The following is a 72,089-nucleotide window of genomic DNA, read 5'->3' as shown; positions in this document are numbered from 1 at the left end:
TACCAATTCATGTTTATTTTTTTCTTTGTGTGTTAATTCACATTTTGTATATTAATTTGTACTATAGTTTGTACGCTTTTGTTGTACTTGGTTGTACTGTATCAGTGATTTTGTCTTCCAAATATTAACATCTAGACAACAGTAGAGGACCTTGTACATTGCCTTGAGGAACACCGTATTTGACCCTTTGTTGTCAAATGTTCCAAACAATCAATACTTGGTCAAACTAGTAATGATCATGGGCGCACGGTGGCTTAGTGGTTGGCACGTTCGCCTCACACCTCCAGCGTTGGGGATTCGATTCCTGCCGCTGCCCTGTGTGCGCGGAGTTTGCATGTTCTCCTTGTGCTGCAGGGGTTTCCTCCGGGTACTTCCGTTTCCTCCCGGTTTCCTTGGACTGGTTTCCTGCTTTTCTCCTGTGGAAATGATGTATGAATTCTGATCAGATTGTGCTCAGTGAAGACTCCTTCATAATGACAGGTGTGAATGGTCATGCCCACTTGTGATTCGTTCACCCGGGACGCATGTTAATGCCAGGTGTGAACGGGGCCAGGGACAGCACTTGGGTCTAGGAGGCCAGAGACCGAGAGAGAGAGGAATACAGACTAATGCAGTCTGAATGCTGTGATGAGTCCTGAAACTAGACTGCATTTATTGCCTGCACTTATTGTCAAAGACATGTCATGAATATAACTGATTGACTAGCTTTTTCTTTGGTCCTTGCAGTAAAACTCCGACTTTATCCTGACAGTGACCTCACAGCACACAAACACACACAAACTTCATCACGTTCTGTCCTGCAGTCCCTCACTCATTATGCTCTGCTCTCCTTTCCCACATTCCCAAGTGCCTTTCCTTCTCTCCCAGACAGATGCATGTCCTCGACTTGACCTCCAAAAGTCCACTACTTTCTTGCTCTTTCAGAAAAAACCAACATAGAGCAGCCCACTGAGCCTTTTTATGTTTATTAGGAAGTGCTGTAGCAGCCTGAAGAAAGAATTTAAAAGTAAGTAGCAATGCTGTGATTCAGGTGTGTGTGTGTGTGTGTGTGTGTGTGTGTAAAACTATTACACATACACACTGGAACACACCAATTGAATGACCACTGAGCACTGTTTTTGATAGCTTTTTTTATTTATTTTCAAGTCAGCAGCAACAGCAAGCATGATGAACAGAAAGGTGCTCTAGTTAACCAGCTCTTTTGTCCGTACTTTAATTTGCATCTTGATCAGACGGTATTTGCTTAACATTTTATTTCTAGTTTCTTCAGACGTTTTTGGGGAAAAAAAAAAAATCTATGAGCAGTGAGAAAGTAATTCATCTTGTTCATGTTTTTTCACTCGCTATAGTATTTCACGTTTGCCTTCTCAGTCACTGCTGATGATATGTTATGGATGAGTCAGTGAAGAGGGCTTAAATAAATTACCCTAAAATACACACGAAATCACAGTGGCATTACACCAGTGTAATCCACTGACATGACTTTTACTTGCTGTTCGAAAGAAATCAGCCCCAGACCCTACTTCATATCATTCTATACATTTTTATTTATAACCGTTGGTGGTGCTGTTCTTGCTTCCACAAAAGTAAAAAAAAAAAAAAAAATCCACTTCAAGACAGCCTTATTTTTTATATATCCAGCCTTATTTTTATGTATTTTTCTGAAATCTGTCCATGGACTAACAGCGATCATCTCTAATGTCAACCCACCAGAACAAGAATCCTAATAAGGGCTGGGCGATATGAACGATATACAGTTCCCTCCACTAATATTGGCACCCTTGTTAAATATGAGCGAAGAAGGCTGTGAAAAATTGTCTTTATTGTTTAACCTTTTCATCTTTTGTTAAAAAAAATCACAAAAATACTCTGCTCTCATGGATATCAAACAATTACAAACAAAACACAGGTTTATCTTTTATTAAATATAGGTGTGCAACAATTATTGACCCCCTTTAAGTCAATACTTTGTGCCATAGACATATAAATACATTGGCCACTGGATCGTACGTCAGCATCGCCGCCATATTGGTCCGGGCAACAGTAATAAGTCTAAGTATAAGTCTCAGCTTATATTATATTTTATATTCTATTATATTATACATTGCCCATAATCGAAATTATTATCTATATTGACGGTTATTCTCTAAACTGACTTTTATGACAAGCTCCTTGTTTTGGCTGAACGACTGACATATTGTGAATCTTACCGTAGTTAGTTGGCTGTTTACCTTTTCTCACACGGAAGGTTTCCCAAAGAGAAACAGTTGAGGAGACAGCTGTAAGAAGGGAAGGTTTTTTGACAGGACAGGTCAGACTGTCAGGATTAGAGATGGAGCTAAACCATCTGTCTAAAGTTTCCCCACTCGTCTCCAAACAGTAGGTGTATCAATAGGCTATAATGATTTGATAGCATGTCATTTATTATTATTATTATTATTATTATTATCATCACAGAAATGTTTTACTGGATCCATAAATGATTATCTTATTATTATCTTTGTAATTGTCTGTTTTCGAGTATATCTGTATCCTTTTATTACTAATAAAAATATAGAAAGCAGGCTGACGGCCATTCTCTTATTATTATCGACATTTCTGTATTATAAGTTCTTTATTGTAATATTTTGAGATACTGGATTTTTTTTTTTTTATTTCCATGAGCTGTAAGCCATAATCATCAAGATTAAAACAAAAAAAGACCTGAAATATTTCACTTTATGTGTAATGAATCTAGAATATATGAAAGTTCCACTTTTTTAATTAAATCACAGGGGGAAATGATCTTTTCCACGATATTCAAATTTTTTAGATGCACGTGTATGTTTTGGATCATTGTCCTGCTGGAAGATCCAACCACGGCCCATTTTAATCTTTCTGGCAGAGGCAGTCAGGTTTTTATTTAATATCTGCTGATATTTGATAATCCATGATGCTGTGTATCCTAACAAAATGTCCAGGTCCTCTGGCAGAAAAACAGCCCCAAAACATTAAAGAGCCACCACCATATTTAACCGTGGGCATGAGGTACTTTTCCATATGGCTACCTCTCTGTGTGCGCCAAAAACCACCTCTGGTGTTTATTACCAAAAAGCTCTATTTTGGTTTCATCTGACCATAGAACCCGATCCCATTTGAAGTTCCAGTAGTGTCTGGCAACCTGAAGACGCTCGAGTTTGTTTTTGGATGAGACTATAGCTGTGATGTGCAGAAAAAGGTTGTTGAGCTTCACAAAATGGGAAGTGGCTGTAAGAAAATAGCACAAGCATTGAAAATGCCCATTTCCACCATCAGGGCTATAATTAAAAAGTTCCAGTCAACTGGAAATGTTATGAATCAACCTGGAATTGAACTTGTGTCTATATTGTCTCAGCACACTGTGAAGAGGATGGTTCGAGTGGCCAAAAAATCTCCAAGGATCACAGCTGGAGAATTACAGAAGTTAGTTGTGTCTTGGGGTCAGAAAGTCTCCAAAACTACAATCTGAAGTCACCTACATCACCACAAGTTGTTTGGAAGGGTTTCAAGAAAAAAAGCCTCTATTCCTTCGTCTTACCCATTGTTATGAAAGACTAGGGGAATTTGGCATATGTGTTACTTCATATTTATACCCCTGTGAAACAGGAAGTCATGGTTGAACAATTTCCCATTCCTAGTCACCCGGGTGTACTAAAAAAAAAATGTCAGTGGTAATATACTTCAAATATATTTTTCTCATATGAATTCATGGGGTGCCAATAATTGTTGCACACCTATATGTAACTTTTTTTTTTTTTTTTTATAAATAAAACTGTGTTGTGTTGCAATTGTTTGAAGTCCATGAGAGCAGAGTATTTTTGTGAATTTTTTTAACAAAAGATCACAAGGTTAAACAAAGACCATTGTTCACAGCCTTCTTTGCTCATATTTATCAAGGGTGCCAATATTAGTGGAGGGCACTATATATAACGTGATAAGTGTGATAAGGGTGTATAGTAGAAATCTCTTCAAGAATCATGATTTGATATTTTCGTCAAAGCACCCAACCCAAGTCCTAACATTGCTTCATCAGGCTTTGACCTTGCACTGACCTTCCAAATATATATACATGTTTAGTTTTTTGTTTTTTTTAGGTTTGAGTCAGGGGCTACATCAGTCTCAGTATGCTTTGTGAAAGTTGGTGTCCTCTATGCATGGCCGAAATTTGTATTTGTGGGTGTTTCGTGTGTGTGTGTGTGTGTGTGTGTGTGTGTGTGTGTGTGTGTGTGTGTGTGTGTGTGTGTGTGTGTGTGTGTGTGTGTGTGTGTGTGTGTGTGTAGGTGGCTTCCATCCCACACGCAGCTCTATAGCCTGCAGGCATTCTCTACTGAATCCCATTAGCCTGTCTTTTCCAGTGGAAATGGCAAGGCTTAGTGTTCGAACAGGCCACTGCTAGCACATCATTAAACTGTAATGAATGCCACGGTCGACCGCTGGAATGAGCCGATGTGTGTATAGAGCCTCAGGTCCTAACAGCAGCCTCCGCTCTTACACACAAGTCAGACCGACGTAGAGCACGCAGTACCTAAATCAGGACTGTGTGTCTGAAAGAGAAAGGGACTGTTGCCTGTGCTGTGGAGAAGGATTTGTCATTTTGTCAGAAACTCTGCGTAAGCATTTCACTGCATTTTTTACCCTCACGCGCATCTATACAGCTCACCTCCGTCGATGGAAAGACGTCTTTATGTCCGTTTAACCGAGCTCCATCAATGGACAGAAGGTCTGCCTCTCTCTTTTTAAACTGTTTTCATGAATCTTCTCCTTATCTCTGCATGTTATTAGGGGTGCTGAAATATGGCAGGGATTCTCAAACTTTTTTAGCATGACACCCCTGTACACTCTTTAAAAAAAAGTTTACACCACAGATTTATTTCATGAGCACAGGCTAAATATGCAATATTCTGTCACCCAAATTATGCAGTTATGGACCATCATGTTTATGTATTAGAGCCATTAGTATTTTTTCCTGAACTATTTACAACCCATAAACCCTAAAGCTGTTACAGTGTGTTACAGTGTAGATTCAGAACATTGTGCATGAGACCGCGCTTCAGCACTTCTTCTGCTTTGAAATGTAAAGGGTTAGGCTTGTATTAAATCATTGAGTTTTGGAATAAACCAAGCTCAGTTCAGGTGATCAGTCAGTCAAGCTGAGAAGTGTATCAGTCCGTACAGGATTTGTGGAGGGGTTTTTTTTTGTGATTGTTGCGGCCAAAGTGCTTGATTTTGCTCTGGCTTTTTTCAAACATTGCGATGCAATGCATTGCGTGCTTTATTATGGAAGTTTGTGAGTTGGTGGAATTGCAATTTTTTTACTGTGGTGTTTGCTGGTAAATAAGACATTTTAGCTGTACTTGTGTTTGATGCACATGAATCAAAGAGGGCTTTGGCTGAATGTGAGTTGTGATAATGTCACATGATGCGTCTTAGCCCAAATCTGCGGAATATCCGTAGTTTTGAAAAATATAATAACACACACACACACACACACACACATATATATATATATATATATATATATATATATATATATATATATATATATATTCACAACATTAAAGTCCATAATTAAAGTTATGTGTAATAAAGTGGAATGACCCGGGGGAAAAAAGTATTGAACACGCTAACTGAAATTTATTTAATACTTAGTGGAGAAGCCTTTGTTTGTAATGACAGCTTCAAGACACTTCCTGTATGAAGAAATTAACGGACCACAGTATTCAGCTGTGATTTTGGCCCGTTCTTCTAAACATATTGTCTTTAAATCTTGTTCAATTGGATTTAAGGCCATTCTAACACCTTGATTTATTTTTTCTCGGAAACCAATTGAGAGTATCGTTTGCTGAATGCTTTGGATCGTTGTCCTGCTGGAAGGTCCACCCACGTCTCATCTTCATCATCCTGGTGGATGGCAGCAGATTCTTCTCAAGAATCTCCCGGTAAAGGGCTCCATTCATCGTTCCTTCAATTATATGAAGTCTGCCAGTACCATGTGATTAAAAACAGCCCCACACCATGGTGCTTCCACCTCCACACTTCACTGTTGGTATAGTGATTTTAGGGTGATTTGCAGCGCCATTTCTTCTCCAAACATGGTGTGTAGTATGACAGACAAAAAGTTACATTTTGCTCTCATCTGACGAGACTACACTCTCCCAGTATTTCATAGGTTTGTCCAAATGAGTTGTAGCAAACTTTAAACGCGCTTCGACATGCCTTTTCTTTAATAATGGAGTCTTGTGGGGTGAGCATGGGCAGTGGAGTGCATTGCCTATTGTTTTCTCTGTGACGATGGTACCTGCTGCCTCCGAGTGTTTCTGGAGCTCTTTCCGAGTGGTCCTTGGCTCTTGGGCTACTCTTCTGACTATTCTTATGACTCCCTGGTCATAAATCTTGTGAGGAGCTCCTGTGCGTGTCCGGGTGATGACGGAGTGATGTTGCTTCCACATGTGGATAATGGCCCCAATGGTGCTTACTGGAGGATTCAGAAGTTTTTTAATACGTCTGTATCCGATTCCATCAATATGTTTTGCAGCAATAAGGTTGTGAAGGTCTTGGAAGAGCTCTTTGCTTTTACCCATCATGAGATGTTTCTTGTGTGACACCTTGGTAACAAACGCCTTTTTATAGACTATCAATTTACTAACCCGGCTGATATTACTTTGCACAGATAGGGGGTATAATTACTTACGGATTTCAGCTGGTTCCTTGCCATAGCTTGCAGAACTGCTTTTTCTTAGCGTGTTCAATACTTTTTACTGTCGTTCCAATTTATTACACAACTTTATTTATGGACTTTTATGTTGTGAATTCTTTATATTTCCGGATTTCTTGAGTTAATACCAAAGTCTGGTGAACATTTCATGTGAATAGTCTCATTGGAAATATATTTACTGGAAAAAATGTTGACGCGTTCAATACCTATTTCCCCCACTGTGTATATATAGTATAAATAAATATATTAATTTAATGAATGAATTGGATGGATGGAAGAAAGGAAGGAAAGAAGCAAAGAAAAAGTAAGACCCCTAGTAAGCAAGCAAACAAACAAACAAACATAAATCAATAGAAAGGAAGGAAATAAATCAATTAATAAACTGGACGGATGGACAGGAGGGAGGAAGGAAAGTAAGAAAGAAATCAGTATAAGTAACTAAGAAAAGTAAGCATAAATAAATAAATAAAGTAATTAACCATGAATGAATGAATAAATTGGATGGATGGTGTATTGGTGTATGGATGGATGGATAAATAGAAGGAAGTAAGAAACAAAAGAAGGAAGTAAGCAAGTAAGTAAGATATAAATTTAAATAAATAAATAAATATCATGAACCCCTGGGATTTAACGGCCTCTCCTTTTATCTGTCACCGTGCAGCGTGTAACAGACGTCTGAACGTGACCAGGACCTGAGTGTAGTAGAATCTGCACACCTCCATGTTCTAGTGATACCCCAGACTGATGATAATGAATGTGAACGACTAAAATCATGCCTCAAGTACACTTCTGTTACCTTAAAAATTCCTTGCAGTGACATTTTTGGCATTATGGAGCTTAACTGTGAACCAAACTTGTAGGTACGGACGGGGTCCATGAGCTGCATGAGGTCCATGAGTCTAATTATTAGCCATGTAATCAGGTGGTGTATGATGATCCTCCCTCGTTGTCCTCTGCCTCTCTCTCTGTTTCAAGGGCACAGCCTCCTCTGGTGCAGTGCTTGTGTAAAAGAAGAGCCGAGTGGTAATCAGAGCAGATTGAGGAGCCCCAGAGCAACGCTAATCGGCTCTCCCGTGTCAGGGTGGGATATCCTGCCATTCCCCGATACGCTCAGAAAGACACTCTCAGGCCAGTCGGGAGTACGAGGAGGGTCACCTTACTGCACCATTTACTGTAGGCAGGGTTTGGGTTCCTGTGTGGTTTAAAATGGATCTAGTAGGAGACAGATGTGGGTTTGAAAGAGAAATTGGCAACGAATGGACACGCCATTACCTCATTTTAAAAAAATGCATAGCATCCCAATGCTTATGGGTTTAATATACATACGTAATGTCTAACATACTGTATAACAGTCAGTAACATCAAGAGAGAGACAACGAGAGGGCTGGTGAGTGAAGACTATAACATGTGACGCTATAACATAAGTGATAACAGGAATTCGCTTGTTTCTCAGATGATCTACAATGTTAGATGTAACTATAAATGATTAAAAAGCATCATGTGTTCTTCATGAATAAATAAAGCATTGTAATTGTCAGCAAATAGCTGTAGAGTAAAAGGAGTAAAGCACATCCAGATGTGCTGTTAGAGTAACATCACACCACCCTGTCGTTGATTATTTTCTCATAACAGCACAGCCCCACAAAGCCCTATTTAAACACCGTTTCCCTAGTAACCCGTAACCTGCGAAGCGTCGGAGCTGGAGAACTGCTTATCTTGCCTGGTGGTAAAATGTTAAGTATCAGATTAAAAATAGCTGCTCCTAGGAGGGTTGAAAAAGCCAGGCCTGCTGTGAATTATGCGTGACTGGGTCCGCCCGTGAACTGCGAGAAGATCTGCGCTCTGTGCTCTCCAGCGACCTGGCTGTGTGGGTCGTGCACATAATTAGAAAAACCCAAATACCCACAAGGCCCAGAGCTATACACGTTTGCATGCACAAGTGCTTTTCAATCTGCTGTGATTATTTAGCATTTGGATGCATTTAATCCTCACTCTCCCGCTTCATTATTACAGCAAGCAGACTGCCGGGCGTTAAAACAGCCATAAAAAGCCTTTTCTTCCCGAAGAACACATTGCACGAATCAGGAATTGTATTTTTATCATGATTTCTCTAATTTCTGCAGCTCTGATCTTCTGTGAGAGTAGGAGGATCTCGATCAGCTTCTGTGCCACTGTGCAAGCTCAAAGAGCACCCCGAGAATTTCTTAGGGTTGCAAGCAAACGCTTGGAATATGAAATCTTTCGGGGGTGGGAGACACGAGGGCCGATCACGACGTGTGCGCCTGCTTTTTGTCGAGAGCTGCTTGTAACCTTTTGCATGTCGGCACTCCTCTGCTAAGTGTAGACACATTATATTCTAGTCACATTCACCCCCACATGTCTGGGTATTCTTTGCTCTGTGTGTGTGTGTGTGTGTGTGTGTGTAAAAAGACATGTAATACTTCTGTGATTTCGTTCTCTCCAAGTGTGTGCACTAGGGGGATCTGCAGTGTGACATGGGGTGCCTACTGCAGCCGCAACAATTAACATGAATGTGCTTACTGCATACTGATTGGCTGAGAGCAGTGCCACCTCCTTCCTTGACTCCGCCCCCCCACTAGTGGACAAGTGGAATGAGTGGGCACAGAGACATGCCCACCTGCACATATGTATGTGTGTGTGTGTGTGTGTGTGTGTGCGCGCGCGTGTGTGTGTGTGTGTGTGTGTGTGTGTGTGTGTGTGTGTGTGTGTGTGTGTGTGTGTGTGTGTGTTAGTACAAGACGCTGCTGCCCTCTAGTGGAGCTTTACGGAGAACCCACACACACTCACACACTTGGATGTAGTTCATTCACATCTTCAGCTGTATTTTTTTTGTTGTTTTTTTTAAGTAGCAGGTCATCATGCACATCTTGTTTACAAATCGGTTTGGACCATTCAGGTGCTTGTGCAGAGTGGCACAACATTTAACAGAAAACAAAGCAACATGAGAGAGAGACAGGTGGGGAGAGAGAGAGAGAGAGACAGGTGGTGAGAGAGAGAGAGACAGGTGGGGAGAGAGAGAGAGACAGGTGGGAAGAGAAGAGATTGAGATGGTGTGAACGGGAAAGGGTGAGGACTGCAGGTGAGAAGAGAAGAGACAGATTTAAAGAGACAGAGTGAAATCCACTCTGTGCCATCTTCCAGAAATTTCAGTTCTCGCTCATCACACACTTAGGTTCTCCCTGTTTCAGGCGTTAGGTCATCTCGACGTACAAATATGTGGGAGCTGGAAGAGTGTGTAGAGTCCTGGCTCTCTTAGGAGTCACACCCAGGCGTATGAAGACACACACATTCGGCACACGGCTTTTAAAAACGTGGGTTACAGCGTCAAATATGCCGAACATGAAGGCTAGTGAGGATTGGAGTTCATTGTTATAATGCGACCTGACCTCTGTGAAAGTGTGTGTGTGTGTGTGTGTGTGTGTGTGTGTTTTTGTTTGTTTGTTTGTTTGTTTGGGGGGGTGAGGAAGGAAGGGGGTGCTTCTGTGTGTGTGTGTGTGTGTGTGTCTGGGAGTATGTGTGTGTGTGTGAGTGTGTGAGTCTGTGTATTTGTATGTGTGTGTCTCTGTGTGTACTTATCTGTGAGTGTGTGTGTGTGTGTGTGTGTGTGTGTGTGTGTGGGTGCCTGTCTATGCTGTATCTTTCTGGTTTTATCTGTTCGTGTGTGTGTGTGTGTGTGAGAGAGAGAGAGAGAGAGAGAGAGAGTGAGTATCAGCACAGAGGGACAAGTCTTTTTCTGCAGTCTGCAGATATCTGGGTGGAAAAGAACTGTAGCGTGCGTGCCTGCTGCAGTTACAACAGTAAAGATGGATAGCTTTTAAAGCTGCCATTTTGTTTTCATCATCACTGTAGCTTGTGTGCTGCTTTACGCCAAACACAGACCTTAAAGTGACGTCTTCCCCCACTCACCCAGCCTCTTTGAGTAACTTTGATCGAAACTGCGTCTAGCTAGAACCTTTTGCAATGTATATACTATTTTATCTGTTTAATCGTATCTTATATTAATACGATTATGAAATTATCTGTATTATGCAGTAAACTGCTGCAAGCTATAGCGCGCACAGTGAATTCTTGCCCTTAGAAATATTGGCACCCTTGGTAAATATGAGCAAAGAAGGCACCCCTATGATTTCATATGAGAAAAAAATATCTTTGAAGTATATTCCCATTGATATTTTACATTTATTTAGTACACCTGAGTGACTAGGAACAGGAAATTGTTCAACCATGACTTCCTGTTTCACAGGGGTATAAATATGAGGTAACACACAGGCCAAATTCCCTTAGTCATTCATAACAATGCGTAAGACCAAGGAATATAGCTGTGATGTGCGGCAAAAGCTTCACAAAATGGGAAGTGGCTGTAAGAAAATAGCACAAGCATTGAAAATGCCCATTTCCACCATCAGGGCTATAATTAAAAAGTTCCAGTCAACTGGAAATGTTATGAATCAACCTGGAATTGGACGTGTGTCTTTATCGTCTCAACGCACTGTGAAGAGGACGGTTCGAGGGGCCAAAAAATCTCCAAGGATCACAGCTGGAGAATTACAGAAATTAGTTGTGTCTTGGGGTCAGAAAGTCTCCAAAACTACAATCTGAAGTCACCTACATCACCACAAGTTGTTTGGAAGGATTTCAAGAAAAAAGCCTCTACTCTCATCCAAAAACAAACTCAAGCGTCTTCAGTTTGCCAGACACTACTGGAACTTCAAACGGGATCGGGTTCTATGGTCAGATGAAACCAAAATAGAGCTTTTTGGTAATAAACACCAGAGGTGGTTTTGGTGCACACAGAGAGGTAGCCACATGGAAAAGTACCTCATGTCCACGGTTAAATATGGCGGTGGCTCTTTAATGTTTTGGGGCTGTTTTTCTGCCAGAGGACCTGGACATTTTGTTAGGATACATGGCAGTGATATTAAATAAAGGTGGTAGCTCAGTTAAGACATTGGACTTGTGATGTATATGTGACGACTAATGGCTTCTTCTTCCTCTTCATTTTCTTCTTCCATTACCTTACTATTCTGGCTGAGTAATTTAACATGTGGGTTTGGTTTTATAGCAGAGTGTTTGACACAGGCTCAGGTAAGATTGCTTGTAAAATTGGGGTTTGGCATTTCCAGCGTACTTTAAAGACTTGTTGGAAAACCATTTACGCTAAATAGACCTTTATTTTCCCGGTGCACTAATTTAAGAGTATTTATTTAAATGTAGGTGTGTATTTTCAGGCCCTCCTCGGAAACATACTTGAACTAAGAGTCCACGCCTATTATTTCAACCAGTGAATCCCTATTTGTATTCAAGAGAAAGTTGTGGAAGTTCTCCACTTACTCATTTTCACTCCTCTTTTCAACCACAGTCGCCAGGTTGTTTACGTTCCAGAGAGACGCCAGCGATTCGATGTGGCCACGCAAGTAAAGGATGCTGTGTATGCTTATCATGCTTAACATTTCAATCTAGTGGCCATCATTTGAAGTACTGTATTTGTAAGCTGCTTAAGAACCTACATACTGATGTACTGACCATACAGTATTTATTGTCTCTCTGTTGTAGTCGCTTGTTAAAGAATCACTCCTAATCTGTCGGATTGTTTAACACAGCTCACTAGTGTTTCCTGCACAGTTGCTTTCAGGCAGAGGTGATCCGCAGGATTTAAAGTGCAGTGTCAAATGTTTAGGTTTTTTTTTTTCGTGAGAGAGCTGTTCTGTTTTGTAGCAGGTTTCTCCCTGGGGTCCTGTGTATCCTGCATGCCCGCTGATACCAGGTTATAAAAAGGGCTACGGTGGCACTATGTGCGCTGAGTACACAGAGATGCTCTGAGCTTGGCCATGGGCTGTTGACACTGTACTTTTTCTCACCGTTATGACATTGGGGTTGTCCCGAGAGTTTTATCGTAGAATGTAGCCTGAGTGTATGCAGTGAACGCAGCCATGGCTTCGATAAAAGTCCTGCAAAGTTGGATTCTGTGGTAAATTTCATTCGGAGCACTCTTGTTTACCGAACTGCTTGTTCTGAATTCTCATCATTCTTGCTTTTTTTATCTTATCTACCAACGTACGGGTAAAAAACAAACCCACCAGGGGCACTGCAGCGTGTGTTTGGTGAGCGGCAAGGTTAGAGGAGTGCTGAGGCAAGTTGTGTACGTGATCGTGCTTATCACTGGGCTGTCACGCACGTGGAGCTGGCACAGCTGTGTTTTGGATGTGTGTGTGTGTGTGTGTGTGTGTGTGTGTGTGTGTCTCTAGCTATGTGTGTCTCTGTATGTGTGGTTGTTAGTGACATTTAAATAAAGAGCATCAGGTGACTGTCCACATACACTGCCAGTCATAAGTTTTTAGACACCAATTGGGAACAAGGTTTTCTGCAAACAAACTGGATCTAAACTGGATTTGTGTTTGTTTGTTTTTTCGCCTTGTTTATTAGTCTCTTACCTCCAGGCTTCAGAATAACACTTTATTCACCAGTCAGTCATACAAACACACAGGAATATAATTAGGCAGTCTTTACATACAGACAATGGAGACCATACATTCAGTGAGTCCACGTTCAGTGCTATCTGACATATATATATAAACTGCTCAAGTGCCGTGTACTGGTTCTGATGGATCGGTACCGTTTACCTGAGTTGTTGTGTGGGGTCCATGATGATTTGTTTCAGCTCACTTCTTGGCACTGGTGTCGTGAAGCTCCTGAAGTGAGAGCTCTTTAAGCAGGAGGAGGCTAAGCTGAACCGCTTGGTTATTGATGAGGTTAACATGCTCTGGATGGTGGATGCGTACAACTGCTTTTGACAGGACTGGTTTTGAGAGATGTTGAGCTTGCACTTACCCTCCAAATTCACCTGCCTTTAATGAAGCATCAGTTGAAGTCCTACCATCTCCGAGCCGACGTTAATAAGCGCTTATTAAGATTTAGAGTTCGATTTAGGAGTTTGGTGGAACACCTGTTTAATATTTTTCCTGATTTAATTGCCACACACTTGGCATTATCATTTTCTTTTGTCTTGTCTGTGACACTAATAGCAAGCAAACGACCATAAAACATACAGAAATTGGATGAAATGCGCTACAGTATATAGCTCTTTGTTAACGCTGAATAAAGCGTGATAGGTATGGGAGAACGCAGCACCAGCTTTCTTTATAACCGTGCTTCATCCTTTAGAAGAGTTGCAGCGTAAATCCAGCTGTACCGATCTCACCCTCTCCAGCATCCAGTTTAAGCCCCATCAGTCTGTGCTCTTTTCCCACGGGCCTCTGCGGCTCCTCTAAGCAGGAGGTTATGGGCAGGCGTCAAAGCGAGCTGCTCAAACTGACAGATGGTCCGTGTCACGCATACGGCGAGCGTTTTTACAAAAATGGACCTCAGCACTCTTCTTCACTGGGGTTTGAAAAATGAAACCTTACCTCACCTTAGATAACCGTGCATCTTTTTCAGCACCGGTGCTCTTTTTCTCACCGCGGGCCAGCAATTCACTGCACGTTCCAGACCGTCTCCATAACGGATGGGCTTCCTGACTCATTCCGAGGCATTTTTTTTAAATAGAGTGGCCGCATGTCGCGTTTAGTCGGAGCATCCGTCACAGAGTTTCTGGAGCACTGTGAAGTGTTTGTGTTGTGTTTCTCAGCAGAACTGGGCTGAATCAGAGAGGCTCCACTACTAAGCTCTAACCCCACTCTCTGTTCTCCTTTATTATACATCAGTAGTATTCTACTGGTTGAAATAAATCGTGTGTGTGTGTGTGCTTGCGTGCCAGCAGTCAATTAAGAGGAATAAACTTTTGCAATAAAACATTTGCATCAGGTGCTGCAAGATGAAACCTGCACCGTTTTTTACAATCAAATGCAGGACTTTTTATAGCAGCATTTAAACCCACGTTCGAGACCGTAGGCACCGCAGAAGCAGCATATTTTTATTGAAACGCCGGAGGAAAGGAAAGCTATTAGGGACCATATCCTGAAGATGCACTGAGAAAAAGAGCAGGCTAGAGCTTTGGTTTATGAGAATGATAAGAGCCTGAGCTCCAGTAGTGTAATCTGGTGGAAATGGAAATTCTCACATTGCATAATGGTTCTCAAGTTTTACAATAATTTAAAGAGAAATACTTTTATTTCTAAATCCATTTATTCATTCTTTTGTCTTCAGTAACCTCTTTATCCTAGTCAGAGTTACATTGGATCCATACATAGCACCATACACAAACACCTGATTGATCACTTTTATACTGTGATGAATCATTTCTATCCTGATGGGAGTGGTCTCCCCCAGGATGACTCTGCCCCCATTCACAGGGTACAAGAGCTCATTGAATGGTTTGATGAGGATGAAACTGATGTAAATCATACGCTATGGCCTTCCAAGTCAGCAGATCTCGCACCAGTCGGACACGTACGGGAGATTTCGGAGTGAACGTGTCACACAGCGCTCTTCATCACCATCATCAAAACACCTACTGAGGGAATTTATTTTGGAAGAACAGGGTTCATCGCTCCAGTACTGGTCCAGAGACTTGCAGAATTGATGGCAAGTTGCATTAAAGGCTGTTCTGGTAGCTTGTGGTGGGCCAGCATCTTTACCAAGACAGTTTATTTTAATTTCTCCTTTAATTTATCTATCTGTTTTTTGTTTTGTTTTTTTTATTGTTGGTTTAAAATAATTTAAAATTAACTTAAGAGGGGTGCTTTTGTTAAAAAAGGATTAAAAAACGAATTATTTTGGCTTATTGTGGTATTGCATAGCTGTAGAGTATATTGTATAACCATTGTGTGTGTGTGTACGTGTGTACATACAGCTTGTATTGATGTGTTGCTGTTCTGCCCTGGTCCCCAGTGTGTTCCTGCCACATGGTCCCTAGAACACACACTTCTGTTTACGCTGAGTTTATTGGTCAGTGTTTGTTCCTTTCCAGAGGTGTGTGGCACACAGTGTGTCCTATGCACACGCCAGTGTTTTCACACACACACACACACACACACACACACACACACACACAAAAAAAAAAAAAAAAACACAACACCAAGGCCTGTTGACACTTGATTTAGCCCACCATGTGATTCTAAAGCTTCAGCGGTAAAGCCTTGGCATCAAGCTAAGATTACAACACGCCTCTGGACTATGCCATGTTCCAGAACACACACGCACACGTACACACGCGTATCGCTCACCATGTTATTCACAGCAATTTACAGTTAGAAATTGCTTTGTCTGCTCTGGTTGTAATGCATATATTTGGATTCTGTAGTGTAAAAGAGCTTGGATAAGAAATATAACTCTTGGGACAGAATCTGAATAACTGAATAGTTTTCGTGAGGACGTGGACCGAAATCTGGATGCATCAGATGCTCGAATAAAAAAACATTACTTTCAGGTTTAGTGAATAGCAGATTTGTTGGCTGCAAACTGATGGTTCGGAATTTTAACATCCGCAAATACTCCATAAGGGTTTACAAACTGAATTATTAAAGCTGTATTTTGCAGCCTTCGATTTATTAAATTGCATATTTGGGATGCATTGATCCCACTCACTTCAAGCAGTTTTCTAAAGCAGTTTGTGTCCTGAGTCATGTCAATCAACATCACACATGTTCATGGTGTTAAAGTGCCCTTTATTATGCTTTTTCAGATATTACCTTTCCTGTAGTGTGTTATAGAGCTGGTTGTGAATGTAGAAGTCTGCAAAGTTTCAAATATCAAAGTGCACGACTAATGGAGTAATTGTCTCCCAAAAGAATGAACCCGCTCCCGAACAGCCTGAAACGAGGCGTCAGTAATTCCAGACTTGCTTCCTGCACAAAGCTACTAGTGATCATGAACGATGCGTTCATTTTGAACGGATCTTTAATGTGACTCAGGAACAACGAGTTGTCTCAGAGAGCGATTTGTTCATTTTTGACCGCGCATGTGCTGCAACATCCCCATAGGTTCTGTACAGGAAACAGAAATGATTAGTTCACCTCTCGAGTCTTCGGGTTCGAGTCGTTCGTTCGTCACGTCACAGCCCCACGACTCAGATCGGGAGGTGAGGTGAACTAACAGATTGCATAGCCTGAAGACCTAATGCTAAGCTATTAATTAATCATTTCCGTTTCTCAAAATTCAGCCTTGGCTACATTAACCTATAGTTTATTTTTTATTCCAAATGTGATCAACGTTTGCGTAAGTACTAGGCGTGTTGGGGAATTTAACATGTAACATTTTAATTATATTCTTCTGAAGTGAACGAAATGACTCGAAAAAAAAGATTCGTTCCTTTTGCTGAACGAGATTCAAATATCCGAGTCAGAAAATGATCCCGACTTCCCATCACTAAAACCTATGTAGGTTTGTAAGAAAAAAAACCCCGCCTCTGGTCTCCGCGAACAACGTGTACTTTGACCCGGCTTTCTTGTTGCCATAGTATCGGAAGCACGAGCTGTAAAGGCACGGCCCTCTACCGGAAAGGGGTCGGAGAGCAGCAGCTCATTTACATATAAAGAGACACAAACGAAAACGGCATGTTTTTGCTTTCACCCAAAAAGGGGTATTTACAGCATGGTATAATAAATGACCCATGGGGTATTTTGAGCTGAAACTTCACAGACACATTTTGGGGACATCTGAGACTTATATTACATCTTGTAAAAAGGGGCATAATAGGTCCTCTTTAAATAATGTCAGTGGTTTGGATTGGAAAATGTCAAATCCAAACTCATACCAGGCGTTTCAGGCTAACATCGACCCTGATATAGACACAGTCAGTATCAGACTGGTGTTTATTTACAGTGTTGCATTGTGGGCATTATTGATTTGGTTTCCATGTGGAAACCAAACCATCATTCCTGATTTTGTCACACTGCATCTTCACATCAGACGCCTCTGTCCTAAAACCATTTTTCTATGTTTTGTTTTATATCAAAGTGCTCACATAGTGTAATGTACAAAAGTTTTGTGTACTGTAAGATTTAAATTTGTTGAAAAAATTGTTGCTTTTTTCTTATGTATTAGTGTCAGTGGACAAGAGCAGATTTGTTTGGTTTACATTCTTTCTCCCATTTCCCAAATTTCTTGTTGTTCCATTCTTTTTAGAGAAATGTTTGTATGCCATTAAAAGCAAAGGGTAACATATTAAGTAATAATACTAAATACTCTACAAATTAAAAAAAAAACAAAAAAACAAAAAAAAAGATCTACCATGATGCTTTTCTAAGATCTCTTTTAATATGTATATTCATCAATCTAATAGAATTTTGCTTGGATTTCATGTACCACGCTTTTTCTTTTTGTTTCTTTTTGTCATTATGTCTTTGGGGTTGTCCGTCCATCCGTCCCTCTGCGCATCTATCCGAGATCCTCGTTAGCAAGATATCTGAAGAAAACTAATGGTTGAATGATTTATTTGGAAATTGATAATATGGACATTTTAATTGTAACTGATTCGATTTTGGAATCGATTCATAGCAAGGTCTGAAATAGTGTTCCTTCAGTAGCTTCCTTGCTGTTTGAAAAATATCCAACTATAGCGTTTATCCTACACAGGGTCGTGGGGGAGCCCGGAGCCTGTCCCAGGGAACTCGGGGCACAAGGTGGGGGACACCCTGGACAGGGTGGCCACCCCATCGCAGGGCACACACTACTGACAATTTGGAAATTGTCAGCCTTTAACACTTCTTTGGACTGGGGGAGTACCCTGAAGGACGGGGAGAACATGCAAACTTTGTGCACATAAGGTGGTTTGAAACTGAAGCTAGTCAACTGTCAAGAGTCATTTTAGTTGTCATTTTTGCAGTCTGGGTTAATGGTTGTTAAAATGGCTGCTAAAATTTCAAGGAAATGGTACAAGTGCTCGAAAATGCCATAGTGGTGAGCAGAGAGAGGTGGTGGACCTGTACTCTAAGTGGAAATCACCATTTTGAATGTTTTTAACTTCATTTTTTTCTTAATGCACAGGTAGTCATAGGAAGGATGTACGAGGTTCAACGGACCGTAGTGGAATCCCAGTCGAGGAAATTCTTCTGACTGGACACAAGTGGACTACGCCGCTGTCTGTAGAGGGGGACCAAGGCTTTTCAGGAAACCGCTGACTGTCTAACACGCCTACATCGGGGCCTAGGTTGAGGGAGGAGGAGGAGGATGATGCCTTTCAGACAATGTATACATTCACTGTTCCCAAATCACTTACACCCATTCTGCCTCTTTATAAAGTCAACTGTGCTGAAGTGCACACTTCACTGAGTACAAATACAACACAGCGAACACACCACACAGCCTGCTGTTACAGCCCACTATTAGGAGTCTGTCTTTTTTAAGTTTGCCGATACATGTGATGTGTGTATTATTTGTCCTGTTTCATTAAAGTTATGTTGCTTTAAGACACCACGAGCTGGACAATTCCTGAGCATTTTCATGTGAAGTTGAACACATACGAAGGGTCACAGTGATGTTGTGTATTGGGGTTAATGTTTTCCCACAAGGCCGAGAGATTTAAAATAGATTAGTTTGTTAGTTTTTAGGTAGGGATGACCCAGTGAGCTCGAGTATAAGGTATAAAGATCATGTTGCACAATGCTTCCTGGGCTAAATACAGGGTTGGAATGGGGACATTGAACTGAGTTACACTTGACACTGAGGTGTGTTCTTCTGTCCTTTTCATTTAAAGGCATCAAAAAGGTTATGCAAAAAGTGATCCAAGCTTCAGAAGCATTGAAACGGCAATGAAAGTTTATATTTGACGTTTTTAATTTTGATATGCGTAAATGTAAAATTGAAGGAAAAAAATATTAAAAGACAATAATGAAAGAATAAAAGAAAAAGGAACACGCTGACCTCTATTTTACTGTTTATCTGCCAAAAAAAAAAAATAGAGTCCCCCAATAGTTTAAAAATTAATTGACCCACTTGCTGTATGCTGTAATAAGGCAGCGATCTAAAATATAACGCAAAATAAAATTTAAAAAATAGCACTAAACATAACGTTCAAAAAAGCAACTGGATAACATTTTGATATTTCCCATCTATTAAGATCTTAAAATACACGTTCGTACAGGATTTTGAGTTTTTTGTGGTTGTTGCAGCCAAAAATGCTTGATTTTTCTGCAGCTTTTTTTTTTTTTCTTCAAAATGTGAGTTTTTTGTGCTTTTTTTTTTTTTTTTGCAGGAAAACTACTTGAAATTGGCAAAACTGCAATCGCACGAAATAGTTCTGCACGGTCGTTCACAGTGATGTTTGTTGGTCAGTGAGACCAACAAATGACGTGCCAAGTCAAATGACATGTCTTGGTCTAAATCTGTGGTAATTTTGAACAATCGCAAGCTCCCCAGAGTATTGTGGAGCTTGCTTGATTTTGCGTTCATTTCTGTGATCGCAAAACCACGTAATCATGGAGGGACTGATTGCTTTTAATAACCGAAGGTCATCTGTAAAACCTAGCACATCTGATATTGTTTGTATAAAGTACATTTCGTCTTAAATGTAACAAACGTTAGCTTTACTCAGCTATATATTCACTCTGTGCATGCAACAAGTAACACTTCTAATGTACAAATCACTTTACTTTTATTTTTATCTACAGACACCTATATGCAAAGTGACAGCTGAGTATTAATCCAAATACTATGTGGCTCTACAACACTGTAACATTACAACACAAGGAGGTTAAGTAGGTAATCTGGTTAGGTTACTCGATTATAGGTAGCCATTTGACTACAAATGAAAAACAACAACAATAACAGTACTGTAAAGTAAGGAAAAGAAAAGCGTAAAGCACAATGTTGTCAGTACATTAACATTAATATTATCTGAGAAGTCAGAGTCCGGGGTCTTTCTCAGGGGCCCATCTGTGACACTTTGACCATCCTTCATAAACCCTGAATAATAAAACCTACATCAGCTGCTCATCCTTCAACTCGCTTGAGTAAACTACGTTATCCTGGGCCGTAATCCACATTGGAAATGACGCCTCGGATATCTCGGACTGTGTGATGGGTAATGAAGCTGTCAGTTGTAATACTGTATGTGAGAAACAAGCTCCAGTTCCACATCATCTACAATTCAGGCAGAAGAAACAATGTCCTAATAGAGCTTCATGTCCCATACAGATTAGCAAATGCAGCTTGAAGGCTGTGAACATCAAAGTGGTCGGAAGAAATCAGCGTGGCGTGATGGACGGTTCAGGAAAATCCATTCTCGTTAGCTACGAGAGGAGATTTCATTGCTTAGAGCTGAAACAGCGACGGAAACAACAACAAGGGAGAAATAAACTGATAAAAAAAAAATGGATGGTTTCAAAACTGCAAGCATCGCCGAAACACTTCCTTTTCATCTTGTTTGCACTCGCAAGCAATAGAGGTCTACGTTTTCTCACCTGAAGCATTGTTCAGAAATAGATAAAGGTCTAATAGCTAATTCCTTACATTATGTCCAGTCTAACCACCTAAACCTTTTGAAACTTGTTCTCTTCCACATCTAGAAGCAACATCTATCAACCAAACCATCGGGTTCTGCTTATGTTCGAATGAACTTTTCCCCCAAATCAGCGATACAGATATTGCATCATAGTTTGTTTCTTGCCCCAGAGTGTTTCATGGTTATCTCGGAGTCACACTGTTCAGCTTTTGTACCTTTGGATAGTAACGATTTAAAACAGTATACAGTACAGTGCAATAGTCTTAAGCACACTATTTTTGTAGTTTTTTTTTTAGTACAAACTTTGTTATAGATTTTTAGGTCATGGCTTCTACATTATCGAGTCAGTACAAAAAACATGGTAGATTCCGAAACATTGGTTTTCCAGCTCAAAATTAAATGTTACAGAAAAATGTTTGTATGTCAGTAAAGAAAGCAGGATATTATATAATAGACCAGTTTTCAGACAAAAAACACAATGAAGGCTGCTGGGTTTTGCTGCAAAAATAAGAAGCGAGAGCGACAGTCAAAGTCTCCAGAAGAACCGTGACTGGTTCTGCAAGATGCTCGATAAAACTAACAGCTCATTTCCTTATAACACTGCACTCATTCTACCTGAGACTACTATTTTTTTTAAGCAAAGTGTTGTCAAGCCAAATATTGCCTTTGTTTCATTTATTACTGTTTACTGCTCTTTGTGGTATTTATTTATTTTTTTAATGGAGAAAGATTTAATGTCATTATTTTTGAAGGCATCTTTGCATGTACAGACTTTTGCACGGTCTTGTATGTCAATCTCAAGGGACAGGACATTCAATCAAACTCTTATTATTTGTAGATTAAAAAAAAAAATTAAAAAAAAGTGAAGCTGCTTTTTTTTCCCCCACCATGGCCATTTTATTCAGAGTTTAGCTTCGCCTGTATTCACTCGCTCGATCTGCAAAGACTCAACATTTTCTGCTTTCATGTGTGGTACTGAGATTCACTGACATGAGGTAATGTTCGTACTCTTTACTAGCACTTTGCTGTGGATTGTATAATGAAGCAGAATTTGTGGTTTGTCTTTGGCAAGTTCCTAAATATTCCATGAAATTGCAATAAATGCACAAAAAAAAAAAACAAGAATTTTAATAACACATTTGTGCTATTTTAGTTTTTCTCCATTCATTACCATTAGTTATAGTTACTTAGATGCATGCATAGTATTACAAGCTTAAAACATATCCGATCGTATGAAATGGCTATGATATGCATACAACTTAACACGAGTCGCTGTTTGAAGCCTACATTTCACAATGAAAAAAGCCTTTAATCAAACCAACCCTTTCATCAAAGCATGTAAAAAAAAAAAAAAAAACAAACTAAAAAACAACATATGTAAGGTAATATGCGCTTTTCAGAGTTTAAAGGTCCAGCTTTACGGCCTCAACATAGAAAATTGAGTACTTCGCTGGACGTTATAAGGTCCATGAACACATCTGCATTGAAGAACCGGCGTTAAAGTGTGTGCTGACGCAGTCAACAGACCGGAGGATGTTCTGGCACTGATTTAATGTGTGCAAGACAACGGTTCTGCACCAGGAACACTGCTACACACTCGATGGCAAGTGTAAATACATACCCATAATTCTAACTGCAATGTTAGCTACATAAAAGCTCCAAGTTAGTCTTCTATAACACAATATTTGTAGAGACATTCATGGAAAATGTTACTGATCAATAACAGAAAATCTTATGGTGCAGGTTACTTGTCGGATCTAAAAAAAAAACAAACAAAAAAACTCTGTAGTGGGAAGTCAGAAATTGGAATCACATCATTTCTCGATCTCCATACGTTCGAGCTGCAAATTGAGAAAAGAATACGGGCATCTCAATGTTTTTTGGTTGCAATCAAACCGACTAGCGGTGAAGAGTGATGTATATTTTCATCCTCAAAACAGCTAGCTGTGTAGTCAGTGTTATAGATTTAACAAGAAAATATGCCTGTGCGTTGTTGGATCTAAAGTACATACCGTTATATACAGTATAACTCATTTAAAGGGAAAGAGTTGCACATTTGTTTACAGCTGATGTTGTGAGCAGCCATGTTGATTTGACGTCACTTGCTGAACTTGGGGTTCAGGAGATCTTCCTGACTTTCCGAGTAGGAATTCCGAGTTGTGGAGGTGTTTTCTTTGGGTTTCATCTAGTCAGAGGTCAGAATTTCAGAGTTTGGGTGAAATGCAGCGTTAGATTTGACAGGTGGGCAAATTCTCGTGACTAAAATAATGCTGGACAGACAGCTACGGTGGCCAGCATGTTTAGGTCATGTGACCACATGGGACAAATGCTTCACTACACCCAAGCTGATGAAGAGTTACTGTCATTTTGGTGTAACTGTAACACAAAGAAACCACCTTCTGTGAAAATAGCTTACTGGACCTGTAGGATCAGGTCAGGCAGTGATATCAGTGTGCCAAAAGTAGCTCATGCCTATCAAAAATATTCTATGTTGTAAATTATTAGTTAAAAATAGGAGGCTATTGTAAATAATTATCGCTGATGTCTTTGCATGAACCAGCTCTGTCCAACTAGTACATAACCCTAAGTGAAGATATGTGATTTATTTATTTATTTATCTTTCAATCACTCAGCTCAGATTCTAGTTGACAGTGGAGTAAGATGCACTCGGGGGGGGTTCACAGCAGGAGGCCACACTGCACACTGTAGTTCTGCTCGTCGTTATTGTCCCAGAATTCCCCGCGGTCAGTCCTCATGTACACGGCGAAGTGCACACTCGCGTTCGGCTCGAGGTAAGGAGGCGTGAGCACAGTGAAGGAGAATCTCTGGATGTCGTGCACGCGCTCTCCAGACACGGGCACCGCGGGCGCGTCCGCGTAGGACGCCCAGTGGTTGAACGTGTACCTCACCCCGACTTCTGTCTCGCCGTTATGCGCGACGCTGGCGCGTATGACCCCGCGCACGGCCCACCCGGACATGGAGACCGTCTCCAGGGCGACCCTGCAGCGATTCGCGCGCGCCTCTGTGACCTCCGCTGCTGTGTCCCGAGCGAATGTGAAGTTGGAAGGCTTGCGCTCGCGCTCGCGCTCGTGCTGCGCGGGGAGAGCGCGCAGCGCGGCGAACACCTCGGAGGGCACCTGGGGATCCTCGGCGATGCTGAAGTGCCTCACGCTGGCCAGATTCAAGCCGAGCGCGTCGGCGAACTTGACCTGCTTCCTGCAGCGCTGAGAGAGACGGCTGAACAGATTGGCCTGCTCGGGGTAGGCCGGTAAGGACTTGGCCCTTCGCCTGTCCCGCAGGTAAATATCCTCAGGTTCGGAGTCGTGATCGTCGTCGACTCCATGGCCGTTATGTATCTCCGGCGGGAGGACCGAGTGCGACATGTCAACCGGTCTGATCATCCAGAGTCCGAGTCAGAGAAGAGCACAGAGTGTCTGAAGTGAGGAAAGTCGATCAGTGGGTCATACAGGGGAGGTGAGACCATTTTAACAGCGCGCGCGCACGTGCGTGTGTGTGTGTGTGTGTGTGTGTGCGCGCGCTTGCGCTTAAATTGGGACCGACAGGTTAATGCAGTGGTTTTCAAAAGTGGGGGCCGCCAGGGGGCGCCCGGGGGGCCTCAACACTTTTGTGTGAAAAATAAATAAATGCATGGTTTTTTTTCCAGACAACCACACACACACACACACACACACACACACACACACACACACACACACACAATCAATTCCTAATGTAATGTAAAGATGTAAGATGTAATTATTAATAACAACAAAAAAAATGGGGATATATTCAGAAGTCTGTATTTTTAATGTGTTTTAAAGACATCTTGCAAAAGGAGGGCCTCGGTCAAATGTTAATGCCATTTGGGGGGCCTTGCCCTGGAAAAGTTTGGGAACCCCTGGTTTAATGTACTAGCTCCCCCGCCCTAGACAACACTCCTTCCCCATAGGAACTGTCTTGTACCCTGTGTCAGCGGGCTGTGTCTCATTACACACCTTTTCCTTCAGCCGTTCACCTAACTGATGCTTTATTAACTCAGATCATATCTTTCATAACTACCGGTCAAAAGTTTGTGGACACTCGACTGAAATGTTTCTCATGATGTTAAAAAGCTTTTGATCTGAAGGTGTGTGATTAAATGTTTGTAATCGGTGTTGTAGACAAAAATATAATCGTGCCAAGATATTCATTTCTTTCATTAGAAAACTAACATTTTATTTACAAAATGATCTTTTTTTAAAAAAAAAAAACGGGTGACTTGGAGCGAAATATTCTGAAAAGCAGCCGATAAGTGTCCAGCGTAGGTGTGAACTCCTTTAATACTGTTTAAAAAGCATCTCAGGGAAATTCCTCAAGAAATCTGTTGAGAAAATGCCAAGAATACATTTCTGGAAATTCTAGCCAAAAACGGTGTCTACTGTGAAGATGCTAAAATACTCAATTATTTTTATTTATTTAGGATTTTTGATCACAACATAATTCCCATAGTTCCATTTGTGTTACTCCAGAGTCTTGATTACTTTACTATTATTATTCTAAAATGTGGAAAATAATATAAAAATAAAGAATGAATGTGTCTAAACTTTTGACTGGTAGTATATATGATCTCACTGGCACCCTGTCCAGGGTGTACCCTGCCTTGTGCCTGATGCTACCTGGGATTGGCTCCAGGTTCCCCCGCGACCCTGAAGAAGGAGTAAGCGGTAGAAGATGGATGGATGGATGGATATATGATCTCTCTCTCTCTCTCTCTCCCTCTCTGTCTCTCCCCCCCCCCCCCTCGCTATTACTCTTGCACTACAATTTAATCAACATGTTTCCATGGGAACCTGTTTTCAGATTTGAGCTGTTAGTTAGTATAAACAGTGAGATGTGAGGTGTGTGTGTGTGTGTGTGTGTGTGTGTGTGTGTGTGACTCTCAGCTGTGCGGATGAGGCAGAGTGACATTAGTGGAGACAATCAGTTATCAGGACAACCAGAGATTAAATAGTTTTAATGCAGCACAGACACAGCAAGACACAACAATATACTCCACTTGTCGATTCACACTGTAGTGCCTTACTGATTTAACAATGATTTAACAGTAACAGGTTTTATAAAATGCAATGCAACCTAAGAAGATAAAATAACATCAGCCATAGAACAATCATCAATCGTAAAGTTGAAAACTTGGTCATGTTTTGCAAAGACGAGACATTTAAACGTTTAAAAAAAATAAGCCAAGTATTTCATATTTTATATTTCATGATCGATTTTATTTGAAAGTGTAATAATAGTCAAATCTGATGTGGTTGTCCCACATATTCATAACTGTGTTCATTTTACACCAACAAAACAACAAATCACCTACTGAATTAGCATCAGCCACTGTAGCTGTAGCTGAGGTCAGAAGTAGGTCTTTAAGCCCACACGTTTATTTTACAAATAAGCCAAGAATTTAACGTTCTATGGTGGATTAGTTATAGTGACGATAGTAAAATGCGATAATACTATTATCCCTCTTTTACTTACGCTTTTTAAAATCACTCTAACCTTTAAGAAAACAAAGAAGTTAAAAAGGATGAATTTTATAATGAAAATGATCAACTAAATTAACATCAGATAATGTTTCTGAGTTTAGAAGTCCATTTTTAGGGCCACACACTACCATATTCACATTTAAACCCATAAATACACACAAACATATGTAATGATGACAGTATAATGATCTTCAGTTATATATACTGTATTCCAATGTCGGTTTGCTTCATCACTTCCTGGGTGGAAAAACAGCTGGACCAAACTGCTAATACAGCTTGTTAAATTATTGTCAATTATCTGATCTCTTATATAAAAAAAAATGAATGCGGCCCATATACAAACTACAAAGCCCAAGATTTATTACCAAAACTGCAACTATTCATTGACATGCACTTGCCATTTGAATTGAACTCTAAACTGTATATTTAGATTAACTTGGACTTATTCTACTGAAATGTATTGCGTTTCAATCACACTGACTTTTCTACAAGTTTTATTTTATGTTTGACCTTGCCATACCTATAACAAACTTTTTTTTTTTTTTTTTTTTTTTTACAAACTACTGTTTGTGAGACATCAGGAGTCTTGGGAACATAGTGTTCAACAGGTGGTGCCTTCAGTAATAAGCCATTAAAATGCCATTTGCGTTCTTTTTTTTCCAGCACATCGGTAGGAAATGATCCTACAAACAGCTGCCATGAGCGTCCTCCGTTCTAAATCACAGACACTGCCTTCAGTGTTATGCGCCGGCCAATATCCTCCTGCTCGAAATGATGTCATGGTACCAATTACCTAGGAGAGTTGTTTTAAATATACACTATAATGTGAAAAGTTTGTGGACACCTGACCATCACACTCATACGTGCTTGGTGAACATGTCATTCCAGATGTATTCCCCTGTTTGCTGTTATAATAAGTATCTCTACTCTTCTGGGAAGGCGTCCCACTAGATTTTGGGGATCATTGTGTGTTCATTCAGTAACAAGAGCATTAGTGAGGTCTGGTATTGATGTTGGGTGAGGAGGTCTGGGGTGCAGTCGGTGTTCCAGTTCATTTCAAAGGTGTTCAGTGGGGTTGAGGTCAGGACACTGTGCAGGACACTCGAGTTCTTCCATATCAACCTTGATAAACCATGTCTTCATGGAGCTCGCTTTGTATACAGGGGCATCGTCATGCTGGAACAGGTTCAGGCCTCTTAGTTCCAGTGAAGGGAAATTATAACGCTACAGCATTCTATACAGTTGTGTGCTTCAGACTTTGTGGCAGCAGTTTGGGGAAGAACCACATATGGGTGTGATGGTCAGGTGTCCACAAACTTTTGGCCATGTAGCGTATAGCGCCGTTTTATTAATCCGTCCTTCTCCATTTGGTCATTTGTGAAATGCAAATGCATTTAGTCAGAGATTCGAGTATATTGTTGTATATTTGCATCATCAAACATTGTAACATTTTCTCATAAAAACACTGCAGTGGAAACAAAACTTTTAATGAAAAGACTGCTCACATTGTGCTGCTTAAAGCAAAGCTGTAGGACTTGAGCGATTCGTTATAATGAAGCAGAGATTTTTTATTTTTATTCCAATTTTTTTTTAGTCATAGGCTACAGACGCAAACTTAGCACTGGTTATGCATAACTAAATTTAGCAACAGATTGGATAGGATGATTAATTCATGCTTAAGTAGAATAGACATACTAAACAAGTGTATTAGGATGTAGATAGATGCTCATTCATTGGTAAAAAAAAAAACACAAAAGGTTATTATGCTTTTTTATTTATACAGATTTTATAGAATAAAACACGTCTAAATTCCTCCTAAATAACAAATTCTCCAAAACTGTTCTTCATCATTTCTTAATGATTAATCAGAACTTATTATTCAACCACATTAACTGAATTACCTCACTTATTGATTCAGACCGATGTAAAAGTGTGTCTGACATCATTGCGTAATACCGTCATTGCGTGACGGTCAGTACAATAATAACTTCTCGGATGGGATTCTGATGATGTCATTAACGGCCTTGAGCTTTACAACAGTCTCTTTATCTAACTTATGTAAATCAGGTTGGGCAAAAACATAAGAGGCACGGTAGTATCAAAGTGTCAGTCTGGATAGGCCGGATGTTATTCCTGCTATGAACTCCTCTTGCTTGAGCACATAAAATCATGCCATGTGACAATATTTAGCACTGGTCAATATTAGTGGCGTGACCGCCGACGAGTCGTGAAATACGTGTTGTGTCCCATGGGACCGGGTTTGCATCACAGCCTTGTCACGGGAAGTCGAATGAGGATAACAAAAGAGTAACTGTTGTTACATACTTACTTATATTAACAACAACAATAATAAGAGCACCTCCAGGGTTGGTTGGGGGTTCGAATCCCACCTCTGTCCTGTGCACGGAGTTTGCATGTTCTCCCTGTGCTTCAGGGTTTTCCTCCACGTACTCAGGTTTCCTCCTCCGGTTCCAAATTGGACGTAGTGTGTGAATGTGTGTACGATCATGCCCTGCAACAGGTTGGCACTCCTTCCAGAGATTCCACTACCTCGTGCCCCGAGTTTAGGCTCCAGCCTCTCCCCCGGCCCTTAAACGTGTTTTTATTTTAGTATAATCTAACTAGTATTATTACAGCTGGGTGAGATAGAACAGGAAATGTTGACAAGTTCTTATCTGCTTTGTAATTATGATGTCATGGTTTGTTTGGCTCCACTTGACCCATTAGAAAGAAGCAACACCAAACCAGTACGAAGTTCTTCTAACTGATCACCTGCTGATGAAACATGTCTATCCTGATGGCCGTGGTGTCTTCCAGGACGACTGCGCCCCGTCCACAGGGTTCACTGAATGATTTAATGCGGATGAAAATGATATAAATAATATGCTAGGATCGGATCTCAACTCAATTGAAGACCTATGAGAGATTTTGGAGTGATGTGTTAGATGTACGTCATGTTTATTTCTCCTCGTCTGTATAGTACGATGTGCACGGAAATACACGTAGTAACAGTATAAAAGAGTGTATTGATCTGAGAAAACCATACAAATCCAAATTGTTACGATTGTATGCAGTGTGTACCGATGGCCACCAGATAGCAGCAATGTAACACTTTAGTGCAATCGGCCTTGTACGTGTCAGGCGACGTGTCTTGAAATCTTGATGAAGTTTTGTATAATCTTACCACACACATCACACAGGAAATCTCTAGTATACGGTCTAACACTTGCAATTTTAGGATGAAACAGAACGTGTGGGTGTGACAGAGACACAATATGTCTGGCATGACCTCCAGTGGCTCACTGTTGCTGCTGGCATTGAGTTCAGCTCGTTCCCAGTTCCCATCCTGGATATGTGTCCCTGCTGAGCTTGTTAATTAACTGCTGACTTCAGTCAGATGTCTTTGACTCACCCAAGTGTGACAGCTCCGGTCTTACTAAACTCTATTATAGATTAGTTCCTCAGGGTCTACGGTCCATCTCAGTGTCTACGGTCTGCGAGTCAGAGCAGCTTGGTTTTCCACTACTGCAAGTCTAAAACCATACTCTTAAGGGTGTTCTCACATCTAGTTCTCTTTTAAACGAACCATACTTTCTCGTGTTACTAGAACTACTGTAGCTGCAAATGACTTTCTGGATATTTAACAATTGATGACCATTTCTTGTTTACACCATGACTTCTTTAGAACTATGATCCTAGCTGTGTAGCACTGAATTATAGATAATGTCATTCAACATGGTTCAAAAACAGAACTGTTGCGAAATACCAGAAGCGTCTGGGGGAGGAACGAAAGCAATAAGGAGAGGGATTTTGTTGCAGAACCATCAAAACTAACTTCTGCTTCATGCCATAGGCCTACTTGTGACTTTCACGTCATTGGTTGGCAAAGACACAATGCACATGTACACTACATACATTCACCGGCCATTAACATTATTTTTCAGATCTTCATCTGTCCAGTTTCAGTGAGTCTGTGCCCACTCTAGACTCAGATTCCTGTTCTTGGCTGACAGGAGTGGAACCTGATGTGGTCTTCTGCTGCCCATCCGCCCATACTTTTCTGCTGACCACGACTGTAAAGCATAGTTATTTGAGTTACACTAGCCTTCCTGTCAGCTTGAGCCAGTCTGGCCGTTCTCTTCTGGCCTCTCTCATCAACAAGCTATTTCTGCCTGCAGAACTGGATGGTTTTTGTTTTTTGCACCATCCTAGAGACTGTTGTGTGTGAAAATCCAAGGAGATCAGCACTTTTCTGAAATACTCAAACCAGCCCATCTGGCACCAGCAACTACGCCAAATCACTGAGATCACATTTTTGCCATTCTGATGTTTGATATGAACATCAGCTGAAGTTCTTGACCTGTATTTGCATGACATTATGTGTTTCTGGACTGCTGCCACATGATTGAGCTGAATAAAGTACCCTATGACTGTATATTACAATAGTAATATACGGTAAATGTTTCGCTCTTACCATTATTATTACTGCTGCCTAACATTTTAAGCTTAATAGTATAATTGCTATTGCTACAATGCCTTTATTAGCAGTCTTGTTGCTACCTAACATTAGCAACACAACTTATTTTGCTGTGGGATCACACTAAACAATTGGCAGCCATTAGAGTATTTTTTGTAACTTGGTTTTTAACTGTAAAGTGGGAGAAAAAAAACTGCAGCTACATATGGACAGCAAGCATTAAGTTCTTTTGCCATAAACCAAAACAGGAAGCAGACTGGGAACATTTTGTTTTCGCAAGACACATATCAAGTGGACCACAAAATGAACCAGAACCAAACCACACTGAGAATGTCTAGAGGTGGTCTGAGTACGGTTCACTCGCGGGCCATTTTAGAGGGGTTGTGTTCACATACTGTATGCACACAAAATACCGAGTCATCAATCACAGACCACTTGAAATGCTAAAATGGATTTAGTGTGAAAACACCCTCATGCTTCTGCACAGATGGAGCCGTTTCGCCTCCTGCGTATGTGTATACTGTACATGTCTTTCTCTATTTGACGCACCACATTTGTCCATTACTCAATATTATCGACATTACTGTGTAGCATTATGTATGTATACAAGTATAATATCTCCATTAATTGGCACTTTGTATCACAGTCAGCTGCTTTCACAGCTTTGTACTTGGATTGGCTTCTGCTGCACTTCTAAGTCACTTTGGATAAAAGCATCCACCAATAGGGATGGGCGATATGGACTTAAAATTATATCACAATATTATCCGGTATTTATTGTGATAACGAGATCAGTGACGACATAAATATAGTACCATTCACCACTGTTTTCGACTACAAGTGATAGCTGTGATCTTGACAGCCTCAGAAACATAAACCTTGATCTAAAAATAGAACTGATTTTCTGTAACCAAACCAGTTACAGATTGTAGAGGTAGCTCCTTGTTTAGCGATAAACTCCTCCTCAGCTTCACGTCCACCTTCCGCAGTACTTGTTTTCGCTCTACATGTAAGCTGTAAATGATGCGCAGACTGTCGCACAGAAATACGTCATCAACTAGACTTTATCGTTATTATCGCAGGAATTCTTATTGGGGAGAATTTCTACCGGTATATCGCCCATCCCACGTGAATAAATGTAAATGCATTTTATACTGGAAGAAAGCAAAAAAATACATGAGTCTAAAAGTGACTCAGTGACATGTACTTGGCAATATATAAACCTTTTGCTACTGTCCTGTGATGATGTTTGAACATAGAAGGTATGCAACATCCATCCATCCATCCATCCATCCATCCATTTTCTGTACCGCTTATCCTATACATAGGGTCGTGGGGAGCCTGGAGCCTCTCCCAGGGAACTCCAGGGACACCCTGGACAGGGTGCAAACACGTTGCAGGGCACACTCACACACACATATTCTATTTCGTGCACATTCAAATTCACACAGTACGGACAATTTGGAAATGCCAATCAGCCTACAACGCATGTCTTTGGACTGGGGAAAGAAACCCCTGAAGCACAGGGAGAACATGCAAACTCTGCTCACACAGAGTGGAGGTGGGATTTGAACCCCCAACCCAGGAAGTGCGAGGCAAACGTGCTAACCATTAAACCACCACGTGCCCAAAAAAAGTTACACATGCACACACACAAAAACAATAACATAAAATTCCACATAATTAGTTCTTTAATGCAATCAAAGCATGAACAATGGGGGGGGAAAAACCCTCAAATTGACTCTTCTGCACATAAGCTCAATTTTTAATCACCTGCTGCAACAGGAAAGGATTCAAACTATGCTTTGTTGACCATTATGCTATTCCTGAGTGGATCAGTCACACGGAAGCTTACATACAGCTCTTCTCCTGTAACGTGTCATCAACCTTCATTTTCCTTGAGCCTGTGTGTGTCAGAACTGGCCCAGAACAGTATATCCTGCCTGACTGTGTGTGAAAGTACATAGCAGACAAAATGAAATTTGGAAACACTTCTGATTTTGTACATTTTGGGTCACTTTAGAGAAAGACAAGAAAACAAGTGTTTGATATGAATACACTCACATTCACTCTCTCGCTATCTATATATCTATCTATATATATATATATATATGAATACTTGGGTTGCTACAAAATATGTGAGCAGTGATATATTTAACATGATGCATAATGATCCTGACAATACATTGCTTACCTTCAGTGATATAAAATGGAATGCTTTAGCACCGTATCTATTCATCAGTACCCCAGTGGTCCTTAGTACGAGACCTCAATATTGATAAAGCCCTTTGTGAGCTGGGACGGATATGTTAGGAGTAGTAAAATATGCAGGATACGTGCCAAATCAATGGACAATGGCTATGTTTAAAGACTGTTCCCTTCTTTTCCCATCCCTGGTGATGGAGTATCACTTATCCTGTACATTTGAGTGTTTTTCCCCTCTCTAATGCACCTACTTCACCTCAGGAAGGGCTATTAATTAGCTGAGTAGATAAATCAGGTGGATTGGGAGCAGGGAAAACACTCAAATGTGTAGGCCTAAGAGTGGGAACCTAGTCCTAAACCAGTGGTGATCCCCGTACAACAGGATAAGACAGCAGCAGCGTTAAAAAAAAAAACAAAAAAAACGTCGGTGTTGTAATCCAGTGTCAAATCACACAATGGTGATATAAAGTTAGTACAAGCGAAAAGAAAAAGAATCGCCTTCACAGACCAAAATGGATCTATTTGTGTTTTTAAATCATTAAAAATCACTGAATAAAATGCCTCAGGTGGCTATATGTCTGTTAATTGCATGCGTTGAAATATCCAAAGGTTTCTACATGTAATTAGAAGTCATTATGCAGCTACTGCCACCCTGTTGAGTTTTATTACACATAAGCTTGCAACACTAATTCCATAATTATATTTACACAATGATAACACAATCAGACACTTACGAGCTTTACACATTTATATTGTTTAGGATATGCGTCTCGAATATGGTCAAATATTTCCCGCTTGTGAATACTTCTACAGCTTATTATCTGAATGTTACAATAGCAGAATTTTCATCCTAACATACAAACTGGAGCCTTCATTAATTATAGCTGTGACGGCTGGTGGAAGAAAAAAATACCCTGAAATGTGTTATGTTATGGGTGTTGTAGTTCGGAGTTCAGAACGTGTGCTGAGGAAATTAGGTACAGCAGTGACAGCGAACAACAACAGTCCACTAAAAGTGTGTGTTTGTGTAAGAATCAGTCATGCGTCTTCGGCTGTATATATACGGTACATCAGTGTGACGATCACAGCGGCAAGGAGAGGTATCAACCAGTTCGACCACCAGCTTCAGCCAAAGGACAGAAGAAGAAGAAGAAGAACAACAACAACAACAACGGTCATCAAATGTGTTGTAAATATTGTTCAATATAAACAGAAATCATGTCTACTTAGTATTCTTAATATTTAAGTAATGCCACAAATGTTAGTATGCGTTAACTTTGTTCTACCAAGGCTCTGGGATTTATATTTATTTTTAAATACTCATAAGCTAATAAGCATCCTTTTGTTAGTTTAGTGCTGAAAACCATCACTGTGAGATGCTTTACTGCGCAACATTCAAGTAACCGCCCATTTTAATGTCCATTTTAAACCATTAAATAATCTATCAGCTATAAAACATTTGTAATGTCACAGCCCTGTGACATCTTTAGACATTCTCCCTCATTACAAACGTCTAATGATAAAAAATATAGCTAGCCGACGAGTTAACGGCTAGCAAACTAGCTTGGGTTTGTCACAAGTAGGCACAAGTGGGACGATGACGTTTTAATTTGCATCGTCATAGCCTCAGCAATTTATTTTATTATTTTATTTTATTTTATTAACAGTGTTTAAAACCTGTCAAAATATACCATACAACTCAGAGTCGCAAATTTACGACCAGCATTAGCCAAGGTAGCTACCGGGCTAGCTTAGCTGAAAAGTTTCAACATAATCATTTAAGTCATTTAGGAGTTGGCTACAATATCTTTAACCTATAGCTAGATTTCATAACTAGCTAGCATTCATGTGCTCTCTATTAGGTTTTCTCAAGTGACTCTTGTACGTTTACTTCCCATCAAATGTTAGCATTTGAGATACAAACAGCGTTACAGTATTAAATGGAAGGAATTTTCTTAAAGCACAAACCACCAGATGTGCTATTTTTCATGAAACTCTAGAGAAAAGTGCTGCAAAATCTACATACATGGCTTTCTCTCTAGTGTAGTATGACTGCTAGTGTAGTGATGGGTCGTCCTTCCACGAATCTTTTATATGACGTTTCGTTCGTTTTGTGCAACATCCTTTCATTTTATTTGCGACGTGAAATCCGCACAGGCTCTTTACAGGAAATAGAAACAATGGGTGCTTCTCGATACTCAAATTGATGCTTCCTTGTTTCCTCGCTCCTCCGTCCTGCACCACGAGGAGGCGAGGAACGAGGAGTGAGGAAGCTTCCGGAGGAGCTAGGAGCGAGGATACATGGGGTCTATCCTACGCTGAAATGTTTCTTGTCGAAAAACCTGATGCATGTAGCAATTCCCCTCCTCCTTTACATCTGCCACAATCTCAAACAAAAAGTCCTTTGATGATGTGATGGCATTTTATGTGGAATATACTTAAATAATAATAATAATAATAATAATAATAATAATAATAATAATATGCCAACAGTGAGTATTGTCATTTATTGATCCTTGCATGTTTGGATATGCAAAGCTGAGCAAAAGATTATTATATATGTATTGTTCTTTAATTCACTGTTGAATAACCCAGACATTTCACAAACTATCAGTGCATTTTGCTTTATTACGAATGTTATTAACAACATAATAGCAGATCCCTGAAGCGCAGTCAGGTCATCCAGCTGAGCACAGTCACTGTTAACTGACGTCGGTTTGAGTGACGTTTGAGAGAGCGAGGATATTCCATTCAACATGCTTCGATACTTCTCTCCTCGCAGCTCATCCTTGCATCCTTCCCTCGCATCCTAAAGGGGTGGAGCTAAGACGCAAGGAAAGGAAGCGAGGAAAGGAAACGAGGATGCGCAAACAAGAGATGAGAAGCACCCAATTAGTTGACCTCTCAAGTCTTCTGGTCCGAGTCGTTCCTTCTTTTGTCACGTGACAGCCGCATATGCTATCGGTGCGTTCAAGTCAACTCAGAAATATTGTATTTACGGTACGAGTTGAACACACGAACGCCAAAGCAAAGAGTGGGAACTTGGGCATGTCCTAGTTGGGGGCGTGTCAATAAGAATACATGGTGGAATCAATGGATGTAACGTCTGTAGCTGACGGTAAATTTGTTTAAATTGAATGTTCACTCGTCTCAGAAGGTGATTTCAGTTTTTATGTTAATTTTATTTTCATTTTTTGCCTGCACCAGCGTTGGTGCCACGAGGGGGCCTCAGGGGGCCCAGCCTGACCCGGCCACCTATGTCACTGTACCCCCTCACCTCTGGTAAGCACCCCAACCCACCCGCTGAACGCGATTTCAGCCGCTGAGACTCAGCACCACACCATTGTGCCCTTTTACTTCTTGAAATATTAATAATTAACTAAATATTTTTTAAACACTTTTCCAAATGCATTTAGTTTTACCATGAATACTGATTATGACTGAAAATTAGACGGTGACTAAAAAAAAAATCGTAACGTCATGACGTACAGTCGTAATCGGCCAATTACATCCACATACATGCTGCTATTACGACAGTGATGTAAATGAAGGATGAGCGTGGTCGTGAGAGCAAACTTTGCAAAGCAAAGCAAAGACTTTTGTTAGCAAAGTCTAAAATATTTAACATTTAGCTTGATAATTCAACAATAATGGATTTAAGGAAATGGTTCACCACCTAGTGCTAGCACTAGCACAGCTAATGGTAATGTCAGCACGCCAGTGACAGAGCCCGGCGACGGAGGAAAGCACGCAGACGATGGCTACTACAAGACTTCTTTCGGAACAACATGAAGTACTTTGTAAAGCTATGCCCGGTGTTTTGTCCGCACTCAAACTCGCAGTCACACTCTGGGCCTCTACCACCATGTGTGAGAACTCCTTTTCTGTGCTCAAGAACATTTTTATGGACAACAGGCGAGCAATGAACTACACTCGTAAAGCTCAGCTCGTGCATCTTGCATTTGAATGGCACCTTAGAAAGAAACTTCGCAACGAATGGAAAGACCTTGTTCTGAGAAAGATTAACACCTCCACTCGTCGCCTGCAGCTTTTCTAAAAATAAGATGTCTAGTATGTGGTTATGAGAACAGTGCTGGTCGTTATTATTTACGTGAGTGCTTTTTGGGTAGCCTTGATCTTTAGCGTTGACGGTGATGACATGATGGTTTTTATAGTGTGCCACGCTTAATCTTTGCTTAAAAATAGGTTTAGTAAAGTGGTTTTATTATTATTATTATTATTATTATTATTGTAATAATTCTTGGCTAAGGTAATATGAAATGTGAGCCTGTTTTTACACTACTCACAACCCAAAATTAACCAGCTGCCACCACCTTTAATTACCCAGGGAAGGCCGGTGAAAGGAGTCTGATCAAACACAATTAAAAGGAAAACATACGGTATTTTATTAACACTTCATTCTTTAAAATTATTATTATTATTTTAGAGAGATGGGTGAGGTAGAATGAACGACTCGGACCAGAAGACCCAGTTGAGTGGTGAATTAATCATTTCTGTTTCTCATCATTTGTCCTTCGCTGCATTATCATTTTTTTTCGTTATTCAGAATATGATCAAGGTTTGTGTAAAGTGGGCTCTTGAAAATGTAACGTTATAATCGAATTCTGATCAAACGAACGAAATGACTTGAATAAAGATTTGTTCATTTTGCCGAACGAGATTCAAAGATCCAAATCAGTAAAATGATCTGAACTTCCCATCAGTGTGTTAGTTAGTGCAGTGCATTTTGGGCTTACCTTGTGGTTTCATGAACTGTGGTTACGAGTGATTCCTGAAAAGATTTACAAAGAAACAACACCACTTTTATCTCATATATATATATATATATATATATATATATATATATATATATATATATATATATATATATATATAAAATCATATCATATGGATATGCAAGTTTAGGGGGCAAAAATACAACAATGTCAGTGGTAGTGACTTTTCTAATAGTGGGTGTTACTCACGGGTGGTTTGGCAATCTTATGCCGGTCATCCTAGAAAGAGAAAGAGAGAGAGAGAGAGACAGAGAGAGCGCGTGAGAGAGAGAGAGAGAGAGACAGTGAGAAAGAGAGAGAGAGCGTGAGAGAGAGAGAGAGGGAGAGAGAAGAACCGTCATTCATCATCAACTGTCTTCCACTTTACAAATAATGCACTAAATACTTATTTAAAAAAAAAAAAAAAAAAAACTACCATGATGCTGTGTATATTTTCTGGATTTGAAATAGTATAACGTACTCTGCAAGACACAGCTGAAAGCTACATAATGCTATTAAAGAATAAATTGTTAGAAAGCATGCGAGCTCCGTAATGAATTGAACGCTGTGAATGCAGTCCTGTGCAGCCTAATAAAATGGATTCCAGGCAGCGCCTCCAGCGCCACAGGTCATGTAAAACATCTGGTGTTGCATAAGCTATAGTTACACATCACCCAAAAAACCAAAACATTTATCTAGCCCGGCAGCACAAAGCAGCGTGTTCAGAAGGGAAATGGCCCAGGCTCATTCCTAGATTACACAAGAGAACCACAATGTTCTGGTTGACTGCAGCTCAGTTATGCACTCGTACTGCACATTCAGATCTCACGTGCCACAAATGGTACACTAGTACTTCAGGATGGAACTGAAGTTATCATGGTATGAATGAATATATATATATATATATATATATATATATATATATATATATATATATATATATATATATATATATATATATATATATATATATTCTACATACAAATGTAAGTATTGTTATTTAGTCAGGAAAAAGATGATCAATGGTTCATCAAAACAATGCCGGTATTATATATTATATTATATTATGTGATTTTAAACTGCAGTGTAAGATCATTGAACTCTTTTATGCGTAGTGTCAACACTTGGGGCTGGGTATTGAGAACAATTTGGCGATTCGATTCTTATTTATATGGTTTCGATTCAATTCAATATCGATTAGTAATCAATATTTCATTTAAAATGTTAGTTGTGCAGACATGGAATCCATGTTTTAATATAAATGCTGGTAACTGAAACGCTCCCACCAAGCTATATTACTGAAATACACATTTACATTAACAACAGGGCCCACACGCTTATGTTTAATTACTTTTTACTTTTACTTTGAGAAACAAACATTGTAACAAGAAATCATAAATATGTGCATACAGTGCACACAAGGTAAGCACAAGCTGTACATTACTGTAATAATAAAAATAAAAACGTTGTAAATGTGAGACAGTGAAATAATTCATTAACAACTTAAAACATGTTTAAGAAATAAAACCGTTTTAAAAATTCATGTAAGACATGAAAGATGGCGACGTGCTCAGGACGAGAGAATGTTCACATCCGCTCAAGTAAAGCACGCGTGTTAAGAATCGATTCGGGGATTTCACAAATCCAGATCGTTTCGTTAAATTGAAGATCGATTAACATCAGAGAATCGCTTTTTGTTTTTTTTTTTTTTTTTTTTTTTTTTTTTTTTAAACCCAGCCCTAGTCAATACTTACAGACACTTCATCATATATATTTTTGGAAATATATTTTTGGATAAAATCACCTTCGAATTACATACATTATTTCATTTTAATTGAACGCAAGTCATTATCCTGATTTCTAAAATAAAAAAATTAAAAATAAACTTTTTTTTTTGTGCCTGAATCAACATATTAGATTTTTAGGTTAGTTTTAAAAAGATAAAAAGATATGTGTTTATTGATTAGTTTCCTTTTTTTGGCCAAAGACCAAAAAGGATATCGCGTGAAGGATATTCCTTTATTTATGATATTTTATTTATGATATTTTGTACGAATGGTAACAATGTTTTTGTTTTTTTTAACATGCATAAGAAAGTCAAAATTCATATATTGTGCAATTGTAAGTAAATAAAAAACATCTAAAGAAGCTGGATATGTTTATAAACAATGTATGCATGAATAAAAAGCATCCTATCTGGTTTAAAAAATAAAACCGGGACATAATCTCATGGAAAGTCTCTCACCTGATAATACACACCATTATCGATACCATAAAGGATAACATTAACGATTGTAACTATTTCAGCTACTGGTGTATGTATCTGTGTCTTAAACTTTGAATCAGTGTTCTCTTCACGCCACACACACACACACACACACTAAGAAACTGAACTGTACTCGAACTGCACTCACCGGATGCAGTTCTCCGATCATCATGCTCTTAGACATTTCTCTGGCGTCTGTGGAGTGACCCACGTCCTCGAAGCTCTCCGTGGCGTCTCCTCCGGCCTGCTCTCGTAACACCTCCTCTCCTCCTGGGTGCTGGGCAGGACAGACACAATGGTGGATCAGAGAGTCAGTCAGTCACACGCTACCTGCCAGTCTACGAAAGCTTTCGCACACCCAGTGTATTAAACGTTAAGTAGTAGTAAGTGAAAGAAGCCGATCTTGTGCTGTAGCTCGAAGACAATTCATCGAGCTGTGAAGTAAAATGACACAATTATGACTTTCTACAACTAGACAACTCCTTCCACCAGACACTGGTGCTGATATGGCATAAATATATCACAATACTATTGACAGGTGAAAAAATAAGTACACCCCATGGAAATTGTTGGCTTTGTTGACATGGCTTTGTTGTGGACAAGCAAACATTAGACCCTCTTTAAAAACTATCAATGAAGTTGATGTACTTGAAGAAACCCAGAAGGAAAATGAGCTTTTTCAATCATTTATTCAGCAGAAATATCAATAGATGTGATATTCTTCTGTGGAAAAAGTAAGTACACCCTTGGCCTGGGAATCTAGTACTGCCCATTTAGCAGAAATAACTTCTTATAGGTGTTTTTGCATAACTGTCCACCAGGCTTGCTGGAATATTTGACCACTCTTCCTGCTCATTGTAGTCTCGCAAAAGCTTTTTCCTGGCACACCACCCACGCAGGTCAGATTTTGCAATCTCTTTCTGATGGTAGAAGTGTGCACTTTGACCCCAACAGTTGTAAGACTTACTAGCAGATCCTGTGATGAAATTTTTAGGTTCTTGGAGATGACTTTTCGCATCAGACGGTCTGCTCTTGGGCTGAATTTGCTGGGACGGCCAGTCCAGGACAAATTGGCAGTCGTTTGAAATCTGCGCCATTTGTAGATTATTTTAATTATTTTATTTAGTATTTCAAATAATTTAGAGATCTTTTTAAATCCTTTACCAGACTCCTAGGCATCCACAACCTTTCATCTGAAGGCCTTACAGAACTCTTTAGATCTTGGCATGATGACACCACACACCTCAATAACAAAGGGAACACCAGGCACTAGATGTGAGAGGGGTTTAAATAAGACAGGTTCTAATCACTGGCACCAAATCAAACACCTGAGTCTAATTTTATGGATTTGAAGGTGTGTACTTATTTTTTCCATGTGACTGATCTGTTTTTTGTTCATTTAAATTGTGAAAATGACTACAAAATGTCTATTTTATGTGTCATTTGAAAGAGCTTTATTAACAGGCACTGCTTCAAAGAGGATCAAATGTTTGCTTGTCCAAATATTTTTAAAAAGTCAACAATTTCCATGGGATGTACTTATTTTTTCACATGACTGTGTGTGCACACACACACACACACACACACACACATATACATATATATATATATATATATATATATATATATATATATACATACACACACACACACACACACACACACACACATACACACACACACATACATTATATATATATATATATATATATATATATATATATATATACACATATATACACACACACACACATACATACATATATACATACATACATATATATATATAGAGAGAGAGAGAGAGAGAGAGAGATGGAGATATTGAGATATAGACAGATAGATAGATAGATAGATAAAATGCCCTAGTAATTTTTGTACATTAAGTTTATGCAAGAGGGCTTGATGGAGTGTGTGTGGGGTCATGTGTACCTTATGCAGGTTTCTCATCTTATATCTTAGGTGGGTTTAAGAATAATGAGTTAGGACTGAACTGGACAAGAGTGGGGTTTTACCTTACTAGAGAAAAAGAAAGACAAGCAGACTGATGCAGACAAAAAAAGAAAGAACGAATCAGACAATGAAACACAGGGGAAAAAGGAAAGAAAAAGACAGATAGATAGATACTGAAACATGAAAGAAAGAAAGAAAGAAAGAAAGAAGGACACACAGGCAGAGATAGATGAAAGACAGAATTTTTTAAAAACTTTTTATTGTGTGTAAATGTGTGTGTCTGTACTTTAATGTTACCAGTGTAAAGTCTTTCACCATGCCAATAACCCTATCTGAATGTGAATCTGGGAGAAGAAGAGAAATCTTCCTGCAGCTGGACATGGTATACAGCTGTGAAATCATCAGTGAGATGAGCTTTAACAGCACACTGCAGTAATGCTCCAGCTCTCTCGCTCTCTCTCTCTCTCTCTCTCTCTCTCTCTCTCTCTCTCTGTGTGTGTGTGTGTGTAATATAAATCATCACCATGTTGTTATGTGAGCAGATTTATCATGAAATGTCCAGCCATCTTCGAGCCTCAATCTGCTGACTAATCCTATCTGGAAACCATAACTCACAGCCAAACATCTCTCTCTCTCTCTCTCTCTCTCTCTCACACACACACACACACACACACACACACACACACACACACACACACTTAATGTTATATTACTTATAGTAGGCTCTGTAATACTATACCCAACCATTCACACATTAACACACTGTAACTAGCTTCACAGTATCAAGCTTTTCATGTTTTAATTTTTAATCCTGTGACTCGTGGAGAAATATAAATAAATATAAACGTTTAAGACGCACCTCTTCCAGAAACTTTGTCACATCGTACACTTTGTGGTTGATGATAATCCATGTACTTTTGAACGAGTTGTGTTCCTCCACTTCAGACAAGCGGTAATATTTCACCGCTTTCCCGTCGGAGCAGTGTTCCTCCATGGTCTTTTAATGAAGGTGTAGTGTATATCTCGGCACTAACAGTGTAATAATCAAACTTTGTCCGCACTAACACAACTCAGAAACTCAGGAACTCAGGAACTGTCTCCAGCTCCGAGATACAACAGTAGCAGCTTTCCTGACAACGCCAAGACCCGCCTACACACACACCCGCCTGCGCTCCGTTCTGATTGGTTAACTCAGTCACGCTCAGTCGCGCTCTGGCGCTCCATTCTGATTGGATAAAATCCGTATCAATCAATCAATCCTGTAGAAGCAAGGTTAAAAAAAAAAATTAAAAAAAAAAAAGCGACTGGGCGGAAAGTTTACATGGGGTCAACCAAACCCAACTGAAACCGCTCGTTGTCACGCAAAGCACAACTCCAACGCTGAGATTTAGATAGCATAGAAGTTTAGCCGTTTTATGCGTGTAATAATAACGCCTGTATTTTAAACTAAATATAGTGTTGTTTAACAGACAGGACTGTAATATTTAACGGTGCCACTTCAGGTCTCACTACTAAGGAGATGTTAATATAAACTACAATGTTATTGTTCCACCTACGTTATGATGTACAACATATGTAATAAAATATATTTTTAAGAAAATAATAAAGAAAGAAAGACATCGATTCAATAAAAAGAGTTGCACATGAATTTATAAAAATAGACGAGCCGTGTCCAGACAATCAAATTTGAACCCTTTCCAATATGGCGGACGCGTTGACGTGGTTAGCCACAGCGGCTAATGTGATGACGAGTTAACCAGGTAGCTAGCTAACTGTGGCTGCTGGTTTTGTCTAGTCAAGTTAGCTAGCATTATTACACCGCTTTATTCGTACAGATGGCGAGCTTTAAAGCGGGCAGGGGTGGCGGTTTTCATTTTAGTGTTTAAAACAAAAAGATATTTCGTCACCAGTTTTAGCTAAAACAGTGTTAATAGTGTTAATATAATAATTAATAGTGTTAATAAAAGTGTGAAGGTGAGTTACGGAACTAGATGTATTGATGCTGTTGTTTTGCTAAATAACATCCTTGGTGTTGATTAAGTTTCTAAAATATAAACTGTTTCAGTTAAATATTTATTAAATAAATCTGCAGATAGCAAAAACAGACACTAGCTTCATTGCTACCTGACAGGTGTGACCTGTTACCTGGTGCTGGTTCACAAGATAAAGAAATTAATAAAGGTATGTCTTGTATTAGAGCATTTTATTATTTATTTATTCATTTATTTGTTTATTTATAGTTAATAATGTAAACTGACAGTCACTGTGGTTTTGTCCCTACTTTCTGGACACAAATGTGTGGACAGATAAAAGCAACAGATAACTAGTGTGTAAAAAAAAAAAAAAAAAAAAAAAGGCATTTCTGAGGTAAAATGTTTTTAACCACAGCTATCTCATTAATCAGGGAGAGTAGGATGGGGTGAAAGGATGTTGTAGTAATAATAATAATAAGAAGAACAGAAATTTTAGCATTATTTTAGGATATTATCTATCATCAAATTGTGAAATAGGTCCAAATAAAATGGCAAGTTCTAACAGCGAAGAGTCAAGTGAAAAAAACAAAACAAAACAGTGAGTGTGGTTTTATAGTAAAATAATCAACGACAGGGTGGTGTGATGGTGCGAAGCAGAGTTACTGTTACCCTGAAGTTGAGGGTCCAAAAGAATTGTATAGAAAATTATGGAAATACAGTAAACATTCATACTTTAAATCATACACCATTCTAGTTCACAATGAAATCCTGTGCGTAACGTCCGTACAAATATTTACACGTTAAGAAATTAGCTGGAAATAAAAGCAGTTAAATATGAGAGAATGTTTATTTTTTTTTGCTATAATATATATTAGTGTTCGCTGCTATCCACGATTTCAGGCTTCCGCCTGTCCTAACCTATCCCCCAGGGATCCTACTGTAGTTACGTCCACGAGACGAGTTAGTCCCTGTGATCACTTACGTTACAGCAGCTATAAACAGTCGTTCCCTCAGTCCGTTGTGAATAAGTTGTTTCTGTGTAACATGTTAGAACAATTACTTGAAATTATTGTCAGAGCTGCTGTTATAGAAAATTAATCCACACCTTCTGACCAATCAGATTTGAGAATTTAACAGCGCTGTGGTATTATGATAAATATTGAACCTCCGCAGTGTGTACGTTTATGGATATTCTTCATTTATTTATTTATTTATTTATTTATTTTCCCGTGAGAGACATTGTGTCATTAAATCTTCTTTATTTTGCAGAATGACTGGATACAGTGAAGAGTGTCTGTTCTTCATCCCTGCACCGGACCTGAAGAAACTCTACAGTGTTTTTCTGTCATTTCTCAGTTTTTCATCTCAAGCAGATGAAGGAGAGCTGAGAAACAGCCAGGTGAAGACATGCAGGTGAGGCTTGTTGTTAATAATTTAACAACAAACAAAACTCCGTGCCGCACACTCCGTAATAAAGGCCAGAAATATGATCTTATTTGCCCAGCCTGAGGGCTTTATTTCATTACACTGTACACCTGTGTATAGTTATAGAGAATAACTTTGATATGGATATCAAGTATCATCTGGGCTTGATGTCAAAACAATACTATGAAGAAATAATAATAATAACTTGTCATCAACTGACATACGTCACACTGTGTAAAACATTCATTCATCTTCAGTGAGTGCTTTATCCTGGAAAACTAGGTGTGAGGCAGGAATACACCAGTATATCACAGGATGGGAGACACACACACCTAGGGGAAATTTAACATAACCAATCCCCAGACCTGTATGTTTTTGCGAGGTGGGACACCCATAACCCATTCAGGATCAAACCGTAGAGCACTGTTTAAAACAAATCGATGGACTAAATACATTTTTATAATGCACTTGGTATTCATTATTGTCTATTGATCATTTCTATAAAGTGATTATACCAGATATTATTCCAAATTATTTTCCACTGGGTTGCCTTAAACAGCTTTAGTTCATTATAGGCCTAGGTCTTTGTGTGTTTAACGCCAAATATTTCTATTATTAATCTCATTTAATATTAATATGATTAAGAATAAGGCCACATCAAAACAGGCAATGTTTGATAAATAATCAGGGATCATATAACTTTATTAGGAACAACTGCACATACAGTGCATGCAATTATGGTAAATGGTGATAAATGCTAGTAAATATCTGCACTTATATAGCGCGTTTTTAACCTTAGCGGTTCTACAAAGCGCTTTACACTGGTTCTCATTCACCCATTCTCACACACACACACTCACTTACACACCAAGGGTAGTAGAGCTGCCATGCAAGGTGCTAGCTTGCCATTGGGAGCAACTTGGTGTTCAGTGTCTTGCCCAAGGACACTTCGACATGTGGAGTCACGTGGGCCAGGAATCGAACCGACAACCCGATCTACAACCTGAGCCACAGCCGCTAATTAGGTATTAGTTATCTAATCAGCCAATCATGTGGCAGCAGCCCAATTCATCAAATCATGCAGATACAGGTCAAGAGCATCAGTTAATGTTCACATCAAACATTAGAAAGAGGAAAAAGTCTGATCTTTGTGACTTTAACCGTGACATGTTTGTTGGAACCAGATGGGCTGGTTTGAGTATTTTATAAACTGCTGATCTCCTGAGATTTTCACACACAACAGTCTCTAGAGTTTAAACAGAATGGTGCAAAAAACAAAAAACATCCTGTGTGCAGAGGGTCTACAGGCTGAAACACCTTGTCGATGAGAGAGATCAGAGGAAAATGGTCTGTGCTGAAGTCTATAGTAACTCAGTTAATCACTCTTTACAATCGTCTTGAGCAGAAAAGCATCTCATTATGCAGAAAACATCGAACCTTGAGGTAGAGGAGCTACAACAGCAGATGACTACCATCCATTGGGTTTCACTCCTATCAGCAAAGAACCGGAATCTGAGGCTATCGTGGGCACAGGCTCACACAAACCGTACATGTTGAAGATTAGAGAAAAAAAAATTCACGTGGTCTTTTATCCAATCTTTACCTGATGATAGCCTCAGATTCTCGTTCTTGTGCTGCGGCTACATGATTGAACGATTAGATAACCGCATGGACGTGCAGTTGTACGGGTGTTCCTAATAAAGTGAACCGTGAATGTAGTGTTTGGTTATTTAAACAAAGTATGGAGAAAAAAAAGTTTTGCCACCTTGTAGTATTAAAATAACTTCATGATTTCTTTGGAAACAAGTTTAATGAATTAAATAGAATCTAAGCCTATAGACATAAATTAGTTTACAGATGTACCTAAATCTCCTCTATTAATATTAACGTCATGTTTTTTTGTTCACTTGCTTTATGTAAACTGCGATGTCTTTATTTTTCAGAGAGCTTTTGCATTTGCATCCAGATCTTATTGCGTCCCCTGTGTTGGGCTCTTACGGTGGGATCAGAGTTGTACTCACTGTAAGTATAGCGTACACATCTATGCTTCACAGCTGTTCTGTTCAGTTCCACTTTACGACTGTACTGCCAGGTTCTGTGTACGTGTTCATTTGTATCACACGTTCGCACGAGAACCTGTCGATACACCTGTACGTGAGAGTGCGTGTAAGTGATCATGTGCGTGCGAGCGTGTGCGTGCCTTGCAGTCTGTGCTCAGGCATGCTCTGTGAGAAGCCAAATAACTGGTGCACATTCCAGGCATTCTGTCAACTCTCTTCCTCTGCTGGATTTAGGCCAGCGTAAAACAACAACACAGAACGGAAGTGTCAAGCACCACTAACGAGGTGCCCATCTATTAGCCCTGCTGGTTTGGATCAGGAGTGCGTGACAGGAGCAGTTTATTCATGCTGAGTATGAGTATGAGTTATTAGACTGTAGACTGAGCCTGTCGTGCTCGTAAATAATTGACTATGCTGTGCTTGTGCAATTATGTTTTGCACATTTGAAGACAGGGGTGAAAGATGAATGTTAGTAGAAATATGAATAGAACATGATTTATATATATATATATATATAGAGAGAGAGAGAGAGAGAGAGAGAGAGAGGGGGGGGGGGGGGAGTTGTGCCCAAAAGTTTGCATACCCCTTGCAGAATCTGCAATCCTAATATTATCTTGTTAACAAAATAAGAGGGATCATAAAAATCCCATGTTGTTTTTTATTTAGTACTGTCCTGAATGAGCTATTTCACATAACAGATGTTGACATATAGTCCACAAGACAAGATAATAGCTGAATTTATAAAAAAAAAAAAAATGACCCCGTAAAAGTTTACACACCCTTGATTATTAATACTGTGTGTCGTTACCTGGATGATCCACGACTGCGTTTGTTTTGTGATAGTTGTTCACGAGTCCATTGTTTGTCCTGAGCAGTTAAACTGCCCACTGTTCTTCAGAAAAATCCTCCAGGTCCTGCACATTCTTTGCTTTTCCAGCATCTTCTGCATATTTGACCCCTTTCCAACAGCGACTATATGATGTTGAGATCCATCTTATCACACTGAGGACGACGGAGGGACTCGTACACAACTATTACAGGCAACACGATACATTAAGCGCCAGGGGGTGTAAACTTTTAAACAGGATGATAGGTGTAAATTGTTAGTATTTTGTTTAAAGATCTTTTTTTTCCATTTAGTACTGCCCTTCAGACGCTAAATAAGATAGATACGTGTCTCCTAGAAGACAAAATACTTTAAACAGACCATCCACAATAACCTTTGGCTCAGTTTGTCACTGTGAACTTTCTCATAGATAACGTTTTTCAGGAGAGGCATCATCCAGGCTTATGCACAGAGCCACAATTTGCAGGTCAGTCAGTGTTTAGGTCAACCGGTAGTACATTTTGTTTAAGTGTTTAAGTTAAACATCAGTACATTGTTTTGGACATATGAACAGTTTTTGTCTAAGGCTTGGTTTATACTGTAATATTGACTAATATTGACTATACAGTGCCCTCCACTAATATTGGCACCCTTGCTAAATACTGTATGTAAAATTTAAATGGGAGTGTACTTGAAATATAGTTTTCTCATGTGAATTCTTAGGGGTGCTAATAATTGTTGCACACCTATATTTAACGAATAATTTTTTTTTGATAAACCTGTCTTGTGTTTGCAATTGTTTGATATCCATGAGAGCATAGTATTTTTGTGAATGTTTTGAACAAAAGATCAAAAGGTTAAACAATAAAGACAAATTTTCACAGCCTTTTTTGCTCATATTTACCTGGGGTGCCAATATTAGTGGAGGGCACTGGATGTGGTATATATTGTTCAGATAAATGACAAATTAAAGGGAAAAAAACCAACATAATGACCAAAGTTAGAAATAAATGGCAGAAAAGGGTTGATTTCAAAGTATATGCAGTGAAAATAACTATATTTTCAAAATTTTACTGTTGGTTTTAGAGCTCTGTCTCTTCTTATGACATTACAAAAATCTCATATATAAATCAGTGACAAATTAAAGAAAAGAACATCAAGTTTTACCAAGTTAGGCCACCATGAGCCACCAGAACAGCTTCGGTTACCATGACTGGGCTTGTGCGATATTGATCTTTCCCTCACAATTTTCCATTTTAAATTATCCCGATAAACAGGAACTCTGGAAATCGCAAAAACCCCAACATACGTTTATAGAATTTAGTTCACATTAATAACCTCAAAACATTCTCCATTTATCGTGACCCAGAGAAACGGAGCATGGGTTACTTGAGCACGTGTGAGATGTGGGGAAGGGGGCGGGGCTTTCAGGAAGGATATGTTAATACCGGAGAGTTGAAAACACCTGCACAAGTAATTCCAGATTTACATGTTGATTGGCTCATCTCATTGTTTACAGGGGAGGAAAAAAACCTGCTTCTTCTTGTGTATTTTTGAGTAAAAAATGTTTGTGGCGCTCCACCGTGGCTTAGTTAGCACGTTTGCTTCACCTCAGAGTTTGGGGTTCGAATCTCGCCTCCGCCTTGTGTGCCCAGAGTTTGCACGTTCTCCCCGTGCTTCAGGGGTTTCCTCCGGTTTCCTCCCCCAGTCCAAAGACATGCATTGTAGACCGATTAGCATCTCTAAATTGTCCGTAGTGTGAGAGTGTTTGTGTGTGCGCGATTGTGCCCTGTGATGGGTTAGTTCCCCGTCCAGTGTGTCCTGATAAGCGTCACGACCGCATAATATTGTGTAGGGACGATAATATCGTTATATCGCACAGGCTAGCCTTGGCATAGATTCTACCAGCTGTATTTAAAGACTGTACTGTAAGCTGTCTTGCATATGTCTGTATCATGCTGAATACATATTTAAATTTCATATTATGTGCACAGTTATTTCTTCTTCTGCAGTATTATTTGGACAGTTTTGGGTTGTTGTTTTTTTACAATTCTGTACACAACATGGACTTCGGATGTGAAATACAGTATGAAAACTGAATATGAAAGTACTTTTTGGTCAAAGTAGGCTTGTTTTTGAATATTTAGTACATTATATGCAATACAGTTTTGGCTCATAAGGCAAAGATTCGATGTTTAGCAATACCACTGAATCTGCTCCGGTGTGATACATTTTCAATTTAGTAGACTCCGATCGATACGTTCGACTCTGGGCTAAGTCTACTGTTAATTTGTGAATGAATATATGTCATTTAAATATCAAAATTATCAGCAAACCACCTTTCTAACCTATTTACCTATTTATCAGTTTAAATGTTTGAATTAGTTGTTACACAGCAGTTGTCAGTCCTTTTACAATGTACAGTGTAAGCATTTATAATTGATTGTTGCCTCAATTCTTTTCAATCACTGCTTTTTAAATTGATGCATCGATCAAAATTGTCGGATCGTTACAGCCCTAGTCACGGTTCACACTTGGTAAGTTTTCTTCTGATTATTGATATTCTCATTTTGAGTTCAGATCAGTTCTCCTCAGAGGGTTCTGCCTAGCATGCTGCAGACGTGTCTGTCTTACTCCTTCACTGCTCGACTGGCACCGAACTGGAACAGAGCAGGACAATATTTAATCCCAGGTACAACACAGGAAAAGGGGGTGGGGGGTGTGGTGTATAAATGCAGTCATTTAAATCTTTTGAATTTTCTTTCGGGATAAGACTAGCGCTTCCATTTCTGTTGGGAGTGGAACTAGCTTTAATATGATGACAAAAATTAGTTGGATATCAATCAAAGGCCTTCAGCCTTAAAGCTGTGAAGGTTTTTACACAGTCTCATTCTGTCCTCACCTTTGTTCTGACTGGGCAACCTTCCAACTGTCACTGTTTATATAACAGTTATACACCATCTGTCTTCATGAGAGTCTCTAATATCTGGGAATATAGAGGTAGAGTGCCTTCTGAAAGTATTGGAACAGCAAGGATAATTCTATTGATTTGCCACACATTGAGATCAAAAGATGAACATGAGACAATAGATCAGAATTTCAGCTTTCATTTCCTGATATTTACATCTAGATGTTTTAAACAGCTTAGAACATTGCAGTTTTTGTTTGAACCCACCCAATGGGTGTTTCTTGCTGCCCTGTTATATTGACTGTGTTAAAGAATTAACAGCCCTAGGTTTCACCTGTTAGGACTGCATTTGTTGTTAAAAAGGATAAGCAAACATGAAGACCAGAGAGCTGTGTATGGAAGAAAAGCAAGCCATTTTTAAGATGAGAAAAGAGGGAAAATCTATCAGAGCCATTGCACAAGCATTGAGTATAGCCAATATGACAATTTGGAAAGCTGAAATTCTGATCTGTCGTCTAACATTCAACTTTTAAGCTGAAACCCAAATATCTTCAATATAGGGGGGGGGGGAATGAAAGAATTGGCTTTGCTGTTCCAATACTTTTGGAGGCGACTGTATTATGAGCACACTAGTCACTGCTAATAGGCACCTGTGTAGTAAAGATTCTTTATTCATCATACGTATCACACTACTGTATGCTATCTCATAGGAAGTTACCTCCAGAGACTAAAGGTCACTGCCGGTGTGCTGTTTCTGTAGTTATTTGGCTAAAGTTTAATCCATCCTAACGTCACATTGACCTTGGACCTTCTTATCTGATGAGCGCTGTCATTAACGGATTGGTCCCAACAAAACCCCTTCTCTTGAAATATTCAAATCTGGACCTTGAAATAAAATCTATAAAATTGTTGTTAATATATATGTAATGCCTGGACCTCAGGAGCGGTGATGTACATACCTTTGTGTTCACGACATCTGTTGTTGCATGTGTTACTTTTAAAAGTTTATTACAGGTAATAATACTGATAGCAGTTACTAACACTTTGGTATAATGTTTGATTGACAGACATTTAATACTGACATGATATTATAAAAAAAAGTTGAAATATGCTGAATTGTTTTTTATTTGATCTGTTTGCTATACAGTGCATCCGGAAAGTATTCACAGCGCTTCACTTTTTCCACATTTTGTTATGTTACAGCCTTATTCCAAAATGGATTAAATTAATTATTTTCCTCAAAATTCTACAAGCAATACCCCATAATGACAATGTGAAGGAAATTTTTTTAAATCTTTGCAAATTTATTAAAAACAAATAACAAAAAAAGCACATGTACATAAGTATTCACAGCCTTTGCTTAATACTTTGTTGAAGCACCTTTGGCACCAATTACAGCCTCACGTCTTTTTGAGAATGATGCTACAAGCTTGGCACACCTATTTTGGGGCAGTTTCTCCCATTCTTCTTTGCAGGACCTCTCAAGCTACATCAGGTTGGATGGGGAGCGTCGGTGCACAGCCATTTTCAGATCTCTCCAGAGATGTTCAATCGGGTTCAAGTCTGGGCTCTGGCTGAGCCACTCAAGGACATTCACAGGGTTGTCCTGTAGCCACTCCTTTGTTATCTGGGCTGTGTGCTTAGGATCGTTGTCCTTTTGGAAGATGAACCTTCACCCCAGTCTGAGGTCCAGAGCGCTCTGGCGCAGGTTTTCATCAAGGACGTCTCTGTACATTGCTGCATTCATCTTTCCCTCGATCCTGACTAGTCTCCCAGTTCCTGCCGCTGAAAAACATCCCCACAGCATGATGCTGCCACCACCATGCTTCACTGTAGGGATGGTATTGTCCAGGTGATGACTGGTGCCTGGTTTCCTCCAGACATGACGTTTGCCATTCAGGCCAAAGAGTTCAATCTTTGTTTCATCAGAAATGAGACTTTTGTTTCTCATGGTCTGAGAGTCCTTCAGGTGGGCTGTCATGTGCCTTTTACTGAGGAGTGGCTTCCGTCTGGCCACTCTACCATACAGGCCTGATTGGTGGAGTTCTGCAGAGATGGTTGTTCTTCTGGAAGGTTCTCCTCTCTCCACAGAGACTCGCTGGAGCTCTGTCAGAGTGACCATCAGGTTTTTGGTCACCTCCCTGACTAAGGCCCTTCTCCCCGATCGCTCAGTTTGGCCGGACGCCCAGCTCTAGGAAGAGTCCTGGTGGTTCCAAACTTCTTCCATTTACAGATGATGGAGGGCACTGTGCTCATTGGGACCTACAATGCTGCAGAAATGTTTCTGTACCCTTCCCCAGATCTGTGCCTCGATACAATCCTGTCTCGGAGGTCTACAGACAATTCCTTGGACATCATGGCTTGGTTTGTGCTCTGACACGCATTGTTAACTGTGGGACCTTATATAGACAGGTGTGTGCCTTTCCAAATCATGTCCAATCAACTGAATTTACCACAGGTGGACTCCAATCAAGTTGTAGAAACATCTCAAGGATGATCAGTGGAAACAGGATGCACCTGAGCTCAATTTTGAGTGTCATGGCAAAGGCTGTGAATACTTATGTACATGTGCTTTTTTTGTTTTTTATTTTGAATAAATTTGCAAAGATTTCAAACAAACTTCTTTCACATTGTCATTATGGGGTATTGTTTGTAGTATTTTGAGGAAAATAATTAATTTAATCCATTTTGGAATAAGGCTGTAACATAACAAAATGTGGGAAAAGTGAAGCGCTGTGAATACTTTCCGGATGCACTGTATTTATGACTTAAGTAATCTAATAAATCCAAAATTTGTATATGTGCTGTTACCAAAAAATGCAGTGTATACATGGGGTAACATCTAGACAAACATAGACATGGGCAGTGTAAACATAGGGATATTGATTATGAACAGACACACAGTGTGAACAAAGAAATATTGAGTGTAATTTTCTTTTTTTGCTGACGCAAGTGATGATGACATTGATTTGCATACGCAATAAAATTTGCATGTTGCATTTGTATATGTTGCTATATAACTTATCCCAAAGATAAAACAAACAGTGATTATGGAGTGTCTCACTGGGACAGAGTTGTGTTTGGTGTTAAAATGTGGCCCTGTTTTCTTGTATCCTTGTACTGGAGGCCATTTCATGTTGAAACTGCATGTTATTGGCCTTGATGTTGAAACTTTGACTTCTTCCCATGACTAATAACTTCAGAGATATCCTTAGTGTTTAGGGTTACTATCAGTGTTTAAGTCACATTCTTGTTTCATTGTACAAAATCATAAAATTCTCATAAATGCTAATATCTTTAAAGTTGGTTTTTTTTTTTTTTTGCAATCTTTTTTTTTTTAATCTGTGTTCTGCAGGAAAGGACTTCCTGTCTGATTCTAGCAAACGCATTGCTGTTGGTAGGTGTGAGTCTCAGCTTTCAAATACAACTCGTATCTGCTTTTAGAAGTTGTTCAGTTAACTCGCGCAGTTATCTGATCAGTCGATTATGTAGACTCAATTGAGGTTAATGTCATGAATCTACACAGAATAGGTCCTAATATTGAAGTGTTTGGAACCAATGTACTATCCAAAATGATTTATGAATGAAAACATTGTTGTGATTACATAAGTATTCACCCCCATCGCTGTGAAACGCCTCATTTTGTTTTGGTGCAACAACATGCCATCGGATGTCACATAATGACTACGTAAGGAGAACATTATTGAGAGAAGCAAGCAAGAGACCAAGGGTAACCCTGAAGGAGCAGGAGATCTTCAGTGCTCAGCTGGGACAACAATACACAGGACGATCCTGAAAGATTGGCTTTATTGAATAGAAACAAGAAGAAAGCCATTATTAAAAATCAGTGATATGAAATCCTGTTTGGATTTTGGCAAAATGCATCTTCAAGACTCTTCTCTGGTATGATGATGATACCAAGATTAAAATTTTTGGCCCCGTGTTGGCTGAAACCCAGAAATGCTCATTATCCATCACACCGTGAAGCATGGTGGTGGTAGCATTTTGTTGTTCCGATGCTTTTCATCAGCACTGACTGGGAAATTTGGTCAGGGTTGAGGGAAAGATGGATAGGCATATATGGGTCAATCCTAAAAGAAAACTGCTTGAGATTTGAGACAGGGTTCAAGGTTCTCCTTCCAACAAGACAGTGACTCTAAGCATATTGTCTATAAAGCTATATCCGAACGTTGGTTCAAAACCAAGTGTGTGTTAGAAGGTCAGTCAGATTGAGGTCAGTCAAAGCCCAGACCTCAATCCTATTGAGAAGCTGTAGCAAGACAATTGGAAATTGTTGTTTGCCATCATTTGCCATCATTAACTCTTAGTTCTGTGCTATGTGTGGTTGACCGCAGAGCGTTTCAGGCCTGGAGAGTCTAAATGAACACACACTGACACACATGCTGTTCACAGAGACGTCTGGTTTATTCATGCAAAACAGGAGTATTTATACACATAGATAAGCAAGTGCGTGGGCGGGTTTCTCTACTTGTGCAGGTGCTAGACAGATTTCAGACAAAGCACACAGCACACAGAGTCATACTACAAAATAAGTCTTTTCAAGGTGTAGAAAATACATGTGTCAGCTATAATAAAGGATGGCAGTTGATCAGCTTATTCAAAGAGGTAATAAAGTGAATACATTCATCATAGGTATTTGATAGCACAGAGACACACAAACAGAAACTATAACCCAGTATTCCCCGTATCTAAGGTGTCTTAATAGCAGTTCATAATATAAGAGAGTACATGATATAAGAGAATTCCCTTCAGTATCCAACGCTGATAGAGGCATACCCCAGAAGATTTGCATCTGTAATTACAGACAATGTTGTTCTACCAAGTATTAACCCAGGAGATTAATACTTCTGCAACTAACAAATGTCTGCTTTGTTGCTTAATCAACCTTCATATCACTACACGAAGAGTATTTTTTTACCTTGAAATGTTAGACATAAAAATCCCAATTTAATAGGGAGGAGGGGGGTGAATACTTAAGCAAAGCAATGTAATGTTTTTAACAACTGTTTATTCTGATGGTGGATGGTTTTGTCGACAGTCATGGAGCTGAATGTGAATGAGACCGAACTGTGTGTCAGCGTGGAGGCCAGTACTATAAGACTTCCTCCTGTAACAGTAAGAAACAGCTCTGACGTGCATGTAATGCTGTGCCCTTTAATAATGATTTAGTGTGTGACATAGTAAAACTGTTGGGTATGTTTCACGTTTTTCTTTTTCTTCATTTTGATTAACTTTATTTTATATAAGTGGTTGGGTAGAAAAGAACTGGACACGTTAAGTATCCATGTATTTTTCAACATGCCGGATATTCTTGTTGCACAAGTTTCACCATATTAACTCCCAGGAATCTGGTATTGTATTACATTGGGTCTTTAAAGGGTTAAGTTTCTATGCACGGGGACACACACACACACACACTGAGTAACACATGCTTGTGATCAGACTCGCACAGATATAGCCTAAATGCAAAACAGTAGCCACAAAGCAGATAGCCATACTATGAAATATCATAAATTTTATGAATGCTACAGAGCATAGCAAAAAAAGGAATACACTTAGATATACACTCACCGTCCACTTTAATAGGAACACCTGTACACCTGCTCATTTATGCAGTTATCTAATCAGCCAATCATGTGGCAGTAGCACAGTGCATAAAATCATGCAGATACAGGTCAAGAGCTTCAGTTAATGTTCACTTTAAACATAAAAATGGGTGGGAACGTGAGATCTGTGACTTTAACCGTGGCATGTTGGTGCCAATGAGTGGATATTTGAGTTTCTGTATCCTTCCTGGCAGCTCGAACCAATCTGGCCATTTTCCTCTGGCCTCTCTTATCAACAAGGCATTTCCACCCACAGAACTGCCGCTCACTCAGTGCTTCTACGTAAACTTTAGCGACTATTGTGTGTGAAAATCCCAGGAGATTGGCAGTTTCTGAAATAATTAAACAATCCTATTTGGCACCGACAGCCATGCCAGTTTAAGTCACAGAGATCAGACTTTTTCCCTATTCTGGTGTTTGATGTGAACATTAACTGAAGCACTTGACTTGTATCTGCATAATTTTTTGCATTATGCTGCTTCCACATTGATTAGATTGGCTGATTAGACAACTGCATAAATGAGCAGGTATACATATTCCTATGAAAGTGGATGATGAGTGCATGTTTATGCACACACACACACACACACACACACTGTGAAAGTTTCATCAGTGTTTACCTATAGTAGGTGGATAAAACAATGATCCCGGTCCACTACATCATAATAACAGCTCTGAAAGCCAGAATGTGGTCTAGATCTTGGCCTAGTTCACAGCCAAGTCAACATAAATCAAAGCCCATAGCATACAGAGAGGGTGGGAGGAGTTCAGTGAAAATTCCTTTAACACCTTTGTCACATTTAAGTATTATGACCATTAATCCTAGTGAGGTCATTCCTGCCTGAGGCAAATCACACGCAGCACACGTACACTTTTGTCACACATTACATGTGTATGAAAGGATTTTTGCTGCATTGTGTACTGTACTGTACATCAGCTAAGCTTCAGGCTCCCTCCAGTGTTAAGAGGTGTACACGCTGTGCTTACACTTCCCTCCTCCACACACATTTTATCCTACTAGTGCCCGGATGTTGTGTGCAATTCAAGTAAATAGCATAGAAGTGCAGAAATCTGTTATTTAGTGTCTGCTTGATGTTTATTTATTTCTGTGATTAGTCTGCGATTAGTTGTTTATTGACCGACTAATCTGTCACCAGCTGAGAGACTTCGATGTTCCAGCTCCTGTGATGGAAAGATTTCTGAATAACCGAGAGACAGTTCTCCACACCAAAGCACCAAATAACTGGTGCTACGTTCTCCCAAGGTGGGTTTCTTCTATACAGTATGGTTTGTCGGTGAAATCCATATTTAGACATATTAATACAATCATTATTTATATTTTTACATTTTGATGGTATTGTGTTAAGCTGGGTTTACTCTATAAATACTTAATGTATAAGGACAAATAGGAGGACGGTATAGGATGATGTAAAACTCACAGCACAGCTACAGATGTCAGATAGTGGTGATTGGGAAAATGTCAAGGAAACTTGCTAATGATTTCTTTTTATGCGATTTCGTTTTCAGCACGAGCTTGGATCTTGCTGATTGATGAAGTACACAGAATGTAGTCATTTTCTTTAGGAGGTCTATCATTAGAGGATCTTCGTTATGTAATCTGACATGAAGAACACGTTGCCACACAGTCAGTTATAGAATCCAGCCAAGATTTTATCAGGATCATCCTGTACAAAATGTGAAGAGTAATAATCTGAAAAGGCTGATGAAATGGCACCGTGTAAAACCGGCTTTAATCGGATAAATAAATGACTTCGAAATATGCATTGCAAATGAACGTGCAGAATTTGGACTGTGTGTTTGTGTGTACATAATTAGCATGAAGAAGGGCCAGGTCGTCAGCATCGGGCGCACGCTGCCAGCAGAGTGTCCTTTCCAGACTTACGCTGATCTTCAGAAGCACTGGAACGGCATGGTATACAAACACACACATGTAAACATGCGTACAATTCAAGCAGAAGTTTGGATCCTACGTGTTGTTTTTTTTTTTAAACAAACAAACATAAACTCTGCTTCAGAAGAGAAGTCGAATCACCTTGGATACCTTCTTGTGGACATGCCGAGGCATGCGTTCCGTGACTGTACAGTGTGTGTGTGATGTAGTCTTTGATATACACGCCATTGACATTCAAGTACTGTTGTCGTTTCTATCAACTTTCTAGCCAGATTGCCGTGGTTGTTCATAGAGTCACAGTTACTTACGTAACTCATGTTCTATTATACTATTTAAGTGTGAGGGGGGGATGGCAATATTTAGAAAAGATCCGCAAATAAAATTTGAACTAGGAACAGGAGGCTACATAGCTTGGTCTTTTTCCAGTTTTAATCTGTCCACGTTCTGTGAGCCTGTGCCCTCTGTAGCCTCAGATCCCTGCTCTTCTCTGACAAGAGTGGAACCTGATGTTTTCTTCTCCTGTTGTAGTCCATCTGCCTCAAGGTTCAGCGTGTTTATGTATTCCGAGATGCTTTTCTGCTCATCACGGTCGTAAAGAGTGATTATTTGAGTTACCATAGCCTACCTGTCAGCTCGAGCCAGTCTGCCCATTTTCCTCTGAGGTCTCTCATCGACAAGGCGTTTCTGCTTGAAGAAGATCCCAAGAAATCAGCAGTTTCTGAACTCAAACCAGTCTGGTACCATCAATCATGCAACGATCTTTGCTGTGAACATTAACTGAAGCACTTGACCTGTGTCTGCATGAGTGTATGCATTGTGATTGGCTGATTAGATAATTGCATGAATGAGCAGGTGTACAGGTGTTCCAGGTGATCCACTTTAGACTATATTTATCAAGCAGTCTGAGTTTAGAACTTTTGCGCTGATCCAGCGTTTTGTATCTTTCACTATTCAGATATTGTATTAATTGATAATCTATTCAAGTTCTTAATAGATTAATTCATTGATTACATCTATTCCTCTTTTTTCTTTTCTTTTTTTAAAAATTTCGTCGTAAGGGCATGAAATCATTTTCATTTGACTGAGTCATTGGATTTCATTTAGTATATGTGACTTTTTTTTTTTTATTAGGGGCTAGAGTCTCAACTGTTTCACATAGACTTGCTGAGCTAATTAGCCAGCATGTCAAAATAAAATGAATGAGCCCATTGCCGTATTGTAAATCTGTACACATGGATTTAATGTGAGAAATAATGCTGTTAATTTATAATCATTTCTTGGACTTTTTATTATTCATAGTAATAAGCATCCACTGTGGCGTTAAACATCAGTCAGCGCATCATTATTCGGACATTATCCCTTCAGCCTGTCATTAAATCACACCAAAAGATATTGTATTTCTCTTTTAGATCATCTTTTATTTATTTATTTTTTAATGTCAGCAGAGTTCGTGCATTCCTGCTTGTGGTCTCTGCTGACCATGTGTTTTCCATTCACTCTGTGTTTTCTTCAAGGCTTTTATCACCCTCGACCTCACGTTTGGAAGTCTGCTATCACACTGAGGAGAGCTCGCTGAAACACACTCTGCATATTTTGACTCCTTAGTAGTTCCCTGCGTGTGCATGTTTGCTGTGTAAATGCGCGTGCGTGTGTGCACGCATGTGTGTGTGCGTACGTGCTGAATATTCACTTTGTAGAGAAGTCAAAATCTAACCTTTGATCACAAACAAACCCTGCATGCTGGTTGGGCCTCTAACACACAAGATTCTGGCATGACTTCCCCTTGAAATATCATACAAACACTACCCCTGCACACTAACGTGCAGAATCCATAACCGCTGCTTCAATCGGTATGGACATGTACAGTACAATTAAGGCATCTTTTTCATGTTTTATACATGCATATATGTAGGACTTATGCCACTGCACTCCATTCATGGAGGTAGTTTTAAGAGCTTTCCTTGTCATATTAATACATGGGAAGGTACTTTCTAACCTGTACATGGTACTTTAAAGAAGAAGACATTAACACAGTACATTTCCCATATATTTGGTATATGTCTTCCAGCACATACATAAAATATACTGTATGTATATAAAAGGTAATAACTGGCACGAAGCACACAGCTGGACCAAACCTCTATTTGGACTAATAGCTCTGTCACTTTCACTGAGTGCTTTATCCTGGTCAGGGGTCGTGGTGAATACGAAGTCTAGTATCCCTAGAATACTGGGTGTGCGGTGGGTTTAGACCCTGGGACTGGGAATGGGACGCCAGTGTATCGCAGGGCATCATGCACACATACATTCATACCTCGGAGCAATTTATCTCAGCCAATCCACCTACAGGCTTGTTTTTGGGAGGTGAGAGGAAACTGGAGAAGACACTCAGAGAAACTCCACACAGACCGTAACCCAAGCTCAGGATCGAACCTGGGACCGTAGAGCTGCTGTGGCACCACCGTGCCACCCTGGGCAATATCTGCTTAATATTTACTGTTGTTTCTGTTTTTTTCTTTTTTTCTCTCTCTCTCTTTTTTCCATTTTCTCTTTTCAACACCTGTTAGAAAAGTTCTCACTTTGATTGCAACAAAACTGTTGTGTACGCGGTCCTTTTATTCACACAACGTTCTGCTAAACGCGTAAATATCTGTGTATAGGTCTATATGAGTGTGTGATCATTATGCAGTACATTTTGAAAATGGCATTTTATTCTTAAAAATGTTCAAATGAACGTTCATTTTGTCTGCACCCTGCACCTCTCGTGATGGGTGTAATGTCCCGTTTACCTTCACTACATACCCAGGATGAACCTGGCCCTTAACTGGACAAAGACACATACGAGCAGAGATTGGGAAAACTTTGTTAAATGTTTTACTGTGAATAGGAAGATATTTGATTTGTACCATGTAGTGCTTTCTTCTTTGGAAACACTGGCAATATCGACAGTCTTACATTGCTTTTAGAGTAACCTCTCTCTCTCTCTCTCTCTCTCTCTCTCTCTTTTTTTAGTATGGCTACTGTCTGCCTCCACAGAACGAGGATGAGGCGCTGTACTGCAGTGTGAATTTTAAACCGCTTGGCGAGAAGCTTTTCACGTATCCTTTATTGTCTTCATACAGCCAAATCAAGTCTGCTTTATCATGTTTACTACCACAAATCCTTTCTACATCTTGTACATTTAAGCCACTGCATCTGTCACATTCACACGAAGCACATTTACATTGTCCAGTAAGCACATTGCAGACTAAATTGTAAATATACCATTGTAGGCTTTAGTGAGCCCAAAGCAAATTGTGACACTTGATGAAACACATCCAGATTTAATGATTTATCTGTGGTTTCAATACTTTGTGCCATTATGCTGAATGTTTTGAATTACTGTTCTCTCCTCATTCATACTGGCGCCAATGGCTCTGGCACAGTCTCTGTGATTATGTCATCAAAGTCTCAAGTTACTTCTCTAAACAACCACTGCAAACAAAAATAAAAAAGGCTGTAAGCATATAATTTATTTCCACAGCCTTACTGTAGTTTTTGGACTCTGCTTTGGTGTCTGTCATTTCATACTATTTGAGTTTGGTTTGTGTCCTTAAGTCTAATGGTTCAGATATCCATTGTGCTGTATTCGCATTCTGCCAGTACAGTGTTTTCCCCGAGTGAACCTGCAGGGGGCGCTCAGAGCCTTTATATCCGATGTCAGAAGCCTAATGGAGAATGTTTGTGGCTTTCCAGCCCAAATGGCCAGCAAACCCTGCTACCATACCACCAATCTGAGCAGACCTAGTTTACAAGTATATGAGGTATTACCATTATATTAGAAACACAGTATTGTTTACTTGTTAGTTAGCTATTTATTATATATATATTTATACTCGTTGCAGACAGTTCCAGCGTTGCGGATGTGAAAATATGAACTCCTATTGACTCCTAAGCTTAGCATGAGAACATTTTCATATCTTGCCATGTAACGTTTCAGGGTGCGCACAGAACAATAAGTAAGACATTCGTTTATATATTATATACACATAGCATGGTGTATATAGACTTCACATAGACTGACTGCTGTTGAGAGACACATTTTCTGTGAATCCCTTCTAAGAAAGCATCAGTATTATAATGAAAGTGTGGATGAAAATATCCCAGTTTTAACATGTATGTAGTAAAGAGTATGTATTTTCAGTAAACTGTATGCACAGTGTACTGTGCAAAAGTCTTTGTCATAAACAAAGAATTGCTTAAGAGCAAAGCTGAATTCGAAAGTAATGAAATGAAATGTTTCTACATTTAAAAAAAAAAATATTTAAGGCATCCTTTAAGGCAGTATTTTGTGTGACAAGCCCTTGCTTAAAAAAATAGTAGTCTCAGGTACAGTTAGTGAGTTTGTGCAGTTTTATAAGGAAATGAGCTGTAAGTTTTATCGAGCATCTTGCAGAACCAGTCACGGTTCTTCTGGAGACTTTGACTGTCGCACTCGCTTCTTATTTTGAAGCAAAATCCAGCAGCCTTTACTGTGGTTGGTCTTCCGAAAAGTGGTCTCTTACGTAATGTACTGCTTTCTTTACTGACATACAAACATTTTTATGTTGCATTTAAGTTTGTGCTGGAAAACTAATGTTTGGAAATCTGAAATGTTTTTGTACTGACAAAGTTTATACATAAAAAATTAGGGTGCCTAAGACTGTACACAGTGCACAGTACTGTATATTATCTGTTATATGGCACTACTGAAATAGGAATACTGTATTTATTTTAATTATTGATTCCAATGATTGATGATGATGATGATAATGATGGGATTTTTAAGAAGATGTAATATTTTGGAATTTTCATTATAGATAAAATCTCTTTCCTAGTCATTTTTACCCGTGATTGTAGATAATGATTATCCGACGAGTGCTAATCTGTTTAGTAAAAAGGTCAGCAGCATACAGAAATGAAAAACAGTTCAAACACTTCAGCGAGCGCACTGATTATCTGCGAAGGCGGCTTTCAGTAAGAACAATGCCACATTCACACCAGTTAAACGGGCTCCTGCATGAGAAATCCATAATACCATCCAGTCTTGCTTTTCCAGCAGATTAAATTTCTCTATAATTTACATTGCTGTAATAGAAAGCTATACAGATTGTTCATCGTTCAAACGGCGTGTTTGTGCCAGACCTTGGCAGAATTTCTGCTGGACCATGTTTGGAGTTATGAGATGGTGAAATCGCACTACGATCACTGTGAATGCTTTAATACTTCAGAGGTGTCTTTTCTGCCCTGCACCTGACCCTGTGTTGCAAGAGTAATCACCGAACATCCCCAGAGTGCACTTAAATTTGGCAGAGTGGCTCATAGATGATGAATTACTGCTTGAATCTAGAGCATGCAAGTAGAGTGAAACTTCTCTCTTACGCATAGGAGGTGTGTATATACAGCACACAGTGCTTTCTGAGGAAATAGTCCATGGAGAATTTCCCTTCCAGACCTTCTGAATAATGCAAGGTGGCCACAACAAAAAGTTGACACGGTGTTGGAAAACTCAGAGTTTCCAGGCAGAACAATGACCCAACATGAGGTCATTTCTTCTTGATTGGGTTCCAGTCCACAGATGGAGGGGGAAACTCAAAGCAAGCAGGCTTTATTTATGCTGGCCCTAACTCACTTTGGTGTTATTGGACTATGACAAATTAAGTGAAGCATGGAAGGAAAATCAATTTGTGTCCGTCTCTGAGAGTTAGTGCAGATGAGGAGAGATGACAGGACTGTTTTTCGGTTCTCCTGGGTACCCATGATTGATAATGACGTCTCCAGACCAACCTTGATTAGATTATGACTCATCTAGATGAGACACACATTAGGCAGTTACAGTATCTGTTAAAACTTAGCCAAGTAGTCTGGTTTGTGAAGTGTTAAAACAGATGCGTACCAAAAAGCTCTGAAAATATGGGTTATATGTCACGTAATAAGTATGTGCCTGTAATTTAAAGTGAATTTTATGCCCCTGTATATTTTACAGCCTCCTTTCTACCTCGATTTTCAGGACTCTGGGGCCTTACCTGCAAACCTGACCTTCAAGAGCTCTAGCAGACTCGTGCTGAGCCAGCTCCCTAATGTTTTCCCTCCAGAGACGGTGCCTCTTTCACACTTAGCATCTTCTCCATGGCCCCTAAGTCAGCCTGTCGGTCTGAGCAACATCAGACATCCAGCTACAACCAATGGACACGGGAATCCTCAAATACCTAACCCCATTTTGCAGTCATTTCATTTCCATCGCACTGAGCCATGCCAGTTCCCGTCATCCTTCACCTCAATCCCATCGTTCTCCTCTTCCTCGTCCGTCTCCGCTAACCAACCTTTGCTTAGCAACACTCAGCCTTCTACACAGAGACCCAAACTGGTGCCTATCTTCACAAACAAGTCACTGAGCTGCCATGTTAACGTCACAAAGATCCTGGCTGAGAAAAAACAACAGAAACAAGAAGAAGCGCAGTGTGTGTCTAGAGCAGCAGTTCAAATATCCTCCTGTTCTCTTTTATCCTCTGCATCATCACTTCCTAGAGTGTCTCTGCCATTTTTTAAGGACCGTAAAAGAGACCACAATGTCTGCACTACCGCACCAGTACAACCACTCTTTCAAACAAAACCCGCACCCATGACTGAGATCAAAAGAGGGGTAAGAAGGACACCACCACTATGCATTTTATATTCGCAGTGTCCTTACATGTGCAACATTATAATGCTACAGGAAATGAAACTCCAGATTCCACAGACAAACCTATCATTTATTTTCAAACAGCTTAGTGTCTCCTAAAGTTTTTCCATCACCACGAAATGTATCTGGGAATTCAATACTGACAGCTGTGATTTAATAACAGGCTTACAAGGCTTCTTGGCTGCTATAAATAAATGAAAGGTGCAGTCAGTATTATTTTGTACCCCCCCAGAAATACTGTATCCAAAATACTGAGTGGAGGTTATTGCAGTGAATCATCGAATCCTGATTTTTATCAAACCAGATAGCCGTTACTAATGTGCAACCCAGATGTGACAATGGCGGGGAAACTTGTCACCTGAGACGACTTAAAATTAGAGCTGCATGACACCAGACAGTGGAGGCTCTAAATTATTCATTTTGTGCTCCCAATCATTGGGAGATCACAAGTTTGAATCCCAAACTGTGGCCGGGAGTCCAAAAGAGCAAGATTGGTCATGCTGTCTAGGAAAGGAAGGGTGGTATTCTTTTGAAGTTTGAAAAGATGCGGTTGGCCGATTTCAGTCTCGGAGGAAGCATGCCTTAGCCTTCACCCTTCCTGGTTGGTAGCTGCCGTATGAACTAGCTGGAGAGTGGCCAAATTGACCAAATTAGGGAGAAAATAGGGGAAAGATAAATCATATATTTCGCGAACAGTCTGCCATATATTTATGGACTAGAAGCAATCCGTTAATCATATCCATGCTATACACACCCTTCCTGAATGTTAATGTTCTCAGAACCTGAAAGGTCTCAATAACAAACATCATCCCAAAATACTCTACATCCGCCTGTCTGTTTGTGGACAGGAACATGTGTGTAACATAGGGGTTTATAAAGTACAGTCAAAGTGTGCCGGTGTTTAAATGTTGCTCGGCTAAATGGCTGAAATTAGCTATGAATAAGAACACATGACCCTGTTCTGTGTTGCTGTATAGCATAGTCTGCTGTAACAGGAAGCTAAACAAATTGCTCATGTGTACAGATTTTAGTGTGTGTGTGTGGGTGCGTGTTATTCTTCAGCAAATTTCTGTTTGTGGGATCACTGTGAATGATTTACCGGTAGGTGTAGGTGTTTGTATTTTGCGGTTTATCCTTCTCCAGATAGCTAAGCCTTAGACTATATATTTTAGTATGCAAGTCTTTGATGACAGCATCTGGATCATTTAGGCGTAAATGTTGTTCTTAATGTGGTCTTGTCTCAGGGCGAAGTATTTGAGTCACACCCAAAGAAAGCCAAAGTCAACATACAGGAAGTGGATGTGGTGAAGTATGCAAGAAGCAATCAGGTAATGAAGCAACCCACACCTCTCATCTCTGTAATCACACTCAGGAAGCAGTATTTAATTTATCTAAACAACAAAGCTCTAAACTTAAGCTACTCACAGTACATATGTAATGCCGTGAACTGGCAATATATGTCATATATCAGTGGGGGAGACTTCTAAAGAATTCTGAAGTTACCAGTTTGCATTTTGCTCTGTCACTGAGGAACAAAGCAATTGTTTATTTTTATTATTTTGTTCCTCCTTCGATCTCCATGAATTAACTCCCTTATTTGTAAGAGACGAAGCCGGTGTGTAGAGGGAACTGATTTGATTTAGTGTCCATTAGTCTCTCAGACGTGCCGCTCATAAACCAAATGAATTGTCTGGCTACATCTCTAAATGAAATCCATTACAAATCTGGCATGTGTTCATGACCTGGATTAGAAGCCATTAAGAGGAGTGACAAGCCAATGCATCATTTTGATGTCAGGGGTGAAAAGAGGTGCTCACAGAGTGCAAGTGCACAGCAACAAAGAATCCTTCCCACATGTTACTTATGTTCCCGCCACATGAAACTAGATGCCTCTGATGCTTTCATAATTGATTAATGATTCACACTTACTGTATACCATCACTGGAATATTAATTCCTCCTATAATATGGCTGCCTTGCGTGTGTTGCTGTCAGTAACCACAATACATTGTGGTTTTTACAGTTTATCACACATTTGTTTTTGATTATACATTGCCCTTCACTTATATTGGCACCCTTGGTAAATATGAGCAAAGAAGGCTGTGAAAAATTGTCTTTATTGTTTAACCTTTTGATCTTTTGTTCAAAAAATATCGAACAATTGCAAACAAAACACAGGTTTATCAAAAAAATATCTTTGGTAAATATAGGTGTGCAACAATTTTTGGCACCGTTTATTAATGTTTAATACTTTGTGCTACCTCCCTTTGGTAAGAGTCTTCTCCTATAATGCTGATGAGGTTGTAGAATACATGGCAAGGGATCTGAGAGCGTTCCTCCATACAGAATCTCTCCAGATCCTTCAAATTTCAAGGTCCATGCTGGTGGACTCTCTTCTTCAGTTCACCCCACAGGTTTTCTGTGAGTTTCAAGTCAGGGGACTGGGATGGTCATGGCAGGATCTTGATTTTGTGGTCAGTAAACCATTTTTATGTTGATTTTGTTGTATGTTTTGGATCACTGTCCTGCTGGAAGATCCAACCAAAGCCCATTTTAAGCTTTCTGTCAGAGGCAGTCAGGTTTTTATTTAATATCTGTTAATATTTGATAGAGTCCATGATGACATGTATCCTAACAAAATGTCCAGGTCCTCTGGCAGAAAAACCTCTCTTTGTGCACCAAAACCACCTCTGGTGTTTATTGACAAAAAGCTCTATTTTGGATTCATCTGACCATAGAACCCGACCCCATTTGAAGTTGAAGTAGTCTCTGCCAAACTGAAGACTCTTGAGTTTGTTTTTGGATGAGAGTAGAGGCTTTTTTTCTTGAAGCCCTTCCAAACAACTTGTGGTGATGTAAGTGACTTCAGATTGTAGTTTTGGAGACTTTTTGACACCAAGACGCAACTAACTTCTGCAATTCTCCAGCTGTGATCCTTGGGATTTTTTTTGGCTACTTGAACCATCCTCTTCACAGTGTACTGAGACAATATAGATACACGTCCAATTCCAGGTTGATTCATAACATTTCCAGTTGTTTATATATATATATATATATATATATATATATATATATATATATATATATATATATATATATATATATATATAAATGGAAATATACTTCCAATATCTTTTTCTCATATGAATTCATAGGGGTGCCAATAATTGTTGCACACCTATATTTAACTATTAATAACTATATAAATATTTATATTTAAGATTTTATTTGATAAACCTGTGTTGTGTTTGTAATTGTTTGATATCCATGAGAGCAGAGTAAAGGTCAAAAGGTTAAACAATAAAAACAATTTTTCACTGCCTTCTTTGCTCATATTTAGCAAGGGTGCCAATATTAGTGGAGGGCACTGTATACAACTTTTTACACCACTAAATTCTCAAATCTCAAATGATCGGTTTGAAGCTGATCATTGACTAAATTTGTTCAGCATCTCTGGTAGCTATAATTCAAATCATAGTTGTTGTTTTTTTATTTTTATTAATGTGCTCATTCTAATACATTAACATCTCCGTAGTAACAACTCAATCACAGGGACTTGTATGGCAGATGCCTCGCCTAATCTAAGGCTAATAATAAACGGATTAACAAAATGTTTTGGATTTTTTTAAGAAAGGAAACAGTGTAATTGTTGATATGGTGAAGTTTTCTGTAACACGATGTTTATTTAACATTTATGGAAGGAGTCTCCAGTGCCAGCACTTTGTAACGGTCATTATGTTTTCCAGCCACGGGAAAGTCTTCACTTTCTCCATAACATGACAAGCTGCATTAGTTGGAACTTAGAGAGGAAACAATGAGGGGACGACTTTTTATAGCTGCTATATTGAAAGCGATAACAGGAACTGGCTTGTAATTAAAAAGCACAATGTATAGTTCATTATTAAATTAAATGAAATTACAAATTTGTAGTAGAGTGGTGGTGAGAACGCTTGCCTCGCACCTCCGGGGATGGGGGTTCGAATCCTGCCTCCTCCCTGTGTGCACAGAGCTTGCATGTTCTCACCGTGCTTTGGGGGTTTCCTCCCCGAGTCCAAAGACATGCATTGTAGGCTAATTGGAATTTGCAAATTGTCCCCGGCGATGGGTTGTCACCCCGCATTGTGCCCCGAGTTCCCTGGGATAGGTGCCAGGCTCCTCTGTGACTCTGTGTAAGATAAGCAGTATAGAAAATGGATGGATGAATAGTAGAGTAGAAGAGTAACAGTTGGCAAATCTCTGTGGTGTAAGAAGAATAAAATACTTCAGGAAGTCTGTTATGGGGGGAAAAAAAACAACAACTTCAGAGTGTAACAATAACTCCACTTCATGTCAGTCTCCCTGTTGTTGATCATTTTCCCATAACAGCATGACCTAAGGTGGTTTATTCTTTACATGACTAAGTCAAAGAAAGATCAGTGTGGAAGTCAGTGTTACAGACTGGAGGTATTGTGTATTCATTTTCTCTCAGCTGGGAAAGATCAACGTAGCGACTCTGCAGGCCTGGCTGAAAGGTCAAGGCATCACTGTGCGTTCAAAGGACAAGAAGGAGGACCTGATCTCAAAGGTCATGCAGTGCCTGAGTGAACCATGAGGCAGGGAGTCGGCATCCAGACAGCTCCTGCAGGTTTAGAGTTCCTCTCTCAGGTAATCCACACCGGAGCAGAGGTCTAGCCTGTAGCTTTTCCCTTATGGCACTCAACATGAAGGAAGGAATAACATGAGCTGCCCATGAGTTGTGTTGTGCTTTAGCTTCTTTTTTTTTTTCTTTTGCTCGGCCAAGTTCAGCACGATGTTACGTTAGGCTCTGAGCAGAAACGACTCGATCTTATAGACTGAACGCTGGTCTAAGTTAAGAATATATGAATGTACATTTCTCTCTACGAGGTTTGAACTTGTTCGTTTTGGTAACTTTGTGATACAGTTGTACAATTAAATATAAAACAAGGCCATCAGTTGTTTTATTTTTTCCAGCTTGATATTATAACATATTGTGACGTGAAAAATTTGAATACAAATATGTTTCCTGTTCGGTGTTGCTTTCGTCATTGGTTTCTTCGTTCTTGGTTTAGTGTTCATCTTTAAATATCTTCAGTACTTTTAACGCAGTCTAATTTAACTTTATACTATCACTAAGATCCAGCAAGAAGTTTGATATCCAAAAGCACACAGAGAATTTCAGATGACCGAGGGTGCTGCGTGCTGGCACGCCTTCGAAGCGTTTACTGCAAGCATGACGGAAAGCTTGGATGGCTCGGCTCGTGTCGGCTCTAATGATACACGCAACTGAGGAGTGTGACTGAAATGGAAATTGGCGCAAGTCACTTTGATGGCTAATGAAGGAAGCTTTCAGAGAGTCCAAAGTCAGCCTTTTTAACACTTCTGACTAAACAAGGGCTAATGACTGGTTCAAATCTTTTTCAGAGACTAGAGTTCCTGTATAGGCTACACTGGTTTCTCGTGCAATTGTAGGGTTTACTTGTCCAAGCTTTTTGGGATTTTGTACAGTATATCTAAGATAGTTCAAATTTGAACCAGACATCCTTTTTCCTGTGTTTAGACTCATGTCCTATAGTCTATCATAATACTTTATGGCTGTGACAGCTTGTTCCTGACAGTAAAGTCAGGTTATTTTTCATTTTTGAGAACGTATGAGGATGTCTGTGGGTTTAAGATTACCAGGAAATTCATGGTTTAAATCTTTCACAGAACGTGGCCCTGTACCTGGAAGTGCATGGCTTTAAGAGTGAGACTGGATTTTTTAAAAAAATTCTTCCTCTTCTTCTTACCAAAGCTTTTTTGGATACATCAATAGTTGTGTTAATTTTGTTAATCAGTTAATGAAACTGCTATATGAATTATACTCGAGTGACCCTCTTTGACACAGCGGTGAAGGGCAAAATGTTTTCGTTCCTTTTTCAAGCAGCCAGAGGCCGGCATGTTTCCACATCCATCTGCTGCTTCAGAGCGATGGCTCTTCAGAAGCATAATTTGAACAGTATTCGCCACAGGGCACATATACACATTCCTCTATATGAAACGTGCAGAATCATGCTCCAGTATTCCTGTTCATACCTCTGGGCAACTATTTACCTGAGTGCTGACCCAGTGTACATGACATAAAACCTTCACACTAAGTTTTGTATAATTGCTGTGTTTATCATGGAATCATTATTATTTATGATGTAAAGAATGATGAGATGAAGTTAGAGAGATTGAATGGAGTTTGTTGCTGTCCTGACAAAGCCCTCTGCCACCAAGACAAAAACTAGCTTGCTGTTAAAATGTGGGTTTCCAAAAAAAATGTTTCTGGGAATGAGAGGGAAAAAATGCTTGTAA

The 72,089-nt window shown here is 39.6% G+C and overlaps 4 protein-coding genes across 4 annotated transcripts in view; 2 read left to right on the top strand and 2 right to left on the bottom strand.

The window, feature by feature from the left end:
• The window catches only part of LOC128614625 (LYR motif-containing protein 4A), a 59,517-nt gene extending 40,409 nt beyond the window's left edge, over window positions 1-19,108 (top strand). Inside the window, exon 3 of the mRNA XM_053636106.1 lies at window positions 18,677-19,108. Coding sequence (XP_053492081.1) covers window positions 18,677-18,745 — 69 coding nt within the window. The 3' untranslated portion in view covers window positions 18,746-19,108. The remainder of the gene's footprint in view (window positions 1-18,676) is intronic.
• Window positions 19,109-20,265: 1,157 nt separating this feature from the next.
• Window positions 20,266-24,613, bottom strand: ppp1r3g (protein phosphatase 1 regulatory subunit 3G). The gene is made up of 2 exons (XM_053636080.1): window positions 23,144-24,613; window positions 20,266-22,972 (listed from the first exon to the last, which is right to left on the bottom strand). The coding sequence occupies exon 1, from the start codon at window positions 24,530-24,532 to the stop codon at window positions 23,810-23,812; it is 723 nt and encodes a 240-aa protein (XP_053492055.1). The 5' UTR covers window positions 24,533-24,613; the 3' UTR covers window positions 20,266-22,972; window positions 23,144-23,809.
• Window positions 24,614-32,800: 8,187 nt separating this feature from the next.
• Window positions 32,801-43,475, bottom strand: LOC128614619 (cytochrome b5). Its single transcript, XM_053636093.1, has 5 exons — window positions 43,183-43,475; window positions 40,522-40,650; window positions 38,318-38,347; window positions 38,090-38,124; window positions 32,801-34,455 (listed from the first exon to the last, which is right to left on the bottom strand). Exons 1-5 carry the CDS (start codon window positions 43,315-43,317, stop codon window positions 34,371-34,373), a joined length of 414 nt encoding a protein of 137 aa, XP_053492068.1. The 5' UTR covers window positions 43,318-43,475; the 3' UTR covers window positions 32,801-34,370.
• Window positions 43,476-45,317: 1,842 nt separating this feature from the next.
• On the top strand, window positions 45,318-71,404 carry LOC128610668 (uncharacterized protein C18orf63-like). Its single transcript, XM_053630116.1, has 13 exons — window positions 45,318-45,709; window positions 47,665-47,743; window positions 49,038-49,094; window positions 51,188-51,299; window positions 54,871-54,912; window positions 56,575-56,651; window positions 58,300-58,406; window positions 58,979-59,075; window positions 62,067-62,152; window positions 62,665-62,857; window positions 65,083-65,715; window positions 66,999-67,082; window positions 70,222-71,404. The coding sequence occupies exons 1-13, from the start codon at window positions 45,567-45,569 to the stop codon at window positions 70,342-70,344; spliced, it is 1,833 nt and encodes a 610-aa protein (XP_053486091.1). The 5' UTR covers window positions 45,318-45,566; the 3' UTR covers window positions 70,345-71,404.
• Window positions 71,405-72,089: the final 685 nt, after the last annotated feature.

The sequence above is a fragment of the Ictalurus furcatus genome, chromosome 1 (genome assembly GCF_023375685.1).
Source record: "Ictalurus furcatus strain D&B chromosome 1, Billie_1.0, whole genome shotgun sequence".
Classification (NCBI taxonomy): domain Eukaryota; kingdom Metazoa; phylum Chordata; class Actinopteri; order Siluriformes; family Ictaluridae; genus Ictalurus; species Ictalurus furcatus.
The sequence above is the reverse complement of the archived record's forward strand: the minus strand, read 5'-3'. Positions and strand labels throughout refer to the sequence as shown.

Coding starts and splice junctions, on each gene's coding strand:
- LOC128614619 (XM_053636093.1), bottom strand. CDS start 43,317: ATGGAGGAACACTGCTCCGACGGGAAAGCGGTGAAATATTACCGCTTG. Junction 38,348..40,521: donor TGATCGGAGAACTGCATCCG/GTGAGTGCAGTT, acceptor TTCTCTTTCTAG/GATGACCGGCATAAGATTGC. Junction 38,125..38,317: donor ATAAGATTGCCAAACCACCC/GTGAGTAACACC, acceptor AAATCTTTTCAG/GAATCACTCGTAACCACAGT.
- ppp1r3g (XM_053636080.1), bottom strand. CDS start 24,532: ATGATCAGACCGGTTGACATGTCGCACTCGGTCCTCCCGCCGGAGATA.
- LOC128610668 (XM_053630116.1), top strand. CDS start 45,567: ATGACTGGATACAGTGAAGAGTGTCTGTTCTTCATCCCTGCACCGGAC. Junction 56,652..58,299: donor TAAGACTTCCTCCTGTAACA/GTAAGAAACAGC, acceptor ATCTGTCACCAG/CTGAGAGACTTCGATGTTCC. Junction 67,083..70,221: donor AGTATGCAAGAAGCAATCAG/GTAATGAAGCAA, acceptor ATTTTCTCTCAG/CTGGGAAAGATCAACGTAGC.